Source organism: Musa acuminata, chromosome BXJ3-7 (assembly GCF_036884655.1).
Source record: "Musa acuminata AAA Group cultivar baxijiao chromosome BXJ3-7, Cavendish_Baxijiao_AAA, whole genome shotgun sequence".
In the NCBI taxonomy this organism is placed as follows: Eukaryota; Viridiplantae; Streptophyta; class Magnoliopsida; order Zingiberales; family Musaceae; genus Musa; species Musa acuminata.
Genome location: NC_088355.1, coordinates 4,610,464 through 4,670,481, shown reverse-complemented (window position 1 = coordinate 4,670,481; position 60,018 = coordinate 4,610,464). Strand labels below are relative to the sequence as shown.

Sequence of the window (60,018 nt, the reverse complement as noted above, 5' to 3'; positions counted from 1 at the left end):
ATATAACTCGTTATATCAAAAATATCTGATTTACAAAAGATCAATCTTGCAGTATCTTATGGATTATAAAACATTTTTTTGATTAAAATATGATATCTTTTGATAACCCCTACAAAAGAAAGAAAGAAAGAAACGATGGCTCCTCAGTCCTAATCAAACAAGAGTGCCACGTGTACCATGTTTATTAGAATGAAATCCAACCTACGGACTGGGGCCCTCTGATCTGGTCGGACCCCACTCCTCCACCTCCTTAACTCCGATCGTGACCTGTGCCCCACCACCACGTGCCTCTCGGGCCCCACTCGGCAGCTCCCCCGGTCAAAGGCGAACCCGAGTACGCATCAAAGGCCGCGACAAGATCCGATCACGAATCTTCATGCACGTGGATCACTCTGAAAGTGCACATCACGGGCCGTCGATTCGCCGGTCGCGGTACTGTCTCCTGCCTTTATATGTGCTCCAAGTAAGGTTTCAATAAAGAGAGAGGGAGAGAGAGGACCAAAAGGATCAACGCCCACCATGATTGGATCCATCGGTGACATTAATGTCATGTACCTATTCATCATATGGAAGAACTATGCACATCATGCTCATCACCTATGTATCCATATGTATGTGCGTTGCCAAGGAAAAGGATGCCTAAAGATAAAAGAGGGATATAAAAAAGGGAACACGTACTATAATGTTATTTAAGTGATGGGTGCAAAGACATACTGCTCCAATAAGATCATACATGTCCTAATATATTTTGTTTGGCCGATCAAATTTGTTCTTATCATTTACAATTTTTCTTTTCTAATCTTATTGATTTTATCTAATTATATGGATTTTGTAATTTGGGGCCCCACTTTTGTCATTTATGACACCTCTTCGGAACGGCAATTACCCCACTGTCGCTTTGTCCCAATCGAGCAAAGAGAACACAGAGTCCCCACTAAGAGGAGCAGCAGCTTCGGAAGAGTGTAGAGAAGCGAGGCAGCGATCAGATCTCCTCCCACGATCTGCCCCTCCGACCGATAGCTCTGCGATCGATACTCCTCGTGAGCTCTCGCCTCCCTCTTCCGGCTCCGTGTTCCGCTCTTTTCCAGCTGGAGCCCGCCGCTTTCTCGTGATTTCGTGAAGGAACGCGGCCCCTTCTGGGCTTTAAGCTGCCCCATCCGCCTGAATTCGCTGCGGGTCGGGTTCTTGGGTGCTTCTTGGCTAGATTTGGTGCCACCTTCTGGCGAGGTTGTAGAATTGGTGGGTGGAGTAGGTAAAATGCAGGGCTTTACGATGAATTGCTCGGCAATGGTCGTTCCTGGTGCCGATTCCGCCGATTGGAGTTAGTGTGGGCGTAAAAGGCTGCTTCTTGGAGTCGATCTGCTAGTTTTCTTTAATCTTCTTGTCGTGGTTTCATTGGCACTGCTGGTTTTGTGCTGGAAGGGGTTTAGTGTTCTTGATTTGATACGCTTTTGTTGGATCTGTTGTTTGTCTTCTATTTCGGTACTTCACTCTTACCTTATAGTCTCTCGTTACTACGATGCCAAAATTTTTTAGGATTTTGACTTGACAGCATGTTGATTCTTTACTTCAACCAGTCACTGTCTTTAGATAACGAGATACAGGTCGGTAGGATATCGTCTATTTGATATGGCTGGGGGAGTTGGCCATCATTGCATTTTTTGGTTTCAATTTTTTTGCTCTCAATTCTTAATAGCCTTAGCTGGTTGCTTCAATGTGGTGTATTTTTAGTTCGATCTGCACACAATTTTGGATTTTAGGCTGGAGTAAGTCACTGTTGAGGTTCTTTAGCTCCAGCGACTTTGGTATAGTTGGGCCTTGATGTCTTTCCCTGACAGCAGTTTCATTCAATTAAAATTCCCAGTTGGCCCACATGATTATTGTCAGCAAGAACTGGATTTGCTTATCCCCTGCTATACCATAACTCATCTTTCTATTTGTAACAGTCTGCAGCATAAGGTCGTTCCAGAGGTCCAAAATCTTTCTTCTTGACAAGCAGCATCCTTGTTGCATGTTTCATCAGTCCACTGGAATAATATTTCTTTGTCCTACAAGGTATACAGAGCTGACCCACTACCATCTTGACTCTTCTTAGTCCAATACAATGGACAAAGTATGTATCTAGAATCTAGATTGAGTCTTTTGAAGCACAGGTTCAAAATCGAGCTGTAAATGGCTATCACAGATACCCAGAATCCATTATTGGGTGAAACCACATGTGGGTCTTTGCTGCAGCAGTTGCAGGTAGTTTATTTTCTTGGACATACTTATTTGCATGGATCAATACAAAGCTGACCACTTGACTGACCTCGTGCTTCAGCTATTATGGGATGAGGTTGGTGAGTGTGATGAAGAACGTGATAGAATGCTGCTTCAGCTAGAACAGGAGTGCTTGGAGGTTTACAAGAGGAAAGTTGAGCAGGCGTCAAAGACAAGAGTGCTTCTTCTCCAGTCCTTGGCTGATTCAAAAGCTGAACTCATCAGACTTCTTTCTGCTCTAGGGGAAAAATCTTTCATTGGCATTGTGAGTTGCATTTGTGTCACTCAGATTGCTACGGCCATTGATTTACTTAGAACTAGAAAAGTGACCATTTTTTGACTTGCATCATTTTTGCAATGAACTCTTCAAACATCATTTTATCTTTGTTTCTTGATCTATAGTAAATTAGACAACCAATTACATACAGAGTCAATCTTGCATTCTGTTCGGAGGTATATGCAAGGAGTAAATAACAACTAATTGCACTGGGAACCAGTATCTATACTGGACACAGTTTGTTGGTTGTATCCATGCCTAGTGATAAATTCTATTCTAAATTGTATATCAACTTGAGCATTGGGAGACACTAAATGTATGATGTTGTATCCTACATGGATGGGTTTCAAGTCTGTACATAAATTTTGAAGAAAAAAAGAAAAATCTATGGACATGACATTACTTCTGTTTAATTATTAAAATTATTGTCTCAAACTCCAAAAACCTTATGATATAGAATGAACACTGGGAGCAGGAGTAAGTTTCAAGTGAGTAGAAGAGGGAGGAGTTTCTAATACCTAAAGAGTCCTTGTTTTAGACAAGTTAGCAATCACTTAACATACTAAGCTGGAATAGACTGGTTTTGCACATGTTTCGATAACAGAATAAGGTTTTTTTCTTTTAGTAGTCTGTGTCCCGTCTGCATTTTTCTTCTTTACTCTCTTTCCATAACACTAAATATCAAGAAAATTTTATCTATGTTGTCTCAATCTGATGAAGGCTGTGGCATACCTTGAAAACACATAGGTAATCTTGGAGAGCTGAAATATCCTTTACCTAAGGTTTCTTCAGAGCCTATTGCTGCATAAGTAGCAGAAAAATGCAATAAGTTGCCCTCCCTAGGCAACACTTTGTGCTGACAAGTAGTTACATAGTTACTTCATAAAGATAATCTGCCTTTATGAGTTCAAAGATATAGGGTATTTATCAGATCAAAGTAGTTATTTATTTAACAAGTGCAGGGTAAACTGCCCTTATGAGGTTACTACATCTTGATCACAAAGCACTTTTTCTCTATTGATGATTCATGTTTGGTCTTTATCAGCCTGATAAGTCCTATGGCACAATCAAGGAGCAACTAGCAGCTATAGCACCACTTCTGGAGCAAATGTGCAAGCAGAAAGAGGATAGGATAAGAGAATTTTCTGATGTGCAACTTCAAATTGAGAAAATCCGTGGAGAAATTGCTGGAAATTTGAAGATTGGTGAGCAAATTGGGACAACAGTTGATGAGGAGGATTTGTCACTGAAAAAGCTGGATGAGTACCAGTTCCAACTGCAAGAACTTCAGAAAGAGAAGGTTCCTCATTATAGTGTCATTATTCGGTTTATCTTAAAATCATAATTCCTGTGCTAACATCTGCATAACTAACTTTTGCAGAGCGATAGGCTGCATAAGGTCCTTGACTTTGTCAGCACAGTGCATGACCTCTGTGCAGTTCTGGGGTTAGATTTCTTTGGTACTATAATAGAAGTTCATCCTAGTTTAAATGACTCTGTTGGTGTACAATCAAAGAGCATCAGCGATGATACCTTATCCAAGCTTTCTAGCATGGTCACAGCACTTGAAGAAGACAAGAAAACGAGGCTACAAAAGGTACATTCAACAGTGCAGCATCATAACTTTGGCTCTTCAATCTAGGCTACAAAAGCACTATACACTTCATTGGTTCTAAATCTGAAGCTTTGATGTATGCAAAGCATTCCTTTTCAACTTTCAGAAAACAGGAGATTGAGGCATTGTCATGCTTGCACTCCAACCTAACAACTGATGCTGCAGCAAGAACAGGCAATAGTTCCTGACTATTTGGCTCCAACTATGGATCTATAGCTCTTCTGGGTGCAATATTACTAACCAAATTAAGGGCCATCATAGTTCCTTTTTATTCTTTGACATCTATAAATTCCATGTTCTTATTGATCTAACCAAGAGTTATGCTAGTTATCAGTCACCTGATGAGGGCTCTTCTTCAGGCTAGGATTAGCTGTATAAAGGATGTGATGATATTCATGTATAACAGAGCAAGCATAAAATATTTGTTTCATTTTTTAACAATATAACTTTAGATAAAGAGTTCTTTCAAGCGTGACCCTAAAATTCTAACTATTAGAGTAGGGTTGTACATATTCTATCCTTTTTAAGTCTTTAGCATTTTCCTTGTCAAATTTATCCTGCCAGAATTCAGCTCAGGCTTTATTTTTGAAGTCTCGTGTTCTTTTTTGAATTGAGCTTTTGTCATAAAAGATGTGATTGTTCTGAGAGGATCTAGTGACTGGTGTATGTTCAAACTACATATGATTCTACCTACAAATTAAATATATTGTATGATTGTGTGAAGATAATGAGATAACAATGAAAGGGGTCGGTTGATAATAATTTTCTTTTCTTGTAGTACCATGTATATTGTGTTTCTGATATTTTGCTTCATATTTTATCATCCAGAAAGTTTAGCTAACTAATTGCATGTGCTTCATTTGATTTTTGCTCTTGATGCATTTTCAGCTTCAAGAGTTAGCTGCTCAGCTTACTGATCTTTGGAATCTGATGGACACACCAATGGAGGAACAAAGTTTGTTTAGTCATGTAACATGTAATATATCTGCTACGGTGGATGAGGTTACCATTCCTGGAGCTCTCGCCCTTGACCTGATTGAGCAGGTTAGTTAAGTATTGTGAAGTTGACAGTGCCTAGCTTTTCTGAATTACAGTACTGAGGAGACGGTAAAGTCTTTTTTTAACTTAAATGTGCTGTTATGTATATTTTACTCTCTCTTTGTCAAGGCGGAAGTGGAAGTTGAAAGGCTAGATCAGCTAAAGGCAAGCAAGATGAAGGAAATAGCTTTTAAGAAACAAACTGAGCTTGAAGACATTTATGCTCGTGCTCACATAGACATAGACTCTGCAGCTTCAAGAGATAAGATATTGGCTCTAATTGACTCTGGAAATGTTGAACCTTCAGAATTACTAGCAGAAATGGATCATCAGATACTGAAAGCTAAAGAGGAAGGGATGAGCCGAAAAGAAATATTGGAAAAGGTTGAAAAATGGATGTCAGCATGCGAAGAAGAAAGCTGGCTTGAAGACTATAGTCGGGTACAGATATACTTATTTCTTGTCATTGTATACTGATTCTTATACTGAACTCTCTCGTGCATTATTGTACAGCTTGGTACTTTGATCTCCAATTTCCAACAATAGTGTTGTGTGTATATTTTAGGTTTACTGACTTGTGATCAAAATCCTTCATTGATGGGAGGTACCTCCCAGAGGAATTCTTTCTCTAGCCCATGTGTCCATGTCGATGCACACATGTACTTGTATATTGGCATTATTTTATGCTAGTCAGTTTTTCAGTCCTTACCCGTAGTTGCCTGTGGGTATATGTTCCAGTATATTTAGCTTTTTATTGTAGGATGCCATGACTACCTAGTGCTGCCTTCCTAAGAAGTTTCTTGAGTGCAATGTTATTTTGACTCAGTACTTTATCTTTGCTTAAATATTAACAGAATCTAGTATGTGTCCTGGTTGTCCATTCAGTCTCTTATATATCACTGAACTTGGAGAAATTTTTGGGACAGGAGAATCTCCACCATAGAGTAGTTTTCTTGTCATGGTCAAAGCAGTTAACCTGATCCATGTTTAAGTACTAAGCATTTCTGACCTCTGTAACATGGTATCCTTTTTCAGGATGATAATAGATATAACTCAAGTAGAGGTGCACATTTAAATCTCAAGCGTGCAGAAAAAGCTCGGATATTGGTTAACAAGATTCCAGGTCTGTTTGCAAAACCTTGTTTAGATCTACTAATTATATATCTTACCATGATCTACTTTCTGAAGTAAAAGATTATGCCATTATTGGCAATAACTGCTTATAATTCACTTGGAGAGGATATATGGGTGGTTACTTTTCCCTTTAAATATTCTTTTGCAGGTGTTTTTTCCTGTTAAACGTGTACTTAATATGGAACATTGCATTAATTGGTCTATTTGATTCCAAACTTTTGTTGTCACAAGGGATTATAGTAATTAGATCCTAGTTTCTGCGCATGCATCAGTGATAGTTTTGAGTTTGCGGACTCATGTTTGAACATTCTGATAACCTGCCTCAAAAGAATGGCAATGTGATAGCCACTTTTTGCAATTGTTGGACTGGAGCCATTGGAACAAGAAAACATTACAGTTACCATTGTAGATGAAGACCGAGCCTTCAGTGAAAAGTGATTATCCCACCATCAAAAGCAAAACATGTTAAATTCTTTTACTTCTTTCCTGCATTCCAACTGAGCCAAAATATTTTTTTTTTCCTTTTTGATATGGTGGTACTAGAAAACAGGGTAATTGTCTTCATTACTGAGGAAGGCTGACTTCTCATAATCTACGAGTTATCTTTATCATGTAGTCGTAAAGAATCATTCTGGTGCATTTTATGTCCAATAACATCAGGATCAAATTAAAGCGGAGGTTATTTTACTTGCACCTTCTTGCTAGCCAAACTGGTCAGTACAAGTTTATACAAAATGTGAGTGCCAAGTCATGGGTCTTTTCTAGTAGATTAATTCTGTCAGCTTAGGGACATTTGTATGATTAATAATTGATCTACAGCTATGTTTGTATTGGCCATTTCGAAGACTTTCCATGACTAACAGTATTTGATGGTTCAGCTCTTGTTGATATGCTAATTGCCAAGACTCGAGCATGGGAGGAGGATCGTGGCATGTCATTCATGTACGACGGTGTTCCACTTCTTGCTATGCTAGACGAATATACCTTGCTAAGGCAGGAAAGAGAGGAGGAAAAACGAAGGCAGAGGGTACTCTTTGGCTTCTTTAATATTCATGATCGTGCTATCCTGGTTTACAATGAGTTGTATTGTGAGGTTTTTATTTCATTGTTTTGTGCTTGAGACTTGCAGGATCAGAAGCGCATTCATGAGCAACTTGCCACTGAAAAAGAAGCTTTGTTTGGTTCAAGGCCAAGTCCAGCCCGGCCACTTGGTCCAAAGAAGGTGATGGGCCCTCATGCAAATGGCGGCGCATCTAATGGAACCCCCAGTCGGCGGCTATCCCTTAACGCCAACCAAGGCAGCATGAACGGCATCAGATCCATGAGCAGGGATGGAAAAAGAGACAGTAACAGGCCAGCAGCTCCAGTGAACTATGTTGCCATAGCAAAAGAGGATGCAGCCTCCCAAATGTGTGTCACTGAGCAAGCTCCTGCTTCACCATGAGTTGTTGCCATGAATATGTTTGCGCCTTTTCTTCTTAACCTGATGCAGTCTTTTGTTAGGTTGTGATGAGTTGTGGAGAGTGACTGTAGTTCAGGGTTGAGGAGTGACTGTAATCAGGGTTTTGATACTCTTCTTTAATTGGCCTGTTGACTTTTGAGAACATAATATTCTATTATTGTAAGATTCCATAGCTTAGCTGTAAGAATATAGGTTTCTTCATTCACCCTAATCTAAGCATGCCTCATCTTCTGCTTCTGCTTATGTGAAGATGCAGACTGCTTAATCAGCAAAATTCATGTTTGGCCTTTCTGTTGGTGATACCCCTCTCCTATTTTTGATCAGATAAATGTGGAAGCATGAGTCATTTCTTGTATCATCAAGAAGCCTTCAATCACAGTCACAGCATTCTTATGAAATGTCTAGGGTTTGAAGGATGATGGAATCCACAGAAATCAAACTATATTGCAATCCAGGCATAGTTTTGGTGCACAAGCCAAAGCATGGATCTTAATTTATAGCCATAATTCCTTTTGGAACAAGATAGATAATTGGGAAAAAAGCATGAATAAAATAAGTATGTATCATAAGGCGGTGTATAATGTTTTCTATAAGATGATGAAATCATGCATGCAAAAACACGAAGTATGCATCATAAGGTGGTGTATAATGTTTTCTATAAGATGATGAACGTATGGGTTTTATGGCTGTGGCTCTTTGTTGAGATCGATGGTATATGGTGGATGGCTTGCTTGGCTAGTCGTGTTTCCCATGGCTGCAAGCTTCTGTTGGTAATGCGCTCGCTTGTGCCCACCCAATGCCTGCCCCGATAGAAACACCTTGCCGCATAGCTCACATCGGTGCTCCCCATCCGAAGCTTTCATACGCACATCATGTGGTGGATCGATCATGGCGGCGTCATCCGCTCGCTTGGGTTCCCCCACCGATGTCCCGAACACCTGCGAGCTTTTCTTCCTGCCTTTGTTGTGGCTCACCATGTGGCCGCCCAGTGCGTGGCGGGAAGCGAACGCCTTGTTGCATGTGCCGCGAACGTATTGCCTTGTCGCGTCCTCCGCCTTCGTCTTCTTCTTCATCTCTGATGCTGTACATGTCGAAGAAGAAGAAGGTGGTGGTGGTGGTGGTCGGGGCGCCACGTCGTTCCTCCTCTCGTCTTGCTTTTGTCTGGCACGGAACTCCTCGCTCATGCGCTGGAGATGCTTGGCGGCTCGGTGTTCTTCGTCGTCGAAGTCATCGGGGTCGAGATCTGGTTTGCCTCGTCTTCCTCTGTTTCCTCTGCCCGGCCATGCTGAACCGATCAAAGGCGAAGCTGAGGCGTTCTCATCTCGGGTCGGTGGGTTTACGCCCCTCCAATTCCTCTCATGGACTCTCATGTGACCGTACAAGGACTTCATGTTCCGGAAGGACTTCCTGCAGAGCCTACAACGAGGATCATCTTCATGCTCTGCTGTTGCTTCTCGAATGTCATCATCGTGAGGCGCCATCACGGTTTGATCGCTCTCGATTCCAGGAGGCTCCGAGAAGGCTGACGTCGGTCGGCCGCGTGTTGTTGATCCATGACGTGCTGCACCGGTTGTCGGAATAACTGCGGCTGCCATGGGAACCTAGCGCAGAAAGAACAAGAACGATGCCGCCGACCAACGAAAGCAGACGCCTTAAGCTGCAGATATCAACTCCTACGCCTCTTCCGAACGTCAGTTCATCCTTGAGAACAAGCAGCACCAATGAAATAAATGCAAGATGAAGCAAAGAAAGAAGAGAGAGAGAGAGAGAGAGATTGCACCGAGATTTCGACGGTACCGCTTTGAGGTCACAGACGAAATCGGTGTAACGCGACTGTGCTCACCTAAGAAGAAGCTGCCGCTGCTGCTGTGGCTTCGTCTTCTTCTTTATAGAGCATGCCTCCTGTGATTGCAGATCGTTCGTCCAGCTTGTGACACCAATGTGTATGTTTTCACGAGTTTCTACTGCCTCCGTGGATGGAGGAGTTTCTTTGGTATTGGAGTTCTATTTTGGATCGTTGATTAGATCTTATAAAGATTCGTACAGTGATTGGTACGGCATTAATTCCCCGGCAATTCGCTCACATTCTTTATCTTCTCAATTCAAAGATTTAATTCGCTCACATTCTTATCTTCTCAACTCAAAGATTTATGTTCATAATCTCCAGTCAAATATTTATGTTCATAAGATCTAACATTCTTATCTTCTCAACTCAAAGATTTATGTTCATAATCTCAAGTCAAAGATTTATGTTCATAAGATCTAACATAGATATGATGTGCTAAACTAATATACATAGTTAATTAGACCCAACCAGTTGGAATATTATGAATTGTTGTTATTCAATTTATTAGACTTTTGAACAATCATACGTTTTATTTTGTTACCATTAATATATTTATTGCATAAGTTTTCTATTTCTATTTTTTATTTTTTTAGCTCGACATTTATGAATGGATGAATGAATCTAAATATAAATCCATTTTACAGAATAAAATATTCATGATCGAGTGTACATGTGGGTAAGCATACATCAATACAATGGCGTAATGCACACAAAATACACAAGATAAGATCTATCAGAAAATGTACATGACATTGGAGATTAAGATCATCTCATGTTACACCATCACAAGGAAGCACACATGTAGCGAATTAAGAGACAATTAAAATGAGAATTCTTTGTATTAGACACAAACAACAATAGAAGTCGACAATAATTATGAAGCTATTGCGTACGACAAAATTGGTATTTCACAGCATTGTCAAACTCTACATACAAACATCCTTCATCATCTGTTTTATTTCCCTTCCATCCGCACCTCACCTCTAATTCATGACAATGAAGGTATTCAGTATCAATTCACGAGTGATCTGTATTCAGAGCTCGCAAGACCGCCCTGTTCCCTTCCACCCCCAAACAAACAAAGCAACAAGTAGAACGAGGTATGCTTGGTGTTAGCTTGCATCCATGACCGCTGCGAAAGCCCCAGCATCTCAAGCTTCTGAAATTTTTGCCTATGCTGCGTAGCATCAGGTACGCCCAGCTCAACGTAATCGCATCCAGAGTTCAACAAAATATCCTCTTCTGGATCAAGAAAAGCAAGATCATCAAATTTTATAATGAAGAGGGTTCAACAAAAGAGATTTGCTTCCATTTCACATATTGGACTATTTCCTGATAGCTTAACCGTTTGGATTTGTGATTACTCGATCAAATCTTTAAGATGATAGTGGAGTAAGTCATGAGCTCAAATCTTATACCTATCCCCTCTTTTCCAATATTTAATATAAAAAAAATTCATACAGTACATATTCTTTATTTGGGTCTGCAACATGCAATTGAATTTAGTTCTCACATCAAGCGTAAGTCAGCTTGCTCACGAGGAGAATATTAGAGCATATAATGGGTCCTTTTCTATCAATTTAAGCTTTTGAAATTTGTTATCACCTAATTAGATAAGATGATGTATCACAAGTGTAATATGGAACGAAATGCATATTATTACGCATACAAACAGGCCTAACCAACTAGGAGAGGTGTTCCAACTTCCACAAAGTAAACTTGGGAGAAGATCATAGGTAGCAGAGAATAAAAATACAATGCTCCTTCTCGAAAGGGAACTAGTGATGGAGTTCTAGTTGGAGAAAGAGAGTTTAAAAAAACGAAATCCTGTCATGTCAAGTCTTCTTCCCTTGAAGAGAAGATCTGGAGCTAGAGAAGAAAAGGTGGTGGAGAAAGCATTTATCTTGAAAAATTAGAAATGAAACTAGTTCTTTAGGTGTCTTGTATGAGACATATGAAACTTAATTTCTTGGCTTTCCTACATATGAATCTCCCCTATAATCTAATTCCACAAAAAGTCACTGACAACTTATAGAAAGACAAAAGCATGCTTGTAAAAGATCAGGTTGTTCTTTACTCTTAAAACACCCTAAATTCAGCATGAATTATGGTTTACTAAGAACATTTAGGTAATCATTGAAGAGAACTGATGACTTTTATGAAAAAAGATGGATGATAATAGTACATACTGAACAGTTCAAAGAAAATACATTGCTTAATAAAATGTACAACTAAAACAAATCCCACTCAATTCAGACACTGATGAAATTATTTAATTATGTGTTTAATCTATAAAAATTTTAACTTTGTCTTTTTCTATAGTTGACTTGACAATTCTTGTAGGAACCTAAAAGGTTTGAGTGAAATAAAATGCATGTAAATGAAAACAACAAATCCATAAAGATTTACCCGAAGTTTTAAGTCCTGCATTGCATCTAATGACTCAGAAATGTCCAGTTGCTTCATAACTGTGGCGTGCAATACCTGAACAGAGAGTTTAAAATAAATAAATTTGACAGATGGACCAACAAATGCCCCGCACGAGCAAAACTACACTATGGATCTTAGGATATGATATGGTAAAACTAATAAAATTAGATCAATTAAGCAACATATCACACTGTCTTGGTTAAATAATGTTCTGCAACACAACAGATTTCCAAGAATACCATAATGGGAGATCTGGTAGATAAAGATGAATAAGGCAATGTACCAACATGCTATTTTGATAATAAAATCACTCCTATGATTCAGGTTATGAGTACAAGGACATTTGATAATTTTTTATTTTAACAAAATGAGAGACTCCATGAGGATGGAAAAAAGACAGGATTAGATAGGGTAATTTTATATGAATAAGCAATATTCAAAATAAAACACCTTCAGCACATGAAATAATTTGATCATATTTAATATGAGATGTGCCATTACTCTCTATTATAAAAATGCTGACAACAAAAATACAGAAATTCTAAAATATTCATCAAGAGAGACCTTCCTGTGACAAGCTGATCGAGCACACATTAAAGATGAAGGGGCTAAAACATACTACAGAGGCAGATAAAGGGGAAATGGAAACATACCCTTTTAGTCTTTTCAAGGTCAAACTCAATATGTTTTATTCGATCCCAAGATTCGAGCAGGACATGCTCTTTCTCAAAAGGAATCTCAGCATGCTTGTTTGTTAGCTCATCAAACATCATTTCTAACCTCTGAAGGCGTTCCAAACAGGGACTCAAACGATCTTCAATATTTTCCATAGATAGGCTGCACTGGGCAGCAGTATTTTGAGCATCTGAGGGATGAATGTTGCTCAGCCCTCCCTCTCTAAAACCAATAACATGAATGTATGACAGAATTTTGATTAAGAAAGCTATCAATACTCTTGCAAGCCACTGAAAAAATCTTTCTCCTGAATCCTCCCTGGTGATAGTGCGACTCCCAATGCTCAGACTATCTGAGAACAACAGATCTAAATCAAGAATCCTGAGGACCATGGGAGGGGATGAAAACCTTGTTTCTAAATCAAAGGATGTTTGCATTTAGAGCAAGCCAGCAAGCAATACCTTGTGGATTTGGTGTTGCGATGCCATATGAACTCCGTCCTTGATTTTCAAAATCCAAGATTCCTTTATTAGATTGTACTCCTCTTCTACCACAATCTATAGCTTTGTCAACCACAACAATATGGTCATCACAACTATGGTAAGCTGTTGAATCTCTTGCTCTGACCTGCATTAACCATCAAGAAAAAAATTGCAGTGCACTTGTGATCTAGCTCAAGGGGAATGAATTTTAATCTTTACCAAATAACTAAGATTAAATTTCCTATCTATCTGAATCTGTGATTGACATCCGCGCCTCACAAGAACACTTGATCAGAATGTAAACTAACACAGCACGCCAGATGACTCTCATTAGCAGCACTTTCTAGAACTATAACAGAGAAATATGCAGTTAAAAGTCATAAAAGTATAAGAAAAAGGAAAGAAATTTTGACCATGAATAAACTCTTTAGCAGTTCGGATACACAGAAACTGACAGAACCTTAAATAAATTATCATTATTGTTGCAATAGCAGATAACTGATTCACTCAAAAAACAGTTCTAAAACATAAACAATCCGTCCTTTGCTGCTTTTTCCCTTTTGCCATAATAGGTTAAAAGGGCCAGCATACCCTTTTCTGGAATGACTGATCAGGAAAATCCTTCAATACCTAATCAACTGGATTATATTATTATTATTATGAAAATGTCCAGCATCATGACCAACTTTCGTAGCAAAATATGAAAACAAAGATGAAACTTGTAGGACTTATAATGCATGGATTAAAGCATGTAGGAAACTATGGTGCCCAAATATTAAAGTATTTTTGTTGCCCTTAACGAGATCTCTTATTTCAAACTTCCTCCAGTTCATTTTATAAATGAGTATCACTTAAATTTTGTTGAAGCTTGAAATTTTGGATCCCAACCAATAAGCATTCCCAATAAAATTAAACACACAATTTCAGTACAGGAGAGTAACTCACTTCTTCACAGACTGGAGCTAAACGACTATGCTCAACAGTCCTAGAAGCAAGATCATCAACATCTGATCCAGATTCAAGTGTCCATGTACCACTACTTCTTCCCTGTCATTAATACAGACAAAAAATATAATACAGGAAGAGCATGACACAATGTATCTAAAAACATAGAGGATTTCAAGGCTTAAAGGCCACACAAATAACAACTTGCCTTCAAAAGATATGGCCCTGCGAATGCTTCATCCCCATCCGACATACGTCTAGTATGCCTAAGTGATGCTGCTTCAGCATTTTGCACAAGCTAAAATTTGAAAGATTCTGATAAGAACATTTCCCCAGTTTTTCTTGTTTAATAAAATTTAAATGGAAAACAGTAATCATTTTCAGCTATCAAGGTATTAACACCAAAATGAAAAACTATCACATGAAAGTGAGAATATCTATTGATATTGTTTATTATTCCAAAATCAGCATGATAAAAAACATGTTCCATTTCAAGCATACGTGAAATGTTCAAGTTGAATGATCCGACACAAATTAGATGAGATAAGTGCAAAAGCCAATTTGGCCAATTGTGTTCATTCAACAAAATAGAGAGCACCACTGCACAAGTAACAGTGAATATAACATGAAAGAAAACTACGGTTCAATAAGTTCATCATTGTGATACGGACTGCTTATAAATGCAGAGGAAGCTATTCTTTTAATTGATTAATGATTAATCTGAACTTAGTGGTGAAACAATGTAACCAAATGGGAAAGTAAATATCTACTTCTTTCAATAAACAAATTATACCTTCATGATGTTAGGATTATTCCAAGGTCCTTTATTGGACTTCAAACACCCTCCTTCAGCAGCGCATGTACATGAGCCACCCAAGAAATCTGGAAGTTGACTAAACATGACAAACATATGAAGTTTACTAGGCTATCAGAAAGCCAAACCATCAATTTCAATATCATGATAGAGGAGATATGATCTAACCTTGAATCAATGACTTCAAGTAATGTACCTTGGAACTTGGTTCCCAATACCTGCATGATACGATATTTATCCACATAAACTACAGCACTTTAAAAAGCAGTAAAATAAACCATTTCAATTATAAAGGAACTTACGTGTATCTTTGATGTTGTTTTTGGGTCAAGAAAACCCTTTACAGTGTTCCAGAGTAGCCTAAAACCATGACCGGCATTGACAATGAACATCTGATGTAGAGTCTGCATTTTTTACAAGTGTAGAACTTTATCTTAATACAGATAAATAAAAATAATGGATTGTCATATAAAGAAAGCCAAGTACCTCAGGGTAGTAATCTCCATCAATTTTCTGCATTTTGAGCAAGAGGTCTCTTGCTGTCTTGCTGAAATTCTTCAAGCCCTGCATCATATAGAACTAAAACTGACTCAGCGAGATCAAAACAAACAATTTTATTTTTCCTGCGACCTGAACAATTCAGTATATGCACTAAACAGTAAAATATCTTCATCTCATTTCTGTTTATATGCACATGAATAAGTACAATCTGGAAAAGAACTATCGTACCACACCATGCACATCCAAAATAGTGGTTGTTGAGTCAATATGCCTCTTTGCTGCAACTGAACATGCAGGAAACTTTTCATGAAAAGCTTTCTCAAACTCCTGGACATGATATTTTATGTACCGTTCTACAGTAGTGATATGCATAAGCTTATTTGGCTCCACTTGCCCAAGCCTCTCAATGTAAACAGGTCTTCCCTCTTTATCAACTCCATGGTAGCCTTGAGGATAATGTCGCAAAACTTCCTCCAGCTCCTCAAACATAAAATCCTTGCATCCAATAGTCACAAGTTGCTATGTGTTAGCATTCACTGATAAATTTGCATCTAGCTCAACATAGCATCTGACCTACAAGTGATGATCCTTAACATAACTGAAAAAGGTAATGGAATTCTAGAAAAGATAACTAAAGAAATTAATAATACCTAAAACTGACTGCATTAAAGTTAAAGACAAAGGAATGTGTCATATACAATGGTGAAATTTTATCCAGACACATGGGATTGATAAGCGGAAATGAAAAATATTGTAGTTCTCAAAAATAGTTGCATCTGCATTATTGCTAACATATTGCTTTTCACTGTCTGAAAATGCTCATCATCGTAGATCTAGCTTCTCACTTGTGCTCCTTGAAATACAATTTAGATGTAGGCTTTCCAGCATGATGATTTTTGCTGCCTAAGGAATAATTTTCAAGATCTGAAGAGTTCTCCTAACTAAACCCTTTAGAAATTCCACTTACATGTTCATGTAGGCATAGCAGTTATATGGTACGAATAGTAGAAGATCAATTTTTATGGTAAAGTCAATATAGCTGTAACTCTTCAAGAGAACATTCATGTGTGTGTGTGTGTGTGTGTTATATGGTACCAATAGTAGAAGATCAATTTTTATGGTAAAGTCAATATAGCTGTAACTCTTCAAGAGAACATTCATGTGTGTGTGTGTATACACACACACATAAAATGCATGTCCGATTAGCATATGTCAAGGCCCATCCCAAAAAATATATATTATTCATTTAAATAAAAATTGCAATGTGAAGTATAAAGGTAATAAGCAGTTTCTAGTATATTCAGAAGATATAGAGCCTGGAATAATCCAATTCAAACTGGAACTGCTCCCTTATAACTTTATACAGAAATAGGGAAATAGAACTAAGGTGGTAATGTTAATATAAAATTTCTGAATATCATAATGTATTTGACTATCAGCTATAAACAAATATGCTTGCATCTACTTCCATGTCAAAAATACATCAACTCGATTTTGCTTTAAGTTCAGTGGATTTGTGACATTAAAATATCTCAGAGCCATTGCAAGGCAAGACACAAGTGGCAAACGCACACAAAAAAAGAAAATTAAAGAAAAAATTCTTAAGGATGACAAAAGAAGAAGAAAGAGGAAAAATAAGAGAAACTTTAATAGTATCTTCGGCAGACTTTTCTGTTCCGTTCAAAGAAGTCAGCACCTAACAATTTTCTAGCCTCATCAACCTTTTATTGCCTATATGATTCTGAACAAGCTTATCAAGGTAACCTACCTCCAAAATTGTATCTGTCCCAAATTCCTTTCTCCAATGAAGCATATCAACCCACATCTGAACTGCTTTCTCACGGTCAAATTTTCTAGCTTTCAAAAACCTGCAAACAGAATTCCAACAACGAGCAATAAGGAAACTTTGGAATGGCAAGTTGCCTAGAAAAAGAAAATCATAAGTAAATGACAGATTACAACAAGTGCACATGCTCTTCAAATTGAAGCTTATAAGGCATTAATGAATTGAATGAAGATGTTTATCATCACACTTCAGGCAGCTAATCATACAAGCCTCAAAAAGGTTTCAATAAACATACCTTTATTACAACAAAAAATCAAACTGCTTTATAGCGAAAAATTAACCTGAGCAGTATATGATAGTCATCGTGTTTCTCTGGCAGCAACTCCCTAGAAATTAGCTCCTTGCGAAATGTGTAGACAGCACGTTCCTCTTCCACATCCCTGACATCCTCAATCGAAACAGAAGAAGTCCTGTGAACATCCTTCCTCTTCCCTCGTTTCTTGAGAGAGTGGGTGAACCGTGAAGAAGCACTTAACGCCTTTTTCTTTAAAGCTCCTATGGTCAATCTTCTTCTTTCATCCTCAGAGTTCTCCACATCTGATCTCCTTTCTTTTCTGTCTTCCAAAATATGCAGACCTTCCATGCCTTCAACACAACAAAATAAAGTAAGGTGCGGCTCTAGCATCACCACATATTCTCGGAAACCGAGAAAGACATCAGAAACAATGTATCTTCAGTTTCTTCGACATATTAAATGACTTAGCTATAAACATCTAAAAAGAAAATGAAGAAGAAGAAGGTATTGATATTATTACGATTCCTCAGAACTTACTCATGGAACAAATGAAACCACTAGACTGCGCACTGATTCAATATGCAGCTTAAAAATTAAACTAAAGGGGAAAAAAATAAAAGATGAATCGCGTGGTGAGGTACTCAGTACCTATTCACCTCGCAAGAAAATCAACAAGTTAAAACGCCACTAAATTTAAAAGATTCCTTTTTTTTTTTTTGGAGAAAAGCCAAAGAGAGAAACGACAGTTCAACGACCTGCATTTGTGTCAATAGAGTAAAACCCAGGAAAGAAAATAAGGAAGGCGTCCTCAAGATCAAATCCTACGAACCCATCGTCCAAAAGAGCTATCAAGAAGCCGCTTGAGGACTCCCTCTAGACGCAAATCACACACCCCAAACCTGTGAAGCAGAGAACTACGTTCGTTCGACGTGGAGAGAGCGACCACCGATTTAACGATCTCCGAATCACAAATAACAAGATAGAGAGAGAGAGAGAGAGAGCACCAAGGCGGAGGTCGACGAGGATTCCTCTACCGACAACAACGAGATGATGATTCCCGAGCAAGATGGAATAGAGAAGAAATTCCACCCTCCTTGATCTAAATGGAATATGTTCTTCTCGTCCTCCTCCTCTCTCGACAGCGATTGGAAACGGAAGAGAACGGCACCCGAAAATACACTAAATGTCAAATAAATAGATGAAATGCTTGCGAAGGTTCCCGCACTGCTCTCCCTCTCCTGTACTCTTGTTATAAATATATTTTATGGTACAACAAAATGACAGTCATGCCCTTGTAGCTGATATTGTTAGTTAACTGTCATTTGATGGAAATAACTGTAAGATTTTATTATGTTTTTTAAATGGAAATTAACAGAGGAAAAATAAGGGTAAACAAATAACGGAGTAAATGGGAAGCATGCAAAACGGCGCTTTCGGCCGGGTCGCGAGGTGGGCGGCCGCCGAGGGGACAAGAAAAGATCGGCGATCCAGGGGAGACAACGGACGAGGACTACGGCGCGGCTTTTTCTTCGTCGTTGCTTTTTCTTTTCTGAAGACTATCTTTTTTCTTGTCTCGCTTTGGGGAATTTTTAGGCGCAGTGTTATGTCTGATCGGACTCCGAATAATAGGAAAGAAATGGAGAAATAAATGGCTATTTTATTGGATGCGTCAAAAAGCGTGCCGCTTTACAGGCTGTTGCGTACCCCCACAGCAAAAGATGATGATGATGATGATGATATTAGATGAATGTGAGGTATTTTTATTATTTTTCTTTTTCCTTGCGTGGGACATGTATTAGCTTTCTTTTCTTTTTTTTTTTATAGAGGACAGGTTGGTGCTCGAATATCGTATAAACTAAAATTAAATTATAGGTGGTGAGAATAACACACCTCGACTCGCATCAGGGCATCGGGCGAGCCACGCTTATCTTGTTGGCGAGACCAAGAAAGCAGGCTGTGGCCCTCGTTCTGGGGATGTGTTTTCTGTGGCACGCCTCTCTGCCTCTGGTGGAGAGAGGACCGGCTGTCGAGCTCGAGTCAGGGGTCTCGGAAGGAAGACCTGGTGGTGGCGCTGTGATCCCGAGGGGGACCCACCATGGAGGGGAAGAAGAACACAGCCGTCGGTGGACTTCCCCTGTGACGCTGTTCGATGTTGGAACAGCCGGTGGCCTCGTCTTCCTCCCGTGGCGGTCAGCCGAGCGATCTTTGACCGACGCTGCTCTTCGGCTTCGGCTGCTACTAGCAACCACTTTGGTCCCACCGTACCTCCAGGGCCCACATTGTTAAGTTCGCAGTCATGTGCCACCCACTTGTAGCTGTCTCCGGCAAGGAGCTGTTGTTGGGTAGGAGTGGGTTCACCGTAGCCGGGGTCGGCGGAGTGTAGCCCAACCACCCACGGCTATTTGCTGCTTCATCTAAAAACCGTCCACCGAATTGAAGCCCGCCCTGTCATATTCCATTAAAGCTTCAGAACTAAGATACATCTCTAAAGAAACTCGCAGAATATAATCATGGACACATTTCATCATTTGATATCCAAATCCATTTCGTTTACCAACTCGATATCATTGCAAAACACATACAAGTATTGGTCAAATGCCTCGTGAGTTGCCTTGAAGGACAAAGCACATCATGCATAGTGGTGCCTACAACTCTGTTCTTCAAGATGTTTGGGTCATGCATGGACCACCTCCCCATCAAAAACTAAAAGCGAGAATGATTAAAAATGTGAATCATCAAGGGTATAGCATGATTAAAAAGATGAACCGTCAAGGGTGTAAAGACAGCTTCAATATGATAACGTGGTCGATAAAGAAGAACATGGCCTTTCAGATCAAGCATGAAGTGCATAAGCAAAGCTAACATGGGGATGGGTCTACCTTAAGCGATGCTCGTGGTCAAATCTTGCAGGTAGAGAGCATGATAGTGGACCATCTCAGAGGGGATAGCCTGTGTACTTCGGAGTAGACAGCAAGCAACTCAGGAAGCAGCAAAGAAGGTCCTGCCAAATTGTCAAAGGGATCCTCCTGCTCGAGAGTCACATGCATTGCTTCCGGCTTACACCACAGCAGCCATAATTTATATTGCAGGACTTATTGAGATGCAGAGAATGAAGCCTGGGTACCTGACAGAAGAAGCAAGTTCCACCCTTAAATTGGGGAGACGCTAAAATGAATCTCTTGAGACAGGATCAGGAAGTTCATCCTCAAACGAGAGACTCTGCCATGCAGCACCCACCATACGAGAGTCTGACAGCAATCTGTCCTAATACGCCGCAGCATCAGGTAAGACCGGGAAACCTCCTGCCTGCATTTAAACACATCTTCGGTGGCTAAGGAACAAGCATAAGGTATTCACAGCCAAATGTTAGGGAAGCAAAACTCCAAAAAGATTGGCATAACAATCTGACACAACAGTGCTTTACGAGAGAGAAGCAGAATCCCTAGAATGGGGACATGAAAAATTGACACAGCAGGGTTTCACGAGAGAACTGTTCACATACTAGATCAGCTCCACTTTGTGCGATCAGCAGATGCAAGCAAGAAATACGTCAAGGCTGTTCTGCCAAGATGCTTCTGATGAGAAATAGGCCTCCGTTTCTTTTATGCATCAAATATTTCTGCCAAGTCATATAGTACTGCAGCAGGGCAAGAACCTTTCCTATTGTACACTTACAATTGTGTTGAAACCACTACTATCTAGAGATAATGGCCAACAGGCGACCATGATTGGCTGATGGTTATGATGTGGGAATTGATGATCACAGTTAAAAGCACAATTGAAGTGGATGGGTCAAAGTTCCTACTGCGTTTAACTTTAATACGAGAACTAGACATGGCAGCACAACAGATTAAACAAATGAAGAAGCCAAAATCAAGAATCAATCACTTCTTTGGCTGACATGGGATGCTAAATCCCCGGGTCAATTCCTAAGCTGCTGTGATTAACCATAGAGTAGAGCACCTCCTGTCTGAGCTGTGAATTTGTGCGGGCATCTCATGAATTGCTGAGACTCTATGAGCTGAAAAATCACATAATAATTATTCACCCTCCAGCATGGCTTTTCTCTCGTCAAGCTATCCTTGATGAACAGCAACTTGCATGAATCCTTCATAATTCGCTTCCTGAATCATTCCCAAATTGTTCATTGAAGATTGAAGCGCTTGATGCATCAAATTGCCCTCTGCCAGCTAGGAACACTGAGCATGGCTGCTGGAAATCTGAGCCTGAACTTGACTCCAGGATATGCTGAGCAGGCACTAAGTCTGTAGTTTCATGCCCTGGGAACCGCTGCCTCTTCACCCTCTCATGCTTTGGACTCTCTAAAGGGGAGGAAACACGGCAAGTGGAGTCAGGAGTCAGGGGCTTGCTAGCAGCTTTGTCTTGAACTGGGGAAACTGAAGTTGGCGCAGGAGCCGGAGGGTCAGTCTTGTCATCAGAGTTTAAGCAATTATCATTACTGTAGGCATAAATGCCTACTCCAGGTGGTTCAGCCGGCTCCCCACTGAGCCGCTGATGCTCCTCAATAATCTTCTTAAGATACTTGCTTTGGGCTTCTATTCTTAGCTGCAGTTGCCTTTGTACCTGTCAAAATTTTCAAAATCCAGGTCAGAAAAGCTCCCTGTCACAACTCATGGGCTTCTACCTAGCAGATTGTATCAGAATTGTAGGTTAGATAAAAATGTGGGATTATTGTAAAAGTTTCATCAGAAGAATCAGTATAATATTCAATTCATACAAGTTGTTCTGAAGTTTAACGGCCAAAACAAATAAAACCATCAGCCAAATCCCAACCATAACAAACCTGGTTTCTTGCATTTGTATCTGAACAAGTTTTTTCTTTTTTTCTCGCATAGAATAGCAACAGTGGCATCAGAACAAAAGCAAATCATAATGGTAAAACCAACCAGCAAGAAGCTCAATTTCCAGAAAGGAAGGGAGCAACAACGATTACAAAAACAAATCACAGTTCTACCAAAGGGGCAAACAAAATGTACTGTCCGTTGGCAATGACATGATTCTCATAAACAAGAATCAATTAGGGATAATGGATTAGTAGAAGCAGTGTCAATTTGGGCATAATGAATTATTAAGGATTGAAAATCTGGTATCATCAACTGCGTATGATGATCTGCATGGGAATTAATATGTAGGTGAACCTTGAGCAATTAATTATATTGTAATGTAGGTGAACCTTGAGAAATTAATTATATTGTAGGTCATAGAATCATGATAAACTGTCTTGTATGCCTGACAGTTAACTTTGAAATATCAAAAATGAATTTATCAAAATATTACATCTGATCTTCATAAAATTCAGGACTATCACAGACAGGAGTCAGTAAGATGAGAGAAAGAAAGATTCAAGCATTTTTCAAAACAAATAAATCAATGGAAAGAAAGATCATTATAGTTGCCATGTAAGGCTATATATGCATCGGAAAGTAATCAGGCATACAAGATGCAACTCCTAGTAATTCAAGTACTCAAAATATTTTATTTCATTTATATTATTGATTCAATTTGTTAAAACAAATGCCACCATAGAAATATCAAATATATTATTGAAGTTGATTGTACCCTTGCTGATCAATACTCTGATGTCAGCCCAGTAAAAGTGTAATAGCCTAATTTTTAATTAGGTGATAATTTCATTTCTTAAGTGAACCTAGGGTTAGGGTTAAACCTCTCTCCGTTTATTTATAGCTGGCATCCTCTCTTCTTGTGGGATAGATTATGAACATCGAGGAAGAAGGAAAGGAGACGCTAGGGCATTAACCTACAAAAATCCAAGTCCGATTCCTTAACTTCCCTACATCCTCCTCATTTTTCTTTTTTCATACTAATATCCTTTTCATGTTTGATTGATGTTCTCTTGCTATGGCAAAACTACATGAATCTATGTCAAAGCAAAAACAATAATATGTTCATTTTCTATCGTAAAACTGCATATATTTGATTCTCCTGACCTTGTAGTGCAAGAACTAAGTCTCATTTGTGAGTTATAAATCATAAATTGTATATCATGTATATGCATGCCTAGAGATAAAATTATTTTGGTGTTGATTTCATAGGATTTTAATGGATTTCTAGATCCTTTAAATAAATAAATAAAAAATTTCATGTTCTCTAAGAGTTTGGCAAGTAACATTTGGAATTATATTATCTAGCTATCTATATTTTACTATTAATCATTTAACTATTAAAACAGGAAAGGGCTAATTGGTATGTCTTTACATCACCGTTGACTTGGTCTTGTGTTTATACAACATTGATCTCTCTTGGGTTAAAACACAAATAAAGGAAGAAATTTTGTCTCTGTAACAACACAAAAAAAACTACAGATTTGTTTGAATGTAGAATGGCATCGAGAGCAAGGATGGTAGGACTATTCGAGGTGAAGTTAGATTTGATAATTGTCATTATTATCATAAATGTATTAATTTAAAAAATATATACGTCTCTATGAAAGGATTTTAGTTCAGGCACTGACTGATCTTCTCAAGAGCCGATTTACGTCAATTAAGGGCGTGACAGCCAAAGCAATGATTTTAAGGACCTGAATGATTATGGGATCCGATACCTTTACTAGGATTCTAGACTTGTCTTGCAAAAGAAAATATAACGTTAGAGTGATATAATGGAAGCATAATTAGTGAAATTTATAGGCCCAAATTTTTTTAAATAGGAGGAATTGTAATACCCTAATTTTAATAAGGGAAAAATTGATAATTTATTTTACAAGTGAACCTAATGTTAGGGTTAAACCCTCTCTCCCTTTATTTATAATTGTCATCCCCTTCTCTCATGGGAGAGAGCACAGCCATATAAGGAAGGAGATGAGATGCTAAGGCATTGACCTACATATGTTCAAGGTAGGGATCCAAGTTCTAAACTTTCCTATATCCTCCTTTTATTGTCCATGTTAATATCCTTTTTTATGTCTGATTGATGTTCTCTTGCTATGGCAAAATTGCATGAATCTAATTGACATAGATTACTTTCACATAAATTCATGCAGTTTTGTTAGAGCAAGTGAACATCAATTAAACAAAAAAATGATATTAATATAGAAAAAAAAAAGATGTAGGAAAGTTCAAGACTCAAATCCCCACTTTAGACTTTTGTAGGTCGACACCCTACATCGCCACTCCTCATTCCCCGATGGTCATGCTCTCTCCCACGAGGGGCTGACAACTATAAATAAAGGGAGAGGGGGCTTAACCCTAACCCTATGTTCACTTATAAAATAAATTTATTAATTTACTCCTAATTAAAATTAGGATATTATAATTCTTGCCTCTTTAAAAAAAAATGGTCTTGCAAATTTCTCTAATTATGCTTCCACTGTATCCCTCTAACTTTAGATTTTTTTCTTTTAACAAAACAAATCTAAAACCTTAGGAAAGGCAATTGATCTCATGATCATTCAGGTCTCTCAAAGTCATTATGTTAATACCATCTTTGTCATGCCCTGAACTGACCTAAATCAATTCCTGCAAAGATTAACCCATGCCTAAATTAAAATCCTTTCACAAAGCCATATAATTTCTTTTAAATTAATATATTTATTATAATAATGATAATTATCAAATCCATTTCTTCTCGAATAATCCTCCGGCTCTCGCTCTCGATACCACACTATCTTCAAACAAATATGTAATTTTTTGTGTGTTGTTATACGGGGACAGAACTCGTTACTTTATTTGTATTTTGACCCAATAAAGATTAATGTTCTAGAAGCAAAAGACCAAGTGAGCAATGATATAAAACAGAGTAATTAACTCTTTCATGTTTTTATAGTTAAATGATTAATAATAAAATATAGATAGCTAGGTCATGTAATTTCAAACGTCACTAGCTAAAGTCTTTGAAAACATAAAAGAATTTTTTTATTTAAAGAGTCTAGGAATCCATTAAAATCCTATGAAATCACTAGCAAAATAATTTTGTGTCAAGGCATACATATATATGATATACAATTTATGAAATACAATTAATTCTTGCACTACAAGATTAGGAGAATCAAATATATGTAATTCTACCATAGTGTTTTTGCTTTGGCATAAATTCATGCAGTTTTTAATAGCCAAGAGAATGCCAATCAAATATGAAAAGGATATTAACATGGAAAAACGAGGATGTCGGAAAGTTAAGGACTTAGTTCCTTACCTTGGACTTATGTAGGTCAATGCACTAAAGACTCCTCTCCTCCTTCCTCGATGGCCACACTCTCTCCCACGAGAGGGGATGGCAGCTATAAATAAAGGGAGAGAGGTTTAACTCTAAACCTAGGTTCACTTATAAATGAAATTATCAATTTACCCCTAATTGAAATTAGGGTATTACAAAAAAAAAGCGATATAACTTGGCACTGCAAAAATGATTTCACAATATGTGATGTTAATTAACATAGAACATTATATACAACATTATCTTAAGAGCAAGGTTCGCAATACCGTACCGTACCGGTATTTCGATCTGGACTCGGTACCGGTACGGTATGGTATACCGAGCGGTATACCCAGGTGTACCGAGCGGTACACTCAGGTGTGCCGAGTACTGTAGCACTGCTACAGTGCTGCAGTGTACTGGCCAGCATCATGCACATAAAACAAAGACGATGCAGAAGAAAGAATCTCGATGCATCACTTCATTTAATGTGTAGTTTGTTAAATAAAACCTCCACTTCTTTCCACAAATCAACATGTTTCTTTGTGGTATCTGTTCAAGTGTATTTAGTTAAAAATATACAAGTTTTCTTCAACATAGTAGCCTTTCCAAAGCCATATACTGCATCAACTTCGAAATATTACGACCGAATCTGCTGATGTATATAACACAAATTTTTTTTCAGTACAAACAAGTAACAACCGCTTTTGCACAATCAACATATTTAAGTTACAAAAATACACAATTCACCTCTAATTGTTCATGAAGCCGCTTTTGCACCTCCATCTGTAACCTGAGTGCTTCAGTCATTTGCATTCCACTGAGACATCAAAAGCTAAGTCGGTTTAGCATGATGGCAAACTAATGAAACTTTTTATCAAGGAAATGATAACTTAAATGAGAGCTAGAAAGAAATCAGCATAAAAAAAAAAGAAGAATGATCGTTTGTTTTCAAATGTATGCTATGCACCAAAAAGCCCCAGAACTTTATCTACTATAACAAATTAAAAGGGGAGCCTAGTGCACAAGGCTCCCACTAATGCGGAGTTCAAAGATAGTCAATTTAAGCAGTCTTGCTCTTGCAATCAGAGAGATTGTTTCTATGGCTCAAATTCCAATAAACTAGGTTGCTAAGGAGCAATATTCCTTGACGCCAAGACTCATCTTCTAAAATATAAAGAAGACAAATTTATATTGATTTCAGAAATTGGAAAATACGTCAAGACTCACTTTTGTCATGACCCAGCCGAATGGGATAACTGATCTATCATCTTTGTTGAACCAGAATTATTGGCTCAAAATACTTATGCCCAAGTTAATATTAGTATATCTTTTTTAAGTCATTTTCAGTTTTAGTCCACTTTTGATACGGGATTAAATCGAGAGGTCACAATGCTTCCACGTAAAGACTTGAGGCCCTCGTCAAGCACCAACATAGCTCGCACCAATATATAATTCGTCAAATCTTATCATGGTGCATGTGAAGCCTAGCCCAATGATGGCTCCAACATATCCACTCCCCATACCCAAAACTAGGTCGGCTCTGACATAATTTATTATGATCCGACCTAATGAGATAACCAACCTATTAACTTTGTTGAGCCTAAACGACTGGCACAAAATGCTTGGGCCCAAGTAAATAATAATATACCTATCAGAGTTACTGTTATAAGTCGATCTAAAGTTTTAGCCCACTTCCGATGTGCAGGTGGGGTGTCACAACTTCGATACTAGAGTGAACCTAATACATAACTTTTATGTAGCTGTGTTATAAAAAATGAATACCACACCGTTTCTGCTAAAGCTACTTTAAATGCAAGTACAACAAAGTTTCACTTAAGCTTCTAACTAAGTTGCCACAAGAACTACAATGACAACATCAAGCCATACAGATGCTACTACTTGAAGTTGGCAACAAATATCAGTTGTTGAGCTCTATTGAAGACAATATCACTAGGTCCTCATAAGTACTATCCAAATTCCAAAAAGAAGATTCAAGTGGCCACTTGTTACTCTAAAATCTCTATAAATATCGCTTTACTCTTGCAGCTTTCCTGTGTCCTTAACTGAGACAAATAACCAGGGGAGCTAATTAACAATGACAAATCTTGAGAAAATTATAATCTTTATAAGAGCGTATGAATAGAAATATAACAGAGAAAGCAAAAGAAAGTACATGAACTATGTGAAATACGTGCTTAATAGATATCCATAGTCCTGTATACTTCTTTGGTAATTCATGAACAGTTCATTTTTATTTGTGCTGAATAATTATAGTGGTTCAGGCAAAGTTAAATTTTCAGAGCATTTTCTCTGCCATTGAAGAGACATGCTTCCTGGACAACGAGTTATATTTTTACTCTTGGCTGTGTCCCTTTAGACAACCAGAATCCCAAAACTAAATCTTATCCTTACAATAATTATAAACAAGTCTATCTGCCACCAAGATGTACTGCTCTTGCCATGGTTCTTTAGTTAAAAACATGGGAACAGTTAATGCATGCACAACATGCTTTCTTTGTAACCAAAAGCAAACTTATGGAATAATCTCCAGTTATCTGCAACAATTACTAGTGTCTAAGCAACAATTGTGTTTTGCTTAACTGGGTCATAAAAGACAGACTTACGAGGAGTTTTCAGGTCTCATAGTATGGTCACCAGAATCCTTATTTTCAGACTTAGCACCTACATGGAAAAGAAAACTGTAAAATCAAAACCAAGCCCATGCATCAGTTTCATAATTGTCTGCACAAGGAGAATATGGTTCCCACTTTCAGCAATCAATAAATAACCAAACTCAATAAAATTTCTCTAATAAGTTTTCAGAATACCTACCATCAGCTGATGAATCAGGGATATAATTTGCAAGCCTGTATTTCTGGGTGCACCATCAGAACTGAAATTAGTCAATGCAACAATATGAAAAAAGAAACTCTAAGAAGAGAAAACATCTAGAAGTACCTGTAAGTGGCTCTTTATATGGTATATAGTTAGTCCTGATACACCCATGATTCTAAGAACTCCTTTCGGAGTTGCTCCTGTCATAGGCAAGCAAATTTAGATAGTGTTGAATAGAATTACCTAAGCAGATAAAACAACATGCTATGTCATTTAGCATAACTGAGAAACTTTTTTGCTTAGCCGTTCACTGATTCTTCAACAAATGTACCAAGCATAACTTTGTTTACAAGAAAACACATTATTAATTATACCAAGATCTATTAAGTTTTGATTTTCTCTCAAATGTTTGCAAAAAGAACCAAGAAGATTAACAAGTTCAAAGAGGATGGTGAAACTATAACTGAAAACAAATTACTGGAATCCTGCTACAGACCACAATCATATATAAAAGGTACCCTCACCAATATATTATGGGCACTAATGGGTTTTACATTGGAAAGAAAAATGTAACAACAGTTGGCCCATCCACTAGAAATTAATTACTCCAACTAGAGAATTATTCATTCAGAAACTAAATTTTCATAACAAAAGCATTATGATTTTCAAGCTGCCTATAGATGAAACTAAACACATCAAAACACCTCAGTTATGATAAAGAAACTTATACTACATGATATCACAGGATCAATAACCTGAATCCTTATTATCATTAGGTCATCTCCATTACATTATTCCATGCACAACAAAAAGAGTATATAAAAGGAACTTGCAATTTGTTTGTCTTTTAAAGAAGATGAATATGAAAGGCATTGCACTGTTAGCAGCCTATGTAGGAAAAAAAAATGCATGGGAGAAACATCTTCTGTGTCATCCCATAATTTCAAGAGGAAGCCAGATAACCATGCACTTACTATCTGGTCCACCAAGCTGTGTCACAGCATCTACAAAACGGTCATGAAGCTCATTGGTCCACCGTAAACGTTGTCTTGATGCCAAATTAGGATTCCCAGGATCGTTCCTTCCACTATTCGAGAACACAACATTGTCACTCAGTTCTAAGTGTTGGTCATGAGCAAGTGAATTCTTGCCGTTTGGACTTATACTTGAGACTGCTTTGGATTGATACATTTCTCATCATCTATGAAAACAATTACAAAGTAACAGCAACAGTTATATAGCACTTACTAGCTGATTTGCAAAACTCTGAGAGTAGAAATATCAAACTTAGACTTTACATATATGTGATAATAATCAGATTAAGGCATTATAGTAGTGTTAAATGCCATTCGTTAGACAACAAAACTAGGAAATTAGACTAAAAGAGATAAGGTGGAAGCCCTGCAAAGCAAAAAGTTAATCATTGTGTATTCACAAAAGATCTTGGAGCATCCATAACATGAATTATTATTCCTCAAAATCCAGCTGATCTCCCTACGATAATTTCCATATCAACTTAGATTAATTGTGATAAAATAAACATGATCCTTGAGTATAAGAGACTGGTCATACACTAATATCTTTAGCTCCTATCTTAATGAGATACTTTAAAAGACTACTCTATATGGAGTCTTTCAATTTAAGCTTAACTGTGAAATGCCCCCACAAAACAGAGATCAAAGACAGAAAAACACTGATAAAGCTGGAAAACAAATAAAACATTATCACGTTTATATAAAACCATCTCAAAGTTGCTCAAGAACTATTAGAAATAACAATTTTCACAGCATGATTGCAAATAGGATTACCTGTGGTATGTGGATCCTTGTTCCAAACAGGATATGCAACCACGAAAATGAAATGAAAAAAACAGTCTTTCAATGCGACTTACTGAACTATATTTCAGCTATACCCAGAATTTGCAAGTTCTCGGTAACACGAAACAAATAGGCTCTGGCAAGATAACTTATCAGTTTATGATTTTTCAGAAATAAAAACCTATAACCGAATGTTATTGATATTAATTGATTAAATATACTCTAATAACTTATAGTTCTGGTAGATTCAGTCATTGACTTGGTGATTCTTCCCATTTCTAAATCAACTACAGATGTCAGTAGGCCAAGATTATTGCTCTATAGTACCTCGCATAACAAACATAGGTTGAAAACATAAGATTTAAGTCACATATTATTGTTAGAGTGGTAGTGATTACATAGTAATATCCTCGACAACGAAAACGTCTATGTTTGTTCAGTATCTAAAAATTCTGGTGCTTTTCATTAACAGTTGTTGTTTTATAGTTTACAAAGAAACCAAAAAGATCAACATCAAATTGAAGTAGAAACAATTACCTTACACTCCACAGGAATATATTAAAAGATAGCTGGTAAGGGTTAAAGTACCCAATCAACCTAATCAAATAGCAGCAAAAATCCTCTGGGGGTCCACTAACAGTTTAGCGATGGGGAAAAAAAGATCAACTCACGGAACCTCGATTACCTTCCCTCTCAAAGAAACTATTTTGAGCTCGAACGGTCTCCAAACCCTCTGAAAACTACCACAGTTTAAAGAGCCAACAATCTCCATCCATGCGTCAAAACTCATGCCTCCAGAAAGTCCCAAGTTCCATAAACTAAATAATAGCCCTAGTGACCAGAAAAATGAACCCTAGAGATGGCTCAATTAATCTCATTCCCCGTCAACTCTCCTACCGTGCAGGATCAACACAAGCCGATCGAGAGCCACGAACCAATTAATGCACCCAAATCAACAAAGAAGAGAGATATATTTATTACCTAGATTGACAAGTCGCTAAATCGCCCCCAATTCCCGACTCCAGCAGGATTGAAGACACTATCGCCAGCGAACCCACTGCAATCGGGAGCGTGAACTGACTGAAAAATAGCAGAAACGAGCAAATTGAGATAAACATGGAACAATCAATAGCCATAGAGACCGAATCTTTTTGGCGGAGATCGAGAAATCATGAGGGAGGACTTGTCGTAAATCGAGTTTTCGTTGCACTCGCTTACCCCCGCTCAGAGATTGGTCGGGCTTCCGCCGGTCCGAGGGCTCGCGATCGCTCCCTAAAACGACCTTTATAGTTGCCCGCGGGCAGACCCCGAGGGCTGCCCAACCGGGATGCGGCCGATCCGTCTCGAGACTGTCTTGTATCGGAGATCCTCAAATAGCATACGTGGCATCTTCTTGGCCACAGGATCCACCCTGTATCCACTCGATTGTTCGTGGTGTTTTAGGATCTTTCCTCTCTTCCTTATTTCGTATTAAGAACATATCGTTCGAGATAAATTGATTATTTTTTTATGCCTTATGACACCAAAATAATAAGAAAAAATTGTATTAATTGATGATTGTGAGACTCCAATTCTTAATTTCTTCCCAACCTTCTCTTGAATGGAGATAGATGTGTGGTCAAACAACACACAAGGAATGAAGATGTGTGATCAAACAACACATGTGATCTATCTTCCCATACATTCGATGCAGATGTGTGATCAAACAAACAACAATAAAATATTAGGAATGAAGAACATGGCTGGTGAGAGATTAGAGTGAGAGAGAGAGTCCACCTCTCTGAATTGACCACTGTGTTTGATTCAAGGATAAGAAAAGAAAAATATACTGTTGGATGTAACACAATGAAACAATCTAACACTTTTATGTTCCTGAAGCCTCAGATAAGGCTGTGCATAAGAGATGAAGCAGTAAGTCAGCAGAATATAGGATGACACAAAGAGGAAGGTTCAACTGCATCATTATTATTATACTTGATAAAAAATTCTTTGCTAGTTTAATTCCCATAAGATAGAACTCTAAATTAGCTCCACATAATAAAAAAAAAATCAATAATTAATAGATTGAAGCTAAAAAGATCATCCTTCCTAAACCACATTCATGATATACATTATAATTATCCAACCTGACAAAAGGACTTGTCTCATGGTCCTGATAGACCAGCAAACTGACATTCTCACCTTACTTTAAGGTTTGATGTCAAGACAAATAGATATGCAAAGATATATTCAATGTCAAAAACCTTTCTCAATTTGGATATCTTTTTGAAAACTTTGTTATATACAACCCAAATAACTTGGAAAACTTTTTTCAAGGATAACAGAGCATGATCTCTCAGTGTTTGTGAGGTGAGTTCTACTACTAATCTTTTTTTCTATATAGCTACAGGAACATCATCCATTAATAATGTAATCTATTGCACCATAGACATGCAAAGATACATTATATGAAAGAATCATTATATGTCATTCACTCAGTTCATTGATAAATACACACAATGTCAACTGGACAAACATCTTTTTTACATCCATTTTGATGAGAGAGAAAAGGAATTAATAAAGTCAAGAGCTTATACAAAGTACCTTTCAAACAAGTCACAGCATAAAAGGATTTAAAACATCAACAGTGAATCACAGATATGTTGGATGTCTCCATTGATTACTCTTAATAACTGGATGGATCATCTAAAACACCACAGAACACAATGATGGCTAATTTTGTTGAACAACAAATAATAGTTGTGCTCAGAACAATTTGTCCCTGATTCAACAAGTTTCCAGCTGATTGTCCCCACTTCAATAAAGTTCATCTGTGATCCTTAATCTTCATCTGTAGATGATCATACATCACGGCATCAAATCTAAATGAATAGCTCGAAGGTTGACTTCTAATGTGTCAAAACACAGACAACCAAGAGAACCAAAACAGAGAGAAGTGGCAGAAAAGAAAATAAGTAAACTACAATAGAATAGAGTCCACACAAGAACATTTAAACTAATGTTTTTATTCCATAAAATATAAAATAAAATAAAATAAAAGTAGAGATATTACATTAAAGCAGATTATTAATCAGAGATGAAGTACTCGATACACAAAGCGTCTTCGATCGACAAGACACAATAACTGATGGGACAACGTTCTGAACAGAAAAAAAACAATTTTTGCAGCAAAGCAGAGGGGTGAAGGAGAGGGAAGGGATTGGGAGCTCAGTGGAAGGAGAAGTCGTTTAGTTGGTGAGAATGGCTCACGGCGATGACAACATATATCACCGCCACTGCCCACACCCGGTGCTTATACTCATCATAGCATCCTTCATCCATCCGACCCTCAGCTGCTGCAAAATCCAAACTAGAAATTAAAAAAAAAATCAATGTAACGGGTCATCGAACGGACCGATTCGCAAGAATAGATCGATCGGTGCCTCAAAATTTCACCTTTGCAGAAAATACAAAGATGACGGCTCGCTCAAACCGAAGGCGAGTTAAAAAAAACACCTTTTTTCCCATTAAAAACAAAAGAAAACAAAATTGCGGGAGAAAAAAGGCACGGAGTGGGGGCTTCAGTGTGTGTAACAACAAAGATCAGATCATAGACTATGTCTCACTGAAATCCGCTAAGATCCTTAAGATCACTCATCATCAGCCAGACAAGAAAGAAAAAATTGTTAGGCCAATATAGAGAACCAAAAACATCCAAGGATCAAACAGAGCAAACGATGAACAAGACGCGTCCCCGAACGGTTTGGTGAGGAAGACGGAGGCATTCCTCATATAGTACGGGGGCGGCGGAGTTTAGGGTTAGGGTATGCGACTTGTGACTAGGGAGCGGCGACTCGAAGCCGCCCGGACTAAAGATTGATCCCGGCCGTCCGATTCATCCAGATAACAGTCCAACTAATACTGGAGGCGGCCCGCGTACTTGCTAAGGCCCATTACCAGCCCACTAAGTTGTGCTCATCCGCACGAATCTTGATGCTATTCATTCGGCTGCTAACTAATTAAAGATTACGCCTGTAATTAATTATTTTTAATATTTCGATTTTTATTTTTTCTAAATTATATTATGATCTTTATACTTATGAAAGTAAAATATTAAAATTTTTATATAAAGTTAAAATGATAATTTCATATGATTAAAAATTAAGAAACAGATATTTTATTATATTAATGGGGTTAAATGTTTTACTTTTCGTATGTATAGAAACATAAAAATTTAAATACTAAAAATAATTAATTGGATGAATATTGGCGATGAATATGAGTTAGCATTGGAGGGTTTCTGTATACTACTAAATCTATGAGATGTGTCTTTATTTTTATTATTAGTGATGGATCTCAATAATTAGAGTTTTTATTTACCTATTTGTTTAATTTCGATTTATGTTAATATGAATTTTGATTTGAATAATGTTGGTGTCTCTGATCTCATAATTGATAATGCTTGGGATTTATCTTTAATAGATAACTATTTTGGAAAATATCTAATAATGAGATATCTCACCCTCCTAATGATAACATTAGATAGAAATTGCAATGTCAAGGGCAACTATCAACTAAATAAGTTAATCGATTCCTATCTAGTACATATTCATATGTATAGATTATACTAGGGTGCATTGCTAATATTCGTAAAGCCTTATTGTACTTATTCACATGTATAGATTAGATTATGGGTCGTCCCTCTTATTTCCCATGTAGCCAATAGGTTAAGGAGTGATTGTTGGAGGTAGTTAGATGCATCCTATTTATCAAAATATTTTATAAAAAAATTTATTTATTTACGATCGAATATAAAAAACTCATATTTAATACAATGAGAGAGGGGCTTACTAATTTGGGTGTCAGAGGGACTGGATCGAAAAATTTCTTCGGATCTCGATCTTCACGTGTGTGGTACTTTAGAAGCTTAACATTTTCACATCGAAAATACTTTGAAAATATTACATATATGAGCCTAGATTATGCCAGACTGATCGGACTTTGACGTCGTCTTTAGTTTGTTTAATATGTCATGAATAATAATAAGGTTAAAACTATAGATTAAATTGATCGTTAATTTTGTTAGGTTAAATAGATATAGACGAAATATCTATTATCATATAGTAATAACAACGGGATATCTATTTCATAATATCTATTACGAAATAATAATAGATATTATATTATCATAAATCATAATAATGAAGATGAATGTTGAGTATATTAAGGCACTGACAACAAAAAAAATGAGTTTACATAAAATCAGTTTTCTTTGGAAAAAAAAAGGAAAAGTTAAACATAGAAACATTTTAGGATAAGTGTTTTGCTCGGCCACGAGAAACACTTTTAGGAAGCGACCGCGAAGCAAAACGTTTTAATCAATCGGACGGTTGGGATCGATTTACTGTCTCGTAATAGCCGTTTCATTTCCCTTTTGTCGCTGTCATTATTACATACACACAAACAGATTATTTTTGTTTGAGTCTCTCTCAGTATCCCAAATACCTCGATCGGCCTCCTATCGAATTAAGCAGCAAAAGAAGGGAAAAGCATAGCGGCCGCCACCGCATCCTTTCTATCTCCCAAAACCCTAATCTCCGATCGCCGCTACCGGAACCCTAACACCGGAGCAATGGTTCGCTCTCCGCCTTCCTCTCAATCTGGCCGCATGTGTTAGGTTTTGGAATTCTCGAGTTTTGGGAAGGTTTCCGTCGTTTCTTATACCCTCGACTCCGTTCGTTCTGGTCAGTCTATGTTTGATGGAGGATTTCAACTATCGGATTCCTCTCGGATTTTGACGGGTTTTTTTTTTTTTTGTTTTGCTATAGAGTCTCGCTTCGATTTGGATCTGCCGTTTCACGGCCATTTAATCGGATTCCTTTCCTAATAGGTTAGGTTCTTCTGTTTAGTAGCGGGTTGCTGATTGTGATTGATCGTTTTTTTTTTTTTTTTGTGCTCTTTAGATGGGAAGAGGAGGAAGGGACAGACTGAACAACGAGCACACGTCGAGGCTTGAGGAGAAGGAACGTCGAACTGGGTGGGGCGTCGCCCCGCCCTCCAGACACCTGTGGGTCGGGAACTTGAGCTCTCACGTGACGCAGAACACTCTATACGAGCATTTCTTGAGGTTTGGGGATATTGAGAACATAGCTTATATGCCTGGCAGGAGCTATGCGTTTGTGAACTATAAGAAAGAGGAAGATGCTGTTATCGCATTGAGAGGGCTTCAGGGTTCCATTGTCGCCGGAAATTCTCTTAGAGTCGAGTTTGCAAAGGGGGTTAGTCATGAAAATCCCTGTCCGTTCCCAAATTTGCATTGCTTTAAGGTTTTGGGATCCACATGTACTTTGGAGCCATGTATTGCTTTATGCTCGACCTTTATCGCATAGGATCTAACAAAGAAAAGTTCCACTAAATATGCAAATCTATAAAATAATTCAAGCGTAATTTAAAATGTCTAGTGACTTTTTAGTATAGGTTCAAATAATAAGAGTTATGACATTTCATATAATCAATCATAATCGGCTTTCAGCATTCTTAATGATCGGTTGCAGTATAATTGCCATTCAATAGAACTACGTGACCTGAGCTCTTTTCTGTTTGGCATCATTTTTCATGATTCACCGCTTCGATGTCTCCATTGAACTTGCATGTCCAATTTGCTACCGTTGTGATGTCTTCGGTTCTCTGAGATACATTGATTATTGTCAGAACTTTGAAATGCACATGTATGCTAAGATTGCATGCGCTTCAAGTGGCAAGCATGTGGTGATGAAAAATAAATGAAAATATTATAATTTGAGGAAAGTAAGAAATACAAAATGCATTTAAAAAGGTCAGCCACCTCAGTGCATGGCTCACTTTGTCTTTTTTTTCCCTTTCTCCTTCCCTCTTAAATTGCATGTGTCAAACCTTCCAAGTTTAACATCTCATGATCCTTAAAACTCATTACCATAGGCTGGTTTAATTCTTCAAAGTTTGATTTTAATTCTAATGAGATGTGGAAACTTTAATCAGCAGGTCATTATCAACTAGTGTGATCAAAAGCAAGCACAATAAAGAGAATTGACGATATGGAACAAACAAAATTATAAAGAAGCTGCTACTAATGTTTGATACACATTGTTGCAATCTGCTGCTCCATGTTTACTAGCATTCCACATCATATAATGGTGATATTTGGCATAGATTAACTTGATTTAGTTTTAAGAATTTCCTCAACAAATGCTTTTGTGTTATAAAGGCATTAAGATAAAATCTTCTTGTCGACTGAAACAGTCATCTATTTTAATATAGCATTAAGACATCAAGCCGATAAATTATTGGTGTTGCTATAGAAAATTTACTTATGAAATAACGTACCACACTTATCAATTTGTATATGAAGCATGGTCCCTTAGGAACATGATTATAAATAGGTAGGTAGTTTCTGAATGAAATTAGTCAACATAGTTCCCTGTCCGTAGCAAACTATGTTATATTCAATGAATTTCACTAGTTCAGGAGTGCGGTTTGTTTCTATAAATATGTGGAGTTTAAGAGAGAAATTGTAACGCATCTATGAATGGTAGCTCAAAATTCTAACTACAAGAAATGTTTTCTAGTCTCGAATAATTGCTGAAATTGCATATATTTTACATTTCTGGTGCCCTTCCATATATTTATCTAATCTTCCATCTTTAACTTTATTTATTTGCGAGGAAAATTGTTTGTCACCTCTGAAAAAAATAATGAAAGAACTTTAGATTCTCAGCAAACTAGCTGAGTCTGTTTAATTCAATCTAATAGAAAAAGCAAGGATAATGAGTCTCTGCCTGAATTTTTATCTATTATGATTTCAAAAAGTCTCCTATATGTTTTATCAAGTGTTTTTTTTTAATCTAAGGACTCAGATTATTACATGCTTTTTTAGTAGATGAAACTAAGAACTAAGAGGTATAAGAAGACATTTCAATTAAATAATAAGAAAATTATGTATATTTACAGTGTCCCATTAAATCGGTTGGAACATCTTCCAGAATCAAACACATCTATCCTGCTACTGTTAACAACTTTGTTTTTTCCCCAAGAGAATTTATTGTCCATCTGGCACCTATGCAAACAGTTTTAAAATGAAGCCCTATTGTTCACATTTAAAACTCATTTCAGGTTGCACTTATGTTATTCATATGAGTAAACAGATGTTCCCATTTTCAAGCAAATGATTTGCCATAATTTGAGAATGCTACAATATTGTATAATGAATTAGCCACCACCATCTTACTCATATTGTCCTTTCTATGTAATGTATGTTGACCTTTTCCTTATCACCTCACCCTGTACTCTCTTCATTATGGAAGACTGAGTTTAATCACCTGGCAAGTTCCATCAATCTTGGGTGCAAGGATTTTTGGAAGATGATTTGAACTCTAGAGTTTTGTAGGATGGTGGTTGGATAATGTTTAGTTGCTTCCATCACATTCTGATGCTAACATCATACAATAACTAAAGTGTCTCTAAACTTACTTGGATCATTGTGGAAAAATAAATCCATAACATGAAATATTGAAGATTCTTTCATGAGTCAGAGCTCTCTGCTGAATCATTATCTAACCATTTATATTAAATTTGTGGCATTGCCATGTGAGCTTGATCAGTCAAATTATTCACATCCATACAGGGGAAGGTACATCATTGGGTAATTGGTTTTTATGGCAGCTCTTCCATGATGCGTTAAAAATATGAGTGGTCCTTAGCACAATAATGTTGTGGCTATATCCATATCACCATTAATGGAAAAAACAGTAGTGTTTAAGATTCTCTAGAATGATTCAAGATAATGGAGGTTGAAGCAATATTATAACATGTGTTCCACATTTAATGTGTTTGAAGAAGCATATAGTCATGATTAGAGGATTTCATTTTTCCTTTTCCTTGATAAGAACTTGATGTTCAGCAAGACCACGTGACTTTCTTGCTGCGTGTTTGATCTTTTAGTAAGAATGAGACCAGTCCTAGCAAATGATAGGAAAGCTCGTCCATTTTGTCAACATATATTTTTTTATCTCCATGCTTTATGGATCCTGCTACTGAATGGTTAATAAACATCACCTACAAAAAATTGTGCAGTTGGATGAAATTGTTAATATGTATGTTTATATATATATGTATGTATATATATATATTTATATGTATATATACATATACATATTTTCATTTGTGAATAATTAGGTGCAGCCTTGATAAAGAATAAAACTCTAAATGGTTGAATATGTTTAAACGAGATTTATAGATGCTGTAGGTAAATGAGGTGAGTTAATTAATAGTAGCAGCACAAGTAAAGATGAAGGAAAGCGTAGAAGGTTATATGAAAATATTATATTAAGTTATGAATACTCTTTTAACTGCAACACTGCCTTGTATGATGCCCAATGGCAGAAAAAAGATTTATGTAGTCAATCTCAGATAGTTTGGACATTATAGACTTGTTGTTGTTATGAATTTTCTGCAGTTTGATAATTGCTTGAAACTAGTTCAATTTTTTGTTTCCTGTTCCAATTCTTCTGGAATATCCTTTCAGTTAGGTGATAGAAGGTGCATGATCTTAATTCTGAGAAGATTGGTTACTGCTTTAACAATTAACATATTACTATTGGACACAACAACCAGATCCTCTGTATAATCGGTTCCTCAGAGGCTGTTGATTTAGCCTACTCATGTGGTCTGGAAGGGAGCTATCCTTTTCAACCAGCCCTACTGTATCACCTGCATGTTGTTCTTGTCGTGCTAACTGGACAAGTACTTGTCATTGTTCCAATATGATGTGTATACCAATTCACCATCTTGAAACTTGTTATTTGTACACTACAACCTGCTTCTTGCTTGTGTCCAATGTGGTTTATCTACCAGCTCATATAATAATATGTACAGAAATTCTTCCTTTTGTTACTTGTTTCCCAGCTACAGAATTTTCTTCAATGTCTTGTAGAGGTTGAAAGGGGCCTTACTTCTTTTTACATTTAGCAATATCCTAGGCTTCGCAGAAATAAGTTATAGTCACTTTTAAAATTTATAAAGTATGCACATGACTAATGTACTAATAACTTTTCTAGTAGTACTTATAATAAACATTTGCATAACCTGGTCGAAGCACAGGATTCTCTGGTTTGCACCAAAAGCATGTTTGGTCGTGAGACTGTATTTTATTTATAATATCAATTATGAGACATAGTATAGGACTTATAAAGGCAAAAAAGGTGCAATAGAATATAAGCTGTACATGCCAGTTATGGTGGATTACAAAATGGCATTCTAAGTTCTGAATGATCTTCACATGATGTTATTATAAAATGCTGCAATTTATCTCCTATACCATTCGAGAAGTTTAGTACCATTAACTTGTAGCTTTAAAATACCTACAGGTGAATGTAATATCCCTGCAGCCTAAACTTCACTAAGAATAATGTGAAGTGGTTGCAAGATACTGTGAACATTATTGAACTGATTGAATGACAACGTAAAATGTCAGCAATAACAACTATCGAAAGCTCACATCATTTTGTTTGCTGGAATTTGAGTCCACAGAATTCTTGTCACCCTAATGTGAAGTATGGATTATTGTTTTTCTACTAATTCTAATAAGCTAAATCTGAAGAAACTACATGTATGTTTTTACTAAATTGTTTCCAGGTGTTTCAAAAAGGGCCACAATGTGACATCTACACAACATGAAAGCTTCTTAGGTGCCATAAAAATCCATTTTGTTATTTGTTGTAAACACTTCCTAGGTCTTTCTCTCTCTCTCTCTTCAGACCATCATTTGAACTAACTTACTCACCTAATCAGTTTTGGATGATCTGTTTAATCCTGTGTAAAGGTATATTAACCACAAGACTTCAGCAGAAAAAAATACTGGTTAAATATAAAAGCCATCAAATTACAATTTTTTTCTTATGAACTCTTCTTGGGTTTTCCTTTTATTTCCCTCATGCTATAACTTCAATCAACTCACCTTACATAAACAGTTCTTGTGTTTTTATGGATGGTCCATTTAATCCTTGGTTATGGTCTTATACTGCAAGACTTCACCAAGAACAATCCACTTGAAGTCTGCAAGAAGTTTTGGATTGGTAGTTGTTAACATCTTGTGACTTATAAAGCCTGTCATCTTATTATGTTCAAGAATTGATACTTCTACTCTTTCTGCTACAGTTTAAACAAGATGTGAAACTCATTTTTTGGAAATCCACCATGTTGGGTGGCAGATTCCTTTGTTAATCTTGAAGTTTAAAAGCCAAATATTTTTGCATAACAATTAGCCAACATATATTCTGTCTGTGAGTAAACCATGCATCACATTGATTTCTGTGATCAGCAAAAGGTGCTGTAAGAAGTGGCATGTTTCTTTAAACAAGTTGTTATTGAAATTAAAGTAATGAAAGCCTGATTGCTCAATACATTAGTCATGTGTTACAGCTAAATTCTAGCCAAAGGGAAATGCCATCTTAAACACAATTAAATTGTTACATAACTAATATGGAATCCATATTCAGAACTTCATGTTAGATTCACATGCGAGAATGGTGGACACGTAGATCAGTGACATTTATCATTTATGGTTGGATAGATGAAGTGTATGGACTTTGAAGTTACAAGTTTAATCATAACAGGTTGCAAATTCTACTAAAAAATGCATGATCTGTGTGTCAAAGATGAGGTGGCTCAGCAGAGATTTCTTTTAGGATGAGAACCATATGCATGTGTTAGCCCTTGACAGGCACCTTGGGATCTGCCAAAGCTCATTTAGACCCAGACCGACCCTCCACTCAACCAACTTTGATGGTGAGTGACTTGAGATAATATGAGGCTGTTAATGTGTTGAGAGATCCTGAATAGTGGTGGTGCTTCTTTTTCTGGAGAGGTGTAAGGAATTGATGAATATGATTAACAAGGAAATTTGTTTGCCCTTGACAGGCACCTTGGGATCTGCCAAAGCTCATTTGGACCCAGACCGACCCTCCACTGAACCAACTTTGATAGCGAGTGACTTGAGATAATATGAGGCTGTTAATGTGTTGAGAGATCCTGAATAGTGGTGGTGCTTGTTTTTCTGGAGAGGTGTAAGGAATTGATGAAGATGATTAACAAGTTTGTTTGTTTGAAAACAATTGAGAAAAGGCTGTAAGCTAGATGGCCCGAATCATAGAACTAACTGATATTTGGTATAATTTTGACAGTTGAGGTTATTCACATTCACAATTGACTTACATTATTTATCTAATTTTCCCATTGTTTTCTTTGCTTTTATTTTAGTATGGGTAGCTGATGATCATCTTTATTGGACAATTGATTAATAGATATGTGGATTATCTTCTATCAAATAATTTTGGGACCCTTGTCCAGAAGATGTATAATTTAATTGAAATAGAATACCAAAAATTGATTTGATGTGAATCTCATCATACAGAAAAGTAAATTTGTTGTTTGAGCTTAACTGACCTGCCCAAATACGTTCATCTATTGTTTCTTTTGTTATTTATGTTCCTTAAGGTTACATGAATAACTCTAAACTCTACCATGGTTGATGTTGTTGTATAGTTATTGCATAACTTGTTAACAATGAAAAGTTTCACTTGTGAAATAGTTACTTCTTGATTTGCAGTGATCAATTCCAAATGTAGATTTAGCTTCAGTATAAGGGTGGTACACCATATTATTCTTTTCACGATTAAAAACTTGTCGCAAACAATTTACTCAATCATATTTCGCAATGGGTCTTGACTAATAGGTTTTCTTTATAAAACGGGTCCATATTGAAGATTTTCTGTCTTAAGTCATCTGTCATCAATAAGGGAAGGGAAGAAAACAAAAAAAACAAAAGAGAAGATAACATGTTCACACCTCAAGATATTGATAATGAGTTCTAGGTTTAGTTTAAAAAGTTCGTTATCACTTATTGTCTTTCTTTCACTTTCAAGAATTTAGTAAGGTTAGGCTGTCTACATTTCTTCTTAATGCTTGTGCCATCATTTGGCACGATGAATGATAAAGATACATATTATTGTAAGTTATATTGCCAAAAGTGTGTTAACGCATTTTGCTTTTAGACTAAACCTTTAAGATCCTCTGGTCCTCTGCTAAGTTAACTCATGATGTTCCAACTACGTAAATTAGTTTCTTTACTTAAGAAAATGAGACAGAATATCTAGACATGCTGTTTGTAGAAGAATTAGGGTATTGACAAGCATAAATTAAGCTAGCCAGTATTTTGAATGATGGTAGATTGACAGCTACATGAGTTAAAATCTTGTTGTAAGATCTGTAGGATGAGATTCTGCTTTCACAGTGCAGCATCTGATCTACTGATGGTAAAAGAGATGGAGAGAGAGGATTTGTAAGATCTTTACTTCCTGAAAAATAGAGTTGTGGTTGGCTGTTTGTGAATTATGGCATTCATTTTTTAGTAGAATTGATTCCACGATTCTGTGCTTTATGAGGTTTCCTGAATCTGAGAATTATTTGATTTATGCGATTTATTTGGGGTATACTTTGACAGTTTGAAGTCTAATTGTCCATAACTATTGAAGCTAGCCAGTTGGCTTTTGCAAAAGCTTCTTCATATGCTTTATTTGGTAATCTGGTGTGGTATGCGTTCACAAGTTCTGGATTTTTTGACCATTCACATTGCTGCAAATCAGGAATATATATTGTCTCTGGTCTTGTTTGAGAACCCTTCTTTGATCATCTTGATCAATTGAGGAATTCAATCTCAAGCAGTTCACTTTGTCAAAGTCTTAAGTTTGATTGTCAGTCTTTTTTTCTTTTCTTTTCTATATTTCTAGGGTTCTAAATATACAACAACAAGTCACAGTATCCCAAATATTTGGGGCCAACTATATGGATTTTTTGCTACCATTGAGCTTCATACAAAGCTAGGGTTCTAAATATCTGTTATATAAACTTTTGCTTAAAACTGTCAGGTGTTAACTTTTGTATATATGCAACAATATTGATATACTCAAAGTCCGGGTAACTACTTTGTATATCTGGTAAATTTTTGTTAGGTGCATAATATTACTGTCAATATCCAACACTGCGAGTCTACAAAGCTTAACTTATATATTTTTAGTATTCATTTATCTCAGAAAATTCAATTACAGGACAGGGCTTCAGTATCATCACAGGATGATGGATATTCACAACTCGAGGAAAGATATTCTATTGAACGGGGAGAACCACTGTTCCGAAGAGATGTAAGAGCACATCGCCAGAGTCCTGAAAAATCACATGAGAAGAATAAGGGAAGTAGAAGTACAGAGCCTAGTGAAGTGCTGTGGATAGGGTTCCCAGTGTATCTCAATGTTGAAGAAGAAGCTTTAAGTAGGGCTTTTTCACCATTCGGTGAAATTGAGAATATCGCTACATTTCCTGGTCGCAGTTATGCCTTTGTTCGGTACCGAAGTATAGTTGCAGCTTGCAGGGCTAAAGAAGCTCTTCAAGGAAAGCTATTTAACAATCCCCGCGTGCACATATGTTTTGCCAGAAGTGAGTTCTCAACAGAGTCTGGAAGAAACTCTAGCAGTGCTCCCATTCTGCCACATCTGAAACCGAATTACCAACCTGGTCTGAGTGGTCAAAGTCCTGAACCTTCCCACTGGGGTAGAGGCTTTGATAGCCATATAGGAGAGTTTCCAATAGCGTCTCCTCAAGATGCAAGTTTTATACGACCTGGAGATGCAAGTTTCACTGGTTTTGAAGGAAACAGTTCTATACGACCTGGTGCAGGTCCAGGGTCCATTTTTACTGGTGATATTGAACATAACAGATTGCAAGAATTGGGTTCAGAAAGGAGGATGTCAGAAGAACTTTATGAGCGTTACAGAAATAGTCCTGCAGCAGAAAGACATGGCCGATGGCATGATGTTCCTTTTGAGAGACTGCAAAGAACTCCACCACTTGATGATTCATGGGGTGTAGAGGATCACACTTTTCCATTAACTAAGAAGCCAAAAATAGACACATTTTCTGACAAAGAACTTCCTGAATATCCATTCTCTGACATGGAACAAGGAAAACGTGATTTTGGCCTGACGAAGTTCTCCCCAAATTTGCCATATGGTACTGCCTATAATAAAAGTTTTGAGTCTGTTCCTTTTGATCACAAAGGGGCGCCTCAACATTTGAGGACTATAAATGGTCCACTTGCAGATAGTGATGAATCATGGAGAATGCTTGATAGTTCAAGTGCAGGCCCTGGTCCTTTACCTTTAAATGCAGCCAAGCTACAAAGACCAAGCCCTGAGCTTCATCAGCCTCCACGGATTCTAGAATGGAAGTGGGAGGGAACAATAGCGAAGGGAGGCACAACAGTTTGTCGGGCTCGTTGCTTTCCTGTGGGGAAGGTCCTTGATTTTATGTTGTAAGTTGCTCGCCATATTGCTTTGGTATTTTTGAGATTTAGTTGGTTTTATAACTTAAGCAAAGCAATAATAGTTAAGTTTGAAGCAATTCTGTTAAACAACCTATTTCTTTACACTTTATATTTGCTGATCAGATTTCATATTTGTACTCAGTTTTTCGCAACCTATTTCTTTGCTTGATTATGTGCTTCTCTACTATACAGTTTATTATGTTCCATTCCTCATTACATTGTTGCTTTATATTAAAGAACTCTTCTATTTGCTAAACCTAGTTAGGTTAATGACCACCACTATTTTGTTTTTAATTTTACACGTTACCTTTATCTCATTAATTATTATTTGCAGACCAGAGTTCTTAAACTGCACTGCAAGAACAGGCCTTGATATGCTTGCAAAACATTATTATCAAGCAGCTGGTACTTGGGTGGTGTTTTTTGTTCCAGAAACTGATGCAGATATAGTCTTCTACAATGAGTTCATGCATTATCTGGGGGAGAAGCAGCGCGCAGCTGTTGCAAAACTGGGTGAAAAAGTTACTTTGTTTTTAGTGCCACCATCGGATTTTTCTGAACAAGTTCTGAAAGTACCCGGAAAGGTGAGCATCTCTGGTGTAATTTTAAAGTTTCAACAGCCTGGCTCCAACTTTGGTTCTCTTCACCATCCTCTGGAAGCTGGAGAACCAAAATTGCCACCCCTTGTGCATCAGCCAAATGATGTTGTTAGACGTCATGAAGACACATCATTTGCAAAGCCTAAATCCCCTGATTTAAGGGCATTCTCTCAGGGACAGAACTATTTTAGCCCATCATCAGGACTACTACCCCCACCTCCCCCTACTTTCCCACCACCACAGAAACGAGGTGACAATTTTCCTTATTCAGGATCTATGCATTCCATGGAAAAGCTACCTGACTATCACATAGAGAGCAGACAGGATCAACCTCAGCCCCCAAGTCCTGCAATATCATCAAAGTGGTCTAATCAAATGCACATTCCAACTTCTGATCATGGGGATTTTCCTCCCACAATGCCAAGTGCTGTGTCACATTTATCTAGTGATGCAGAATCATACCTACTGGGAAATCATAAAGTTGCACAAGGATCTGCTTCAAGAAATTATGCACCTGAAAGTTCAGGTATTCCCACCCTTAATAGCAAGTACCCCACACAAGAGGGAACTAAACCCCAAGTTTCTTCAAACTTGCCACTTTCTCTACAACCAGAGCAACTTGCACAACTAGCAGTTCTTCTGGGGCAACAAAAACAAGCAGGCAAAGAACCAGCTTTATCAGCAGATGGTCAGACCAAACTGGCAAACTTGTTGCAGATTTCTAGTTCGCATGCCCAGTCTCCTGTGATGACTGTCCAGGCCACGGATCCACATGCTCAGACCTCTACAACACATGCCTATTCTTCTTTACCTCCTAACTTGCTAGGTACCCAACTCAACCAAGTGCCACAATACCAGCAGCATCCATCAAATGTTCCTGCAGTGCAACCAGTAGTAAACCCTGGACAACAAAATAATCAGCAAGCACCAAATAACTCTCGGGAAGACGCAGAAGCGGATCCCCAGAAGCGTTTGCAGGCAACTTTGCAGCTGGCAGCAGCTCTACTTCAACAGATCCAGCAACAATCAAAAACTGCCGATCAACATTAGACTGGAGAAGGTACACACTTTCTGCATTATCTTTTCTCCAAATTGTAGTTATTGCTGAATGAATAACTCAACTGAAGCTAAGATGCATGCATTTCCGAACCAATAATTTATGAGAATCTGGGATGGACACCTGAATGTGTTTGTTTTCATGCTATTACTGTTTCTCTCATAATTGAAATACAATTTTCATCCTTACAATATTACAGAGTCTTAATTAGTAGAGGAAAAAATATTCAAATAGAAATTGAATCAGGAAAAGGAAAAAAAAAAAGAAAAGAGAACTTTCATGCTGACCTTATTAGCAAGCTAATGATTCCTTACAATCTTAGATGCTTGTATTTTTTATTTTGACTTGGTCTTCATTTTTGTGTGTGGAAAGATTTCTCTTTTATCCATTGTATCTTTGAATTTGATATATCCTCTCAGCTTTTTCAGCCATTATACATTTCTATGCTTTGGTGTTCATTTATTATCCCTCAGATTATTGAACATTTCTATGCTTTGGAATTACTTTTCTTTTTACTGTAAATTGTTTTGTTTGAGCTTCATATAATGAATAGAGCACCTTTTATTAGCTTGGATGTAATAATAAGTACTTGGAGTTATTTCAATGGTATAAATTATTGAAGGGAAGTTTCCTTTTCCCTGGTTTCATGAAGAAATCCAATTTTTATCTTTATCAACATTTTCCAAATATGAATGAACATACTGAACTTCACTCAGGATCAGTATCAGATTATTGGTATATAAACCTCCATCTAGTATTGGTGTCATCATAACAAAGTTCTGATCCTCCACTGTACGAAACTTTATGGAGAGTGGCACATAATGTCAGATGTTCAGTAATGGTCTCAATTTTCTGATAAAGCTTAAACCTGGAAAGATTAGAGATGGAGAGGTAAGAATGTCCGTTTCACGGATGGAAATGCATCTATTGGTATGAATTTGATCAGTCTTACCAGATGCATTGGTTGTAACTCAAATAGTTCTCTACAAACTACAATGCATTTACATGAAGGTTGAGATAGAATTCTAGAAAATACAAATATTTTCCTTGATAATCAGATGCAACAGGAAACATTAAGAAAATGTAGACAGCCTCTTTCACTTCCGAAGTGTCCCAACAAATGTACTAACGAAAAGCAGAAGATGACAAGATCACAAACTATTAATCATGGAGCACATATACTAACGGTTAAACAAATAACTGATTACCTATTCAAATTCACTTGTTTACCACATCATGCTTCAGCATTAACTAGAACAAAATATTGAAGTAACTAAATCTCTTCCAAAAATCTGAGAAGCAGCAACTAAGTACAGTAACATACTGTGCATCTATGAGAATTTATTATAAGCTCCATCTCCAACTCTGCCAGTTGGTTCACCTCAGCTTTAAAAATGCACAACAAAACAATATTAGTTGATATATGTACAACATTAATAGTTTTAGAACTACTGCAACCAGATTATTTGGTATCCCTTGCATATGATCCATCCATTTTTATTGTTTTTTGGAATATTAATCCTCCATTTTATATTCTGCACATAAATTTTTGAACCCGTTATTTTATGAAACCATATCCTCTTCGATCATGAACATTAGTTAATCTGTCAACTGTCTTCTCATCCTAAACTATAAAAAAAATCTTTTATCCCTTGGGTACAACTTTCCTCAGCTTGTGACTTGACCAAAGGGTTTTTTTTTTTAAATGAAAACTTCTCCAAGAAAAGGACAAGGGTAGAGAGGATAGAGATAATTACTTTCAATGCCAAATGGATAAATAATTCTTAAACAGTAAAAGTGTCCTATTGATGACCTAACATTGTTAGTGGAATATACTTGTAATATTCCATTAGACAATCCTTATATTGGACATACACTGTTAATAAGCCTTTCATGGGATAGGCTCTATTTTTCCCTCTTCCATTCTCCAGCCAAAAGGCCATGTTATCCATTATCCCTTTTGTATATATCATACATATATATTTTAGTTCTGGTCAAATGCAAGTAAGAGTTCTGGATTATTAAGTAAAAATGATGGAGCACTCTTTTGTAAAAAAAAAAAAAATATCAACGATTTTTCGTATCATATTTGATCAATTCTTCTGTTTTGAAGAATAACATGTACTGAGCTCTTCAGAAAGAGCAAGGAGCAATCCCTCTCACATGCTGACACCTTTAACTCATATTTATTTGATGCATTGAGAGAATATATTGGATGGTCCAATATAAGCAACTATTCGACATAAATCAAGATTCTTTATATTGGCCAGGCCAGTCTGTTTATCTACTAACTGGTATTCACTAGTCCAACCAGGTATCAGTATCAAAATGTGGATCTCGATACCAGTACATATATTTTTATTGCTTTTTAATTTAGTTCAACCACATTCTGCGATATGGATCTGTATGCGGTCCAGTATATGGTAATGTACCAATTTCATAGGTTACTAAAACTGGTATCAAATTGGCAGTTAATTCCTTGGCGTAAATAACAGTAATGTAAATGGAACATTATTAAGAACCCAACATCTGACATGCATTCCATAGACAATAGGTAATAAAGATGGTCTTGCATCAGTTAGAAACTCACTGGCCCATTGGTAAAGCTTGGCAACACAACTGGATTGTTGCATTCAACTCAAGATAAAACTACTTTTGGGGACATGAAGAAACATCACATTTGGTGCTTTATTCTAAATAGAGTGGTGCTATCACACATGGTAATGGAAATAGGTTCTGTTCATGGACATGGAGTATCACCCAAAAGAGAATTATCCATCAATACTGATCTTGCTTCCCTAGTTGACAAGCCAAAACTATGACAGGAGTCTCGTTCACTGGGTTTGTGTGTTTTTTATAATACCAAATAAGATCCTTTTGAAATCAACAAATCAATTAAATACTCATCAAACATGGCAGTTGTCTTTCACATCCTTGCATCATATATTATGCATAAAAAAATGTATAATTGCATAGCGTGCTAAGATACATCACTCTACTTGACAGAAAACATGCACCTCTAGTTATGTAATATTTTTGCCTGATATATAACCATAAAATAAGTAGTAATGTGGTTCCATGACTATAAGCAAGAAATGAACAATTGCAGAAACATATTGCCCCAAGGAGGCTCCTATTCCATCGAAATCCCATGGCAAGTGGTCTGCATGTCATATTCTTGGCTTATCTGTTACTATCATATTTCTATGAGCTGTTCCAGACGGGTATTTGGATTTCACATTTGGAGCTCTTGGATGGTTGATTTGAGTAAGATTGAAGATGACTAAATTATTTAATTTAATAAACATATCAGGCCAGCTTAGGTTCACGATTAGCATCGAAGTAACAATCTATTCTGGTTTGAGTTACACGTATAGCTCAGGCTATTTAGGAACAAATAAGAGTATTACAATGTCAACATATTTTGAATGCTTGTATTTGTTTTCAGCAACCAAATGATAGTGGTGGCTAATGAGCAGCAACATGGATTACAAAAAGATAGGAGGCAGATGGGAGGATAAGTGCAATAGAGAAAAGAAAATTCAAGACTTCGGAAGGAAAGAAAGGACTTGCACATGAATTTTTAAGTGCAATTTGTTGTCTTTATCATACCCCTTTCTTTTACTTGTCCGGACAAGTATAAAATTGCCACTTGATGAGATTTAGAGGGTGAAGTTGGTACTCTGCATTTTCTGCAATCCTGCTTTTAGACGCGCAGTACAATGAACAAACTTGTTTCAGACCCTACCATTTTCTAGACATTCTTAGATGCACTTGGGAGGTCAACACCAAATCATTTACTTTTCATGATTTTTATGTGAGAAGGTTGTTAAATGAGTTCCTAATCTCACCAGCAGTATATTTTGCAGAAGCTCTTGCAAACTTCGTTGTTAATTTCGCAGATCATGCATGCTGACATCTTCAAGAATGATGGCCCGGCATTGTCTACCACCACCCGCTTGTAATATTTGGGCGATGGCGGCGGCAGCAGCAGCTGCTGAGACATGCACTTCAGAGACAGTTAAACTAGATAATGTCAGTGGAACTTTTTTGGTCCATGCTGTTGTTGAACTTAAAGCCACACTTTGATCTTTCATTATGGTTTATCAGGTATCAATCCATGTTCTCCCAAATCCTCTCTTTCACTTGTTATCAGAGATGTGCCTGTGAGTGTTTCTCATTCTGATGCAGCTATGTTGTGTAGATACATTGTCTGCTAAATGAAACCCTAGTGTTTCTCATTCTGTATCTGCTTCTCGTGTATCGGAACTGAACGGCATGCTAACCAAATGTGGCGTACAGATGCGGCCCGGTTCGAGGCCCAATGATGCTCCGGCCGGAGACGGCTCATGGGCCGACCTGATTTAGGTTTATTTCCTAGTCGTCTTTGTTGCAGGAAAGCATGGACCGCTTTGATCCGATTTATGGGTTTATTTCCTATCGTCTGTAATTGTTGCGTGTCGCAGGAAAGCATGAACCGCTACGCTCTGGGTCGTCGCTTTCTTCTACGCCATCTTTCTTTGCTTCGTTCCGTCTCAGCTCGTCCTTCATCTCCAACGCCCGTGACTCCGACGGATGCTCCTGCAGGATCACAGACACGCTCGGTCTCCGATCTCGACTCTTGGCAGATGGCGTCCGACCTCCGTTCCTGCAACCAAATGCTCTTTGACGTGGGTCGAACCCGAGGCGTCGATGAAGCCCGCGCTCTCTTCGACCGAATGCCCCGCCGAAACCTGGTCACCCACACCACCATGATCACCCTCTTCCTCAAGGACGGCCGCCTCCCGCAGGCAGAGGCGCTATTCCGGCTGCTGCCGCATCGGAACGTCGTCGTGGAATCGGCGATGATCGATGGGTACGCCAAAGCTGGGAGAGTCGACGAGGCGCAGCGGGTGTTCGACGCGATGGCGGCCCCGAATGTGGTGTCCTGGACGAGTTTGTTTTCTGGGTACTGTCTGGTTGGGCGGATAGAGGAAGCAAGACGGATCTTTGATCGGATGCCGGTGAGAAATGTGGTGTCTTGGACAGCGATGGTGTTGGGCTATGCTCGGAATGGGTCGCTGACGGATGCTCGCGAGCTCTTCGACCAGATGCCGGAGAAAAATGTCGTCTCTTGGACCGCCATGATCAAGGGTTGCGTAGAACATGGTCGGATCACCGATGCCCGGGAGTTGTTCGACAGGATGCCGAATCGCAATCTGTACGCTTGGAACATAATGATCTCGGGTTATTTGGGCGACCATCGAGCGAGCGAAGCGCTTCGTTTATTTCAGTCGATGCCTCACAAGAACGCGGTTTCTTGGACTATCATGGTGACCGGGCTTGCTCGAAATGGATTAACAGAGGAAGCACGGCAGTACTTCGAACAGATGCCAGCGCGGGATATTGCAGCATGGAACGCGATGATCACTGCTTACGCTGACGAAGGTCTCATGAGCGACGCGAGGGCACTCTTCGATTCGATGCCCAAGAAAGACGTGGTGACATGGAACGCCATGATCGATGGGTATGCAAAGAAAGGCTGTCGAGATGAGGCCTGGAGGCTTTTCCTTCGCATGCTTCGCTTGCCAATGAAGCTAAACGAGGCTACTTTAACCAGCATCCTCGTCAACTGCGACAGCCATATCGAAGTTCGCGAGATTCATGGACTGGCCTGTAGGTTTGGTTTTGGCTCGGACACTTCGTTGATGAATGCTCTGGTGAGCAGGTACTCCAGAACTGGTGACCTGACTTCAGCTCGGCATGCTTTCGATGGACTGGAAGCGAAGGATGTCATCTCATGGTCCTCGATGATTCGGGCTTACTCGAACCATGGATGTGGTCATCATGCACTGCCGGTGTTCGCCCAAATGTTGAGACATGGAGCCAGGCCTGATGGGATCACTTTTCTTGGGGTGTTATCAGCTTGCGGCCATGCCGGCCTCGTGGAGAAGGGTAAGAAGATGTTTAGCTCGATGAACAGCGTGCTTGGATCGGAACCGACGGCGGAGCACTTCTCGTGCCTGGTGGACCTGCTCGGCCGAGCTGGGCGCATCCAGGAAGCGATGGCTACGGTGGCCGAGATGCCGGCGAGCGAGAGGGATGAGGCTGTGTTGGGAGCATTGTTAGGTGGATGCAAGCTACATGACAAGGTAGAGGTGGCAAGCCATGTCGGTGAGGAGCTCATTGAGTTAGACCCATTGGGTTCCGGGGGTTATGCCCTCTTGGCCAATGTGTACGCACGGCACGGGAGGTGGCACGAAGTGGCACGCGTGAGGAAGAAGATGAAGGAGAGGAAGGTGAAGAAGGTGCCCGGTGTTAGCCAGATTGAAGTTGGCAAGAAGAATCATGTGTTCTTTGCGGGTGATCGGTCGCACCCCGAGGCGAGGGAAATTTACGAGATGCTGAGAGAGGAGCTTCTTCCACAAATGGAGGACATGGGCTGCTCGCAGGTGACTTCTGTGCTGACATGACTTCTATGTCTGACCTCCCCCACGAATCAAGAACACCATGGACCATAAGCTTCTTGAGCAGATTGGTTGCACACCTCAATGAGTTCATGCCATGTTTCACAGAAGATGAATCATCGGGCAAAGAGAACCTTCTCCCAAAACCTAAAAGACCAGCCACCAGGTAACAACAGACTCTAAGATGACGATGGCTTGCATGTGTCCACAGTCATCTCTTTCTTCTCTGGAAGAGAATTGGAGCATCGAGATGCTTCCTCCTCTTGGACCATCATGATGTCTGGAGTTATTCGAGAACTATACATCTGAGCGATTCCAAATCCCATAAAACATGATGAAGCATATGGGAGAAGCTTCAGATTGACAAGGACTTATGAAACAGATTGTTGTGTTCGAAGGCATCTCTTATATTCATTGGTTTGCACTCCTATTGGTCTTTTTCTTCCTCCACTTCAACAATTATGCAAGAATACGTTATTCCTCTGGCACGGGCATGCTAAGATCACCATCTTCTGTAGAAAGGTATGTACCAACTCTGTTTTCAGTTTCAGTAATTCTACTTCATCTTAGAAAAGTAAGATCTCAATGGCATATGAAGGCATGCAACACACACACCTACACATCAGTTGTGATATAAATATTTAGCACAAGGGTAATGCATGTAGAGACAATCAATGTATAGATAGACAAACAGAGGGTGAAATCTATGACCTTCAGATTAAAACAAAATTGCTGGCGGCATAGCCTATAGACTTCAAAAACAAATAAAAGTGGAATTACATGAAAGCAGATTGTGGATTGTAGCCAATCCTAACAAGTCAATGGCCTCAGCAGCTTAACTTCGGGACTTTTCGGTGACAATGAGTTGAATCATTTCACTGGTAGCAACCTTCTTTGGAGAATTAGCTGCTCTCAAAACCAAAAATTCGGAAAACACCTGCAAGATCAATTTCTCAGTTATGTGCATGTCATTCAAGCATCCTTCTGCACTTTGGTGAAAATGTGGCCCCATGATGGACCCAAGCACGTACGATCAGGACTAATGACCTACATTGCAGTCTCAAATAGAGAGTAACTTGATCATCCATTAAGATTATCAATATAGTGGGAATGGAAATGATACCATATAATTTTACTGGAAACAAAGAATTTAACCGGAAGATAGATAGAAAGGCCTTATAGAACAGTACCATCGTCAGCCTGATATTTGTTCTTGTCATCTCCTGCATATGCCAGCAGGTTGTATTTTGGGTTCCACTCCACACTGTTCATCGGAGCCTTACATGGGATTTGATGAACTGATCGGCCACTTTGGACATTTGACTAATAAATATTGTGGAAAGAAACTAGTCAACTTATAGCTGCCAAAAATTCTATTATGATTTAATATTGTACAAGGTGAAAATATGAGGTTCTTGGAAATTACATACAATATCAACAAACAGATCTTCACTTGCTGAGGCAATGTATTCTCCTGTATAATTAAAGCTGATGGTTCTGACAGGCCATCTGGAATGTAGTCAAGATGAAAGTTACTTTAAAACATATCGCACAATGCAAAACAACAAGTATGATCTCCTGATTCAAGCATTTTGCTTATATATACATGTATTACCATTAAACATAATAACAAGGTGGCCCTGTTCCAGTCAGCTAATATATGTATGGTAGGATTACAAGGTAGATGCTTACTCAAGTTTTGTGAATGTCCTAATGCACAAAATATCTGAGACATTCCAAAGGCTGACGAGTGAATCTGCACTCCCTACAGCGAAGTATCTGCAATGTAGGAGCTCAAAAGTATTACCTTCAAGTTCAGAAAGGTAGAAATAAGATCAACTAATGGTTTCCAGGATATAACTATATTTTGTGTGCCTGCCTTGGTCTTTTCCTCATTGTCTTGTGCTTCGCAACATAAGAAAATTTCAGTATGGCAATCAAAGTTTGAATTTTGATTTTCAAAGATTTTATGAAAACAATTTCTGCTAGTTTACTAATGAACTTCACATCATGAAATAAACACTGGGAAGGAAATGACTATCTTTGCCAAAAGAATCTGTAATTCTCATGGAACACGATAATTTTCCAGGAGGTGTTGACAACTAGTAACCTTCTCAAAAAAGCTGAATTTTCTTAATGAATTAGGTCATTTATGATTGGAAGAAAATGAACGTACATTAAGACTCCTTTTTGAATTACTTTATGCCCTCTTAACACTGAAATGAACTTATTGCACAAATTGGAAAAAAAAAAAAAGAAAATTCATTCGAATAATTAAAGTCATTAATATTACCTTCCAAGTGGATCAATTGCAATGCAATAGCAACCTGCAGTATGAGCCATCAGGGTGTGAAGCACCTTAAGGGATGGGTATGCCAGTACTTCAACAGTACCTACACAAACAAATATCAAATCAGTTTTTTCACGTCAGTCATACATGCAGGTTTTTCTTAAAGAACATGAAAACTGTTTATCTAATATTATATTTGTCTAAGCAGCAAACACAAAAAGGTTGATTGAGGTGATTCTAACCATTCCCAGTAGTAAGAAAAAATAGCTCTCCAGTTGTGTTCCAAGCTATCTCATTTACCTAATGTGCAGATCACATGACATTAAAGCAACACATTGTCATTAACTCTAAATAAAATTTTGGAAACAACAACAAAAAATAAAGCCACTCCTTTTAGAAGCCACGTTGGTAGGATTCTAAGCCATCAAAAAAGAAACTATAGCAGCAACATTTTTAAGAACCAAAACATAAAAAAGAACAAAGCACTAAAAGAAGCAAGGTTCCTATGAACTAATCACACCTTAAAATACCACCTACTGAAATACATCTATCAATGTACTAATAGTCCCAAAAAGCACAATAAACTAACACAACGACATTACTATCCGGCATTGTGAAAAAAAAAAAAGACAGCACATGCAAGGCGAATAAGCAAAAGTTCACTTATGGAGTGAAATCCTTAAAATAAGCAATGTCTTCTAATAAATATGACCTCATAATTAAATTTGCGTCTGTGTATTGGCTTATATTTCCGGACGTCCAGTATTGTTAGCTCATCCTCCTGCAACAAAAGATAATACAGCAATTGTGACAAGTTAGCTTTTCTCATACTTCAGCCAAAAGAGAAGGCAGCCAGGAAAAAGAACATAAGTGTGGGATTGATCTTTAGTCATGCTAAAGATTCTGTAATCCATATTAGATTAGACTTAAATTTAATTTTCAGAAGCATATCATATAGACCAACATAACCTTTCAATTGGACCTTGAAGGAAATAAGGATCTGATGATCTAGATATACGTAACTAAAACAATGGAATCAGTTTGATAGTGAAAGACGTTAATGAAATAAGAATGTATAGATAACCCTCAAAGACCAAAAGAAAGAAGCTCTTGTGCATAAATGCCATCTGGTGTCAAACAATGAGAAGTAACACTAAAGACATAACAAGAACAAGATACTGATATGTAAATGTTTCTATGTGAATAAAGCATTACAAACACAAAGGGCTGAATCGGCTGATAGAGCTAAGTCATAGAAAATTGAATGTAAAAGAAGGGCAACATAGACTATATAATAATGCACATATTAACCATATTTACAATTACTTCTCCAGCTAGAAGAGAAAATAAGGGGGAAGGTCACAGTGTGACATTTTGGTTAGTCAGCATGTAGACAAGCGATTATAGCAAGCTTAGATACCCTTTTTTTTTTCTTTTCTTTTCTTTAGTACTAATTCTCAAATAAAAACCTAGATGACTTCCAAAGACCTTGCAGAAATCAGGTTTTCTCTACATACCTTATTTCCAACAGCTATGTGAGTCCCATCAGGTTTGTAAGTGATATTGATGTTTTCTCCACTAAGCTCAACATTTTGAGTGCATTTTCCACCTGGGGAAGACATTCAAATATGGAATTTGATGGTAAAATAGTAGAATTATGGAATTTTATGGTAGGGAAAAAAAAATCCCACATTAAAAAACACTAAAAGTTGGTTTTAGCATGTAATAGTATTCTAATACAACTCATAAAGTCTTAACAACTAAAAACTTTGACCAACAAATTTTCAGGGATTATCATCTATAGATAGATCAACGTTTAACTTGGAGAAATAGGCACGATAAACCAAAAGCAACAATGAGATTGTGTGAGCTTAGGCTTTTCCCCTTTTCTTCTATTTTTTACACATTGTTAATTAAGCAACCTGTTAAAGTGACAGCTGTCAGAGAGGAACTTACTTCGGGCATCCCAAAAACGAACAGTCTTGTCCCCTGCTGCTGTTGCAACCACATCAGGATGCTTAGGATCCCAGCATAGCTGATCTACACTGTCTGTATGCCCTTTTAATTCAATATCTTTGACCTTGCCCTGCAATGGAACATGTAAATGCCACAAGAGAAACTGTATCTATGGAACATGAAACACCCTGCAATGGTGTTTTGTCTTCTAAACTGCTTTGAACCACGAGGAAGAAATGTGCATCATTAAAGTGTTTATGATATCCTACTTATACTTTTCATCACTTAAAGTGGCAGACACAGAAGCCTAGGCAGTGATCTTGGCACCTAGGACCTAGGGTAACTGTTTTTGTAGAAATTTCTTTAAAAGCCAAATGAACCATGAAACATATCCTTACAGAAGCCTGTGACCTCGTGATCCATTAAGGCAAACACAAATGAAGCATGGATTTGAAGCAAAGGCAGAAGCCTTCAACTGCTATGTATGAAATCAAAGGGCTATGGTCATGAAAAAGTAAGAGTAGAAACATCAATATCAAGTGGTGGTAGTCAGTAATGCTAGCTGTTTATATGGCCAAATGCAGATAGCAAGTCAGATCATCAATTTCATGAAGCCTAAAAAATCATTCCCTGAGCAACTTTTTCATAGCTCAACTTCCTTTTAACCAGATAAACATGTCAAAGACAGGGAAAAAAATGTAACAACAAAAAAAATAAAATTTCTCAATGAAATGTCCTTTCTTCTTCCCCCTCGTCAAAAGCGAAAAAGGTAAGCGAAACCAACACAAGGAGCGAGCGGGATTACGTGGCCATGGGGATCGATGTTCCAAATACGAGCAGTGTGATCAACAGAACCGGAAGCAAGCTTCGTCCCCAGACAATTCCACGCCACCGAATGAACCTGGCATCAGATTAACAAACCATAAGGTAAGCTTCCAATGACCACAAAAAAGAAAACATCGTTAGGTTTTCCATGCATCCCAAACAAGAAAAGCGTAAAATTTCCTACATGGAATCAGCAAAAACCCCCAAACAAAGTTCTAGGGTTTACGCGCCACTCAATACGATCTAGAGAAAGAAGAAAAAGAAGGAGGCATCTAGGGTTTCCGCGCGTCCCAAACAAGACAAGCATAGTATTTTATACAGCACTCAATATGAATAACAGGAAAAGAAAGATCAAATGTTCTACGGAGGCACCTTCTTTTTGTGGCCTTGGTACTCTCTGGAGCACAGATTTTTGAAGCTGATGGCTCTCTCTTCCATTGCCGGCTCTCGTCCGAGCTCTCACTACGAAGCTGATCCGATGGCGTTCGTTGCAAGGCGGCAGAGCTCATATAAATAGGGCATGGAAAAAAAAAAGTTTTTTTTCGGATGAAAAAAAAAAAATGAATTCACCAACAAAAAAAAAAAAAAAAGCAACTTATTTTGATAAATTTTGACCGAGCTTCCTAACTTTTTAAAAAATATCACATAGCATCCTTTATTATATAAAAATAATAATTTATTCTTATCTCAATCGAACCCATCGTCATTGCCTTACACCTCCCCTACGCTACCTCCATCACCCCCTCTTATCTATCGTGTCTAACCTATCGTTACCTTTGTGAACCCTATCGATATCTATCAGAGTTGTCTTACCTATCGTCACTTTTGTCAACCCTATCGATATCTATCAGAGTTGTCTTACTCTTGAGTGATGAATGATGCGACATGACGATGATGACTCTCGTCGCCCTTACCTAAGGAAGGAGCAAGCATGACGATGGTCCTTGTTGACTTTTTTTCATCTTCGCCCATGACCCTAGCATGCAGAGGTATATTTTATTATTCATAATTCTATAATTACTAATCATATCTTTATTCTTGTAATTTTTTTATTTCATCCATAATCCCTCG

The 60,018-nt window shown here is 37.8% G+C and overlaps 7 protein-coding genes, 1 long non-coding RNA gene and 2 other non-coding genes across 26 annotated transcripts; 3 read left to right on the top strand and 7 right to left on the bottom strand.

Annotated features, from left to right (window-relative positions):
* The first annotated feature begins 886 nt into the window (after window positions 1-886).
* LOC103990479 (65-kDa microtubule-associated protein 1) lies at window positions 887-7,990 on the top strand. Of its 2 annotated transcripts, XM_009409634.3 has the most exons (11): window positions 887-1,040; window positions 1,947-2,055; window positions 2,154-2,244; window positions 2,321-2,524; window positions 3,582-3,836; window positions 3,918-4,133; window positions 5,040-5,195; window positions 5,319-5,630; window positions 6,225-6,312; window positions 7,202-7,350; window positions 7,453-7,990. In XM_009409634.3, the coding sequence occupies exons 3-11, from the start codon at window positions 2,173-2,175 to the stop codon at window positions 7,765-7,767; spliced, it is 1,767 nt and encodes a 588-aa protein (XP_009407909.2). In that variant the 5' UTR covers window positions 887-1,040; window positions 1,947-2,055; window positions 2,154-2,172; the 3' UTR covers window positions 7,768-7,990. The 2 variants fall into 2 exon arrangements, with proteins under 2 accessions (XP_009407909.2, XP_065016533.1); XM_065160461.1 differs by lacking the exon at window positions 887-1,040 and having other exon boundaries at window positions 2,010-2,244.
* A 475-nt stretch (window positions 7,991-8,465) lies between these two features.
* LOC135643740 (zinc finger protein ZAT2-like) lies at window positions 8,466-9,380 on the bottom strand. Its single transcript, XM_065161077.1, has one exon. It carries the CDS (start codon window positions 9,378-9,380, stop codon window positions 8,466-8,468), a length of 915 nt encoding a protein of 304 aa, XP_065017149.1.
* Window positions 9,381-10,446: 1,066 nt separating this feature from the next.
* On the bottom strand, window positions 10,447-21,128 carry LOC135642992 (phosphatidylinositol/phosphatidylcholine transfer protein SFH13-like). 8 transcript variants are annotated; one of them, XM_065159480.1, is made up of 17 exons: window positions 21,062-21,128; window positions 20,797-20,865; window positions 20,439-20,683; window positions 19,450-20,004; window positions 17,606-17,909; window positions 17,247-17,346; window positions 15,707-15,973; window positions 15,464-15,541; window positions 15,280-15,381; window positions 15,146-15,195; window positions 14,957-15,056; window positions 14,372-14,461; window positions 14,164-14,265; window positions 13,198-13,363; window positions 12,715-13,103; window positions 12,041-12,115; window positions 10,447-10,873 (listed from the first exon to the last, which is right to left on the bottom strand). In XM_065159480.1, the coding sequence occupies exons 5-17, from the start codon at window positions 17,905-17,907 to the stop codon at window positions 10,856-10,858; spliced, it is 1,839 nt and encodes a 612-aa protein (XP_065015552.1). In that variant the 5' UTR covers window positions 17,908-17,909; window positions 19,450-20,004; window positions 20,439-20,683; window positions 20,797-20,865; window positions 21,062-21,128; the 3' UTR covers window positions 10,447-10,855. The 8 variants fall into 8 exon arrangements, with proteins under 8 accessions (XP_065015552.1, XP_065015551.1, XP_065015550.1 ...); XM_065159479.1 differs by lacking the exon at window positions 21,062-21,128 and adding an exon at window positions 20,142-20,262 and having other exon boundaries at window positions 20,439-20,585; window positions 20,684-20,823; XM_065159478.1 differs by lacking the exon at window positions 21,062-21,128 and having other exon boundaries at window positions 20,439-20,585; window positions 20,684-20,823.
* Window positions 21,129-21,418: 290 nt separating this feature from the next.
* On the bottom strand, window positions 21,419-31,711 carry LOC103990482 (myb family transcription factor PHL7). 4 transcript variants are annotated; one of them, XM_065159486.1, is made up of 8 exons: window positions 31,605-31,711; window positions 31,368-31,466; window positions 29,544-29,656; window positions 28,693-28,769; window positions 28,567-28,609; window positions 28,359-28,416; window positions 26,482-26,551; window positions 21,419-22,143 (listed from the first exon to the last, which is right to left on the bottom strand). In XM_065159486.1, the coding sequence occupies exons 4-8, from the start codon at window positions 28,738-28,740 to the stop codon at window positions 21,670-21,672; spliced, it is 693 nt and encodes a 230-aa protein (XP_065015558.1). In that variant the 5' UTR covers window positions 28,741-28,769; window positions 29,544-29,656; window positions 31,368-31,466; window positions 31,605-31,711; the 3' UTR covers window positions 21,419-21,669. The 4 variants fall into 4 exon arrangements, with proteins under 4 accessions (XP_065015558.1, XP_009407916.2, XP_065015556.1 ...); XM_009409641.3 differs by having other exon boundaries at window positions 29,544-29,770; window positions 31,605-31,642; XM_065159485.1 differs by lacking the exon at window positions 31,605-31,711 and adding an exon at window positions 25,732-25,816 and having other exon boundaries at window positions 22,005-22,143; window positions 31,368-31,522.
* Window positions 31,712-32,868: 1,157 nt separating this feature from the next.
* On the bottom strand, window positions 32,869-34,227 carry LOC135643606 (uncharacterized). Its single transcript, XR_010498317.1, has 2 exons — window positions 33,822-34,227; window positions 32,869-33,721 (listed from the first exon to the last, which is right to left on the bottom strand). It is a non-coding gene; the product is annotated as an uncharacterized LOC135643606 (long non-coding RNA).
* Window positions 33,589-33,697, bottom strand: LOC135643890 (small nucleolar RNA Z152/R70/R12). The gene has a single exon (XR_010498379.1). It is a non-coding gene; the product is annotated as a small nucleolar RNA Z152/R70/R12 (small nucleolar RNA).
* On the bottom strand, window positions 33,942-34,032 carry LOC135643889 (small nucleolar RNA R11/Z151). Its single transcript, XR_010498378.1, has one exon. It is a non-coding gene; the product is annotated as a small nucleolar RNA R11/Z151 (small nucleolar RNA).
* Window positions 34,228-35,842: 1,615 nt separating the features above from the next.
* LOC103990483 (flowering time control protein FPA) lies at window positions 35,843-51,680 on the top strand. Of its 6 annotated transcripts, XM_065158807.1 has the most exons (6): window positions 35,843-36,000; window positions 36,329-36,643; window positions 44,489-45,461; window positions 45,552-45,762; window positions 46,109-47,433; window positions 51,300-51,680. In XM_065158807.1, exons 1-5 carry the CDS (start codon window positions 35,998-36,000, stop codon window positions 47,421-47,423), a joined length of 2,817 nt encoding a protein of 938 aa, XP_065014879.1. In that variant the 5' UTR covers window positions 35,843-35,997; the 3' UTR covers window positions 47,424-47,433; window positions 51,300-51,680. The 6 variants fall into 6 exon arrangements, with proteins under 6 accessions (XP_065014879.1, XP_065014878.1, XP_018684802.2 ...); XM_065158806.1 differs by having other exon boundaries at window positions 44,504-45,762; XM_018829257.2 differs by having other exon boundaries at window positions 44,489-45,762; window positions 51,333-51,680.
* A 222-nt stretch (window positions 51,681-51,902) lies between these two features.
* LOC103990484 (pentatricopeptide repeat-containing protein At4g02750-like) lies at window positions 51,903-54,304 on the top strand. Its single transcript, XM_009409648.3, has one exon. The coding sequence runs from the start codon at window positions 51,903-51,905 to the stop codon at window positions 53,880-53,882; it is 1,980 nt and encodes a 659-aa protein (XP_009407923.3). The 3' UTR covers window positions 53,883-54,304.
* Window positions 54,305-54,516: 212 nt separating this feature from the next.
* On the bottom strand, window positions 54,517-59,477 carry LOC103990486 (THO complex subunit 3). Its single transcript, XM_009409649.3, has 11 exons — window positions 59,320-59,477; window positions 58,928-59,023; window positions 58,123-58,252; window positions 57,684-57,775; window positions 56,879-56,947; window positions 56,409-56,466; window positions 56,170-56,269; window positions 55,569-55,655; window positions 55,307-55,385; window positions 55,067-55,199; window positions 54,517-54,813 (listed from the first exon to the last, which is right to left on the bottom strand). The coding sequence occupies exons 1-11, from the start codon at window positions 59,383-59,385 to the stop codon at window positions 54,779-54,781; spliced, it is 945 nt and encodes a 314-aa protein (XP_009407924.1). The 5' UTR covers window positions 59,386-59,477; the 3' UTR covers window positions 54,517-54,778.
* Window positions 59,478-60,018: the final 541 nt, after the last annotated feature.

Excerpts from the sequence above, each read along its gene's own strand:
- LOC135642992 (XM_065159476.1), bottom strand. Across the intron at positions 17,347-17,605 it reads GACTATCATATACTGCTCAG|GTTTTTGAAAGCTAGAAAAT; the intron begins GTTAATTTTTCG and ends TTCTGTTTGCAG. Across the intron at positions 14,462-14,956 it reads ATAATCCTAACATCATGAAG|CTTGTGCAAAATGCTGAAGC; the intron begins GTATAATTTGTT and ends TTCAAATTTTAG.
- LOC135643740 (XM_065161077.1), bottom strand. The coding sequence starts at position 9,380 with ATGGCAGCCGCAGTTATTCCGACAACCGGTGCAGCACGTCATGGATCA.
- LOC103990483 (XM_018829257.2), top strand. Across the intron at positions 36,644-44,488 it reads GAGTCGAGTTTGCAAAGGGG|AAAATTCAATTACAGGACAG; the intron begins GTTAGTCATGAA and ends CATTTATCTCAG. Across the intron at positions 45,763-46,108 it reads AAGGTCCTTGATTTTATGTT|ACCAGAGTTCTTAAACTGCA; the intron begins GTAAGTTGCTCG and ends TATTATTTGCAG.
- LOC103990484 (XM_009409648.3), top strand. The coding sequence starts at position 51,903 with ATGAACCGCTACGCTCTGGGTCGTCGCTTTCTTCTACGCCATCTTTCT.
- LOC103990482 (XM_009409641.3), bottom strand. The coding sequence starts at position 29,760 with ATGTATCAATCCAAAGCAGTCTCAAGTATAAGTCCAAACGGCAAGAAT. Across the intron at positions 28,770-29,543 it reads ACAGCTTGGTGGACCAGATA|GAGCAACTCCGAAAGGAGTT; the intron begins GTAAGTGCATGG and ends TGCCTATGACAG. Across the intron at positions 28,610-28,692 it reads ATATAAAGAGCCACTTACAG|AAATACAGGCTTGCAAATTA; the intron begins GTACTTCTAGAT and ends TGGTGCACCCAG.
- LOC103990479 (XM_009409634.3), top strand. The coding sequence starts at position 2,173 with ATGGCTATCACAGATACCCAGAATCCATTATTGGGTGAAACCACATGT. Across the intron at positions 2,245-2,320 it reads CTTTGCTGCAGCAGTTGCAG|CTATTATGGGATGAGGTTGG; the intron begins GTAGTTTATTTT and ends CTCGTGCTTCAG. Across the intron at positions 5,196-5,318 it reads CCCTTGACCTGATTGAGCAG|GCGGAAGTGGAAGTTGAAAG; the intron begins GTTAGTTAAGTA and ends CTCTTTGTCAAG.
- LOC103990486 (XM_009409649.3), bottom strand. The coding sequence starts at position 59,385 with ATGGAAGAGAGAGCCATCAGCTTCAAAAATCTGTGCTCCAGAGAGTAC. Across the intron at positions 55,386-55,568 it reads AGGACATTCACAAAACTTGA|ATGGCCTGTCAGAACCATCA; the intron begins GTAAGCATCTAC and ends ACTACATTCCAG. Across the intron at positions 54,814-55,066 it reads CAAATATCAGGCTGACGATG|GTGTTTTCCGAATTTTTGGT; the intron begins GTACTGTTCTAT and ends TTGATCTTGCAG.